Source organism: Pteronotus mesoamericanus, unplaced genomic scaffold (genome assembly GCF_021234165.1).
Source record: "Pteronotus mesoamericanus isolate MK-2021 breed Mesoamerican mustached bat unplaced genomic scaffold, CSHL_Meso_final contig_221, whole genome shotgun sequence".
Lineage (NCBI taxonomy): Eukaryota > Metazoa > Chordata > Mammalia > Chiroptera > Mormoopidae > Pteronotus > Pteronotus mesoamericanus.
Window position 1 is genome coordinate 4,262,016 of NW_026555092.1, and position 69,929 is coordinate 4,331,944.

Below are 69,929 nucleotides of genomic sequence, written 5' to 3' on the forward strand. Positions count from 1 at the left end.
AAAAATGGTAAGATATTCATACAGTGTCTGGCATGCAGTATTAGTTATTGTTGTTATTGTTATTATTATTATTCTAAAAATAAATGCACAGAGAAGGCACCAAACCCGGCATGGGCATATCAGGGAAGGCTACCTAGAGGAGGTGACACAACAGCTAATGTCAAATGAGTGGGTCCAAGCATGCTCTTGAACTCCTCCATTTGGATATTTATGGAGGCCTAGAAGTTAAATATACTATGTCTGTAATAAAAGTGCTTAATTTAGAAAATTTGGAAAACACCCAGAAATATAAAGAACAAAACAACTATAACCCTATCTCTCCAGTGATTTCATTCTATATTACTTTTATTTCTATTTTTAAATGACCTTAATTGAGATACTGTATATGCAATGTGTACCTGGCTAGAAAAATGTTTATTCCTAAGAAAGCATTTACATGTTTATAGAAAATAAAGATCTGGATGGGGATCTTTCAATATTGAAAATATTAACAGTGGTTATCTTTGAAAGGATGGGATTATATTTTTTCTTGTGTTCTTGTTGGTAATCTATATTACCTACTTTTTCTCCCAAAATTGTGTATTATTTAGTGTAATTTTAAAATGTGATTTTAAAACTAATACATAAAACTTGGAAACCTCAGACTCAAGGCCTTGCAATCATTGCATCTTTGGGTCACTGATGGAGGAGAGTTGGGCAACTGGACCAGAGTCTGAGCTCTAGACCTTTTAGTAAAGAGGCTGCATGGGGCCTCAGGTGTGGTCAGGGGTTGTCGCCAAGCAGGACATGAAGCTTCACTAAAAACCTGTGGGGTAGCGTGTCAGGGAGGGGGCAGGGCTGATGTTACTGCACAGTTGGCAATAACAGAAACTATTATTATAAGACCTTGTCCATGGTGGTTCCATCAAATGCCACAGCCCCCGAGAAACCAAAAGACACTGAAGCCTGAGGTTGGGGGCAGGGGGCCCTTCCTGCAGCTTCAGTGCTACAGACGCCTTAGGAAAGCTTAGCCCCTCTTCACACCATTCACACAAGCTTCACCCCCTTTGCCTGGACTATCGCAGTAGCTTGCGAACAGGTCTCCGCACCCCATGCGGCCTGCGCCACACCCCTGGGGCACTCCCCTCCCCCGCCCACCCATCGAACACGCCATGGCACCTCCGCTGCGCTCCCCGGTGCCCCTGGGGCCAAATCCAAGCCCCTCAGCTTGGGCTCAGCACCCATGACCTGGACCTGCTCGCCTCCCCACCCCATCACCATCATTCCGCCTCCCCCACTGCCCCCTCCAGCTCCGCCACCCTCCTGTCCTCCGGGCCATGCGGTTCCTTCCGCTTACAGGGCCTTCCTGCTGCCTCTCTGGAATGTCTACTCATCTCTCCACGTCTCACCCACCCAAGTGTCCCATGGGTTAGCACTGTTTTCGAGTCTGTCTGCCCTATGAGTTCCTCAAGGGCACGGCTGTTTCTTATGCGCCTTTTCTTCTTGCTGTCTGGCACCTGGGGGTGGGGTGCGGCTTGGGTCTACGTTCGGTGAATGAGCGAATGAACTCTGGCCAAGGCCTCGCAGACACCAGGCCCACAGAGCAGAGTAGGGTGGTGTGGCCCAAACAGCTGCCACCCATTAGGACACCCACGAGCCACACTGTTTCCAGCAGTCGGGTTGGGCACGAAGGAAGGGTGGCCCCAGAAAGCTGGCTCGAGGGCTGCTCCCCGCCTCTCCGCCAGAGGGCTTCCTCCGAGCCGGCCCCGGGCAGGCTCTCTCTGTGGGTGAATATAAATATATAAAACAAACAGCGCGCGTTTAGCTGCAAAACTAAAAATAGGAAGCCTGGAATCCGGCTCCTGGGCTCCTCTTGCCGCTGGACCACACAGTGTGGGTGCTCATGTTGGGGGATATGGCCCCCCACTCCCTTCCAGCCCCCCAGCCCTCATGGGGGGGCACTCTGGGTTTCCACTAGGAACAGTTCATTCTTTCACTCTGGCTCCCTCCACCCGCGTCCGCTTGACAGCTCATTTCATTAATGACCCCAAAATGAGCCGACCCGCTGAGGCGCATTCCGTGCTCATGCGGCCGAGCAGGCGTGTCTGGTGGGGCGGAGAGCTGGTCCCTGGGCCATGCTGGGGGGACCTGAGTGGCTATGTTCACGGCGTGCAGTCTGGGGCAAGGGGGGAGCAAAGCAGGCCAGGGCCTGTGTCCAGCTCGGTCCTGCCCCATGACACCAGCGCTGGCCCAGCACGGAAATAACCCTCTCAGCTGGCTCCTCGGACCCTCGGAAAGGTTTCTCCTTGGGCACTCGCCATTATCTCAGGCCTGCCAAAACTCTGCCAGGACTCGCATTTTTCAGAATAAAAGCCAAAGCTACCCGCGTGGCGAGAAGCCTGGTGGATCAGGGTTGCTCCCTGAGGCCAGCGGGGCAAGTCAGCCACTTCACCCCTCAGGAGGTGCCAGGCACAACCCGGTGCGCAGGAGGCGCCTCTGGAGCCACAAGGCGGAAGCGCCCTCCCAGACCATTGCCGGCCAGTCATGGTCTATGGGAACTGTGGCGGGGGGGCCGGAGAAACTTCTGGCACAGCCCAAATCAGAGGGACTCCTAGAGCCTCTGAAATGAGGTTCTGGGGTCCAAGGGCTCCTGGACTCTGCAATGAGGTGGCCTCCTCACCCTGGACCAGCTGCTTCACGTCCTACCTCCTGCTGGTGGCTCAGGGGAGGTGGGAAGGTAGGGTCAGGGCTAGGGCTCTGGGAGGCTGGGGTTGCTAGACTACAGATGTCAACCTTCCTTTTAGGTGGGGCAAACCGCTGTCCCAAAGCAGGGCCTTTAGGGACCATGAGACCCGTGATTCTGCTACATACCTGGAACACAATAGGTGTTCGTGTAAGATTTGAATTAAAAAAGGCTCAGAGAGGGACCGGGCCCTTGCACAGTTAAAGGAGGGGAGAAAACCCTTCTCCCACATCAGGACATTTCCCCCGCCCTTCCAGGGGCAGCCATCCTGAGGTTAGGAAGTTCTTCCTAATACCTAACCTGAATTCTGGCTGCAATTGAGGCAGGAAGGGAATGTCCACTCTCTCCTCCTGCTGCCACCTGCAGGCCACTGCGGTTACTGCAGTGCTTCCCCCAGCAGCCTTAAAACTGTGTGACCCCACGCAAGCCCTACTTCTCTGGGCCTCAGTTTCCCCCTGAGGAAGCTGGCTGTGCTGGTCTGTGCCTGGGAGGGAGGGTGGGGGTGACAGTGATGGAGCTTTGAGTCAGGGGCTCCGGAGCACACAGTTTCTCTCCCATCAGCTGTGGCACCAAAGTGTGGCTGGTGGGGAGGGGCTTGGACTGTGGTCGCCTCATAACCTCCGTCACCAGTACTCAGTGGCCCCAGATAAGCGCACATATGGAAGCAGTGTCGGCCTGTAGACGCTGCTTCAGGACCAGCCCTCTCCCCCAGGCAGGTGCGCCTCAGAGCACATCCCAGAGAGAAATGCTGCAGCTGTGGCTGGGATCCTGCTCCCAGAAGAACCTGCTGCCCCCTCAGGCAGAGCGGGTGCCGGGGGCGGGACGCGGCGGGGTTGGGCTGGGGAAATGGAACTTCCTGTTGGGTGTTGGGTTTCAGGCAGACCAACCAAACTGAACAGGGCTAAATCTTGGGATTAGCTTTTGAAGTGGGTACTTTCACTCAAAAATAAAGCCTGTTTTATGAAAATTCCCCTCCACAAGTCCCAACTAGACAGGCATGGTGGGCCAGGCCCCCTGGCTGGCAGGGTGGGAGGGGGCCTGCCATGACGGGTCCCCCGCGCCATCACACCCACAGCCTCCATCACCAGGCTGCGGTCCTCGCTCAGCCACCACCAACTCCCGGGAGATGTGAACCCGACGACACCCTCTCTTTGCTCCTCAGTTGCTTCATCTGCAAAATGGGGGAGCGCCCATAGCTGCTGTGTTGCCGTTCTGATAGCCACTAACGTGCCGACATGTCAGCAAGCCCAGGTCCCAGGGGGGCGCTCTCTCCCTGGGGCTGAGGATGCTCCGCCGGCCTCTGCCCTGGGCACAAGCTGCAAGAGTCGCCCTGCGGCTTCTGCTCAGTTGTGAAAAATCACAGGCCACTCGTGAGGGGAGAAGGGGTGGTGGTACCCTGAAGTGGTGGTATCTGACATTCCTCTGGTGTCCCCACCACGGCAGGAGGAAGCCTCATCGGCTGTCCTTGCCTGAGGTGGGTTCTGTGGCCACTCCTGACGGAGCTGATGGGCCGGGGGGGGGGGGGGGGCGGTGAGGAGGGGCGTCTCCACAGCAGTGGGCTTAGTCCTCTTCCTGCCCAGAGGCCCTGCCCCATTCCTCCCCCACCTCCCATGCACACAGCCCTAGGGGCCTAGTATTGGAATCCTTCAACACATCTCAGTTATATTATTATAACAAATCAGTCAAAATTCCATTTTACAGTTAAATATTACAAAGGAATACAGTTTACTGTGAGTAAGTTGTGCATTAAAAACAAACACACCAAGCAAATTATAGTGCAAAGCAGTTTCCACCCTTCCCCACCCTCTTCCCAGCTCCGGGACAGGACGGTTTCTGGCAGATGTGAGTGTAGCAGGTATTAACACCTCAGCATGACAATATGTCACGATGAGTCTGTACCCACCACCAACAGACTTACAGTAAGATGGTATCAAACCCTTTGTTATCTTGTGCTTTCTACTTCAGTGTTTGCCTAGCATAACTTTAAAGTAGCCTTGTAAATACGGACCCACTTCTACATGCCCAGGCGATCTGTACTGACTGTGGGTCTTAAGACTCAGCATGGCTGCTGTCACTTTTTGTCAGGGGGTGGGGGTAGGGTCAATTTATTTCCTGTCCCTGCCTCTACCAGGGCTTGGATATCAGGAAGGGGTAGTAATCTGGGGTGGGGTTACAAAGTGCTGGACTCTGGGAACCCGAGGGTGCCTCCCACACAAGCCTAGGCCAGTCTGCGACCACAGAGAGCAGGAAAGAAGATCCAAGACAACGGATTTGTGGCTGCTTCCTGAGAAGGGGTGGGGAGTCCCCCTGGGTGCACGGAGTCAGCAGGATACCCCCCAGCAGCTCTTTTGAAGAGATGGAGACTGCTTTTTCCAGTGAGGGCAGGACAAGAGAAACTGCAGCAGGAAGGGTTTGAATAAGATCGCCAGGAGGACTTCCTAATCTGCCAGTCAGTGTGTAACCCATGTGCTTATCTGGCTGTTGTTACAGGTTGGGGGTGGGGCGGCAGGCCAAGCGCTCGCTATGACACAGACAACCGCTAAGGAGCATTTTGTAGGGGAGATTTCCACATCCAGAGGATGTGGCTGAAATAACTGCTAAAAACCACATGCTGTCTACCCCTTACGCATTTTCTTGCCCCTTTCCACATAAGCTTTCCCAGAATTAAAGAACTCAGACACGGGAGTCCACGCAGCCTGAACCCTCGGGCGAGGCTCGTTTTCCCACTTGCAAACCTAAGGGGCAGCCCCTCACCTCTGAGCACGGGGGCGAGGTGCTGAGCTGAGGCTGCTGAGTTCTTCGCACCGTTCTACCATCACCTGGCCGCTGCTCTCCGCCTCTCGCCTCCCACCCACCTGCGCCAGAGCACCCAGGACATCCTCTTAGACAAGGGTCTAAGAGCCATACATGGGAGATTCCAGCATCTCACCAGCGTTTCCCTTGGTCCCCACCAGGGCCAGCCTTTGGGGGATGTTGGGGTGCTGCCAAAGGAAGGCGACCCGTGGCGGAGGTATCAAGGTCCTAACAATGCCACTCGGGAGAGGGCATATTGTTTATCACTACGGGGCTTCACCTGTAAGAGTTTGAAAATGTTTGACTAAAGCTTCTTTTCCTAAAATGTGCTTTAAAAACTAGTTTTTGTTCAGGACGGCTTTTAGACCATAGATTGGTTCAAGGGAGGAGCTGTATGTCAAAGGTCAGAAGGCGTGCCTGCAGGGTACGGGGTGTACACAGCTTGGCTGGACCTGGGTGGGACAGGTATGTTGACATCTGACTCCCATGCTTTCTGCTAGTTCCTCTCTGGCCCCTGTGCTTTCCCCTAAAATTGCAATATTGAGACCAGCCTGGGGTGCAGGGGGACCCCTGGCCCCCTACCAAGAGAACGGTGGGTAAGTGCCTTGGGCTGGTAAAGTGCTTGGAGGGCCCGTCTGCTGGTGCCTTCCCTGGTCAGGGAGCTGCTGCCACAGGCTGGTCTGCTCTGGGGCTTGGAAACCCCAGGTAGCTGGGTAGGGACAGGGGCTTCTTAGCTGTTAGGAATTGTGGGGGGGACTGGCTTGGGGTTGCCCTTATCCCATGTCTGCCAGTGATGTTTTGGGAACTCTGGATGGGTCCCTTCCCCATCTATACAATGAGGGGAACCCCTCTTAGGGCGGGGGGTACTTTCCAGTTCTGCCTCAATTTGTGTAAATGCGGAGGAAAGGCTGGGCCCATGGGTGTCTGAGGAAAGTGGGGGTGGGGAGGTCTTTCCAGGGCCCTGTGACAACACTGGGCCTTGCTAGGGACAGCCAGGTCATCAGGAGAGGCGGCAAGACGAGGATGCGTTACCCAGAGGAAAGTGGGGTGAGATGATTAAGATGTGGGATGGGGTCGCCCCACCCCTCTGTACAAAGGCGTGGCCGGGCCAGGTGCTCTCGGAGGCACCCACCAGCTCTGGGCCCGCAACCGCCCCGAGCCTTGGAGCTGGGCCAGCCACTTGCCAGGAAGGTTCTTGGGGTCCCTGCTTCCACGGGGAGCAGTCCGCTGTGACCCGGGAGGTCAGTAGGGCCGCCACACTGCCTCGTCCATGCGGCCCGGGGTGCTCAAGGCGGTGGGTGAGTTGCTGTGGCTGCCATCGGCCTCCACGCCGTCGCTCTGGCCGCCCAGGCTGGGGTTCATGAGGTTGCCGGTGGCCACGGAGGCGGCACTGCTGGTACAGGAGGCCAGCATGCGTGTGGGCGAGCGGTCGCCCCCGCCGCTGCTGCCGGCCACCATGGAGAACTGGTAGGAGCCAGAGGATGCACCGTAGTAGAGGTGGTAAGGGGACGGGTTGGCCTGGAAGGGCCCGCTCTGGTTCTGCGGGGCCCCAGGGTAGGGCGGCGGGAGGTAGGTGTGGTGGAAGCGGCTGGTGGCCGGCATGCTGGCCACGCTGAGGCTGCTGATGCTCGTGCCCGAGGGCGTCGCGCTGTAGGGGAAGGCAGCCGACATGGCCCCCGGGTAATGCATCCTGGGGTCCGGGAAGCGGCTATCCGTGAGGGTCTGCAGCGTTGGGAAGGAGCGGTCGAACTGCCGGGGGTCGGAGAACGGGTTCAGGTCTGAGGTGCCTGGGAGATGGCAAGAAGGACGGTCAGTCACAGCTGGACACCACCCCCGCAGCCTTTTATAAGGACGACCTTGGTTAACAGGGTCAAAGACATGGTGACAGGAGGAGACTGACTGGGCTTTGGGGAGTGAGCACACAATAGAGTATACCGACGTATCATACAGGCGTACACTGGAAATTTGTGTATCTCATTAACCAGTGTTGCCCCAATACATTTAATTTCAAAAAAAAAAAAAGAGAACGACCTCAGGGCTCTGTTCACAGGCCCATGGGGAGGCTCCCTGGTTCTACATCTGTCTCTGCTCTTACAGCCTCGGCTGCGTGAGGGCAGGAGCCGTCCTGACTGTGAATAGGGCCCCGCCTGGAGAGCAGGTGGGAGCAGGTGCCCGGGCCGAAGGTGGCTGCGGGCGCCTCCCCGCGCCGATGGAGAAGGGGGCTCTTCTTTACCTCACGGACTCCTCTTCGTAACCTAGCAGCATGGAGGCCTGCCGAGGGGCTGAAGGTGGGCCCTGCCAGGGCTGTTGGAGGGCTGGGGGGCTGACGGGGACAGCATAGGCCTGGCCCGGAGCTTCTGCCTCCCTCCCTCCCAGGGAAGAGCTGGCAAAACCGTGGGTGCGAAGGGGGTCTGCAATGGCCCTGTGAGAAGGGGGTCTGGAGCCTGCTTCTGCAGACAGGGAAACCGAGGCAGAGAGAAAGATTAATTTTCCGGATGTTGCAGAAAGGACTCAAGCTCCTTGGGAGGCCTCTGCTTGCTGCTCTTTGCTGGGGTGCTGGGCACGCCCACGTCTCTCCTGCCCGAGGCAGGGACGGGCTCAATCAGGCTACGTGAGCTTATGCCTGTGGTGGGGGCGAGGTCCAGAGCAGCTCTGCGTGCCCCTGCCCCTATCCCTCGCCCTGGGCCTGTGTCTCCAGGGCTGCCTTGCCGACAGTAATGAGAGGCCGGCCACCTTCATTTGTCTCAACAGCAAAGTGAGATGGCAGCCAGAGGGGCTTGGGGGGCCTGGACGCTGCCTTTGTCAGGGAGAGACCCAGTGTCCAGCCCGGGTTCTGCCCAGCTCCCCCCGTTTGGCTCCCCACTGGACTCCAAGACAGCCCCTGCTCCTACTTTTGCATTCACTGACCCCCCCAAACCTCAGCATTCAAAGGGGCTTTGGGATTGAGTCTAACTCCCTCAGTAGGAAAACTGAGACCCAGAGAGGGCGAGGCACTTGCCTAAGGGTCACACAGCACACTGGACCTGGCACCAAACCCTAGGGTTCTAATTCTGGGCCACAATGTGGGCCTGACAGGTATCTGAGGCAGCGCAGCACGGAGGTTAACTGTGTGGGCTCTGCATTTGGATACTTAGCTTGGTTCTGACACTGCCTAGCTGTGTGTCCGTGGGCAGGTTACTTAACCTCTCTGTGCATAAGTCTTTTCTCACGAAACATGGAGACAGTGACTGATCCCAGGAATTACACTAGTTAATACTAGTGCTCAGACTGGGCAGGGAGCAGAGGCCTGATGCAGGCCTGTGTGGCTGCAGGGGCTGTGACACCTCCTGCTCTGGGCCGCCAGGAGAACTGGCCCACCCAGGGCCCTGCCAGTGATCCCCGGACCCCGAGCCCGCCTTGTTGCCCTGGCCATGGGGGTGGCAGCAGTGAGGACGTGCGGGAGCCCCAGCAGTGGCCCCGAGGGCAAGTCTGCCTGGCCCCGGCCCCACCACAGGGGGTTCGGGGAGACCGGCTGTGGCCCCTGGGCGGCCCCAGGATGGCACTGTCCCCAGTGAAGGAGGCCTACCTGAGGACAGAGAGCTGCAGCTGCCCTCAGGCCTCTTTTCCCTGGATCTGCCTGACATGCTGCGTGACCTCAGGGGAGACCTGCAACTTTTCTGGGCCTTGGGGTCTCGTGCCTCAGCTGGGGAGCGTTTCCTCAGCAGTGGGCTCTGGTCCTGCTTGTGGATCAGAAGGGAAGGATTCTCCGGGGCTTAAGGTGGGGGGATGTGGGGGCAAGGGTCCTCCTGGAATGTCTGGTCCCCTCCCTACCAGGCTCCTTGGCTGGTCGTTGCTGCCTTGATGCCTCGAGGGCCAGAGGTGGCTGGCTGCCCCCGAGAGCCCCAGGGGAAAAGGTCTTGTTGGCCGTGCCTAGCACCCCAAACGCAGCCGCGCTTGAGGCCGACTCCTCTGCTCTGAGCCCAGGAAGTGCGTGCTGCCCACCCGACAGGAACCCCATTCTCAAAGCTGAGGAAACCCAAACGGAGCCCAGGGTGAGACAGCAGGGCCACAGCCCAGCACACGCGGGCCAGGCGCGGAGGGCCGGGCCTGGCGTGTGCGGCCGCTGGAGTTCGCACGGGCTATGGGCTCTGCACTGGGCCTGCCCAGGCTGCCACTGTCCCCTCCTGCCTCCCTCCCGGAATGGCGGGGAAGCGTCTGCCCTCGGCACCCCTGAGGCTCCTGCCCCCAGCCCCTCCCAACCCAGTAGCCCCAGGAAACCGGAGCTGGCCGGCTGTCGAGCGGCCAATCCCAACACTGGAAGGAAATGTTTATTTTCTTCTCCAAATTGCCCCAGCTGCTGCGTGGTAGCTGAATGAGGCCTTTGAGCTGTTAGAAGCCCCCATTGTGGGCAGCCGCAGCTGGGGGGGGCTGGGGGCCAGGGTTTGGAGGGGATGGGGCCTTGGCACTGCTTGCCACTGACCAAAGCCAGGGGGTCAAAGCTATTAACAGGCACTAAGAGAAGCGGCGGTGGGTGTCCTGACGGGATCCCCAGGATGGAGTCTGAAGGCAGAGGCTGGTCCCACCAGGAGCAGAGACCGTGAAAGGGCCCCAAGCACAGCCTAGCCAATGCCCCTTTGTGGCAGATACCGCCTTCTTCCCACTTTACAGATGAGAAAACTAAGGTCCAGGGACATAAAGTGGCTAGCCTAGGGACAAAGAGCAAGTGCCTGGCAGAGGCAGGATTCCAAGCCCGGTTCATATGACTGCAAAGTTCATCCTCCTTCCCTGGTCCTGGTTGTCAAGAGTCCTTCCCCTCACTCCAAAGGGGACAGGTGTGTGGAAGGGGAGGTCTGGCTGGGTTGAAAGGCCACCTAGGTGGCCTGAGCCAGTGCTGTGGGTGGTCAGGGTGGGGCTGGGGGGCCTGGCCTAGGATGAAGCAGAAGGGGAAGGACTGGGTCAGCTATGCCCCACCCAGGCCTTCCCCACCTCTCCTCCCAGCCCCAGAATAGAGGCCGGGTTTTGCCTGCTGCCAGGCTAGACCCTGCCCTTTGGGGCTGCACAGAGAGAGGGTGGGGAGCCTGCCTCAGGCTTCCCCAGGCACTGAATCCCCAGCCGTATCCACACAACTCTGGGAGGGCAGAGGCCGGCTCTCCTTCCATGGGAACTGCCACCTGCTGGATTCTGGGTCTCCCTGGCTGGGCCCCAATACCCCACTGGGCCCCTACGGCAGAGCAAGGCCGGGAGTGTTAGGTTATTGTGCCTTGACAAATGCTGGCCTGTGGGAAACAGGAGCACAGACAGTTTTGGGGCAGGGGTGGCCACGGGCACCTCCCACTGCCTCTTACAGTCAGATCGCAGCCTCAGCCTCCTACCCCCAGCTCAAGGGCTGCGCATAGGCTCGGAGCCGCTGGACCCGGGGCCCCTCCCCACCTCACCGAGGCCCAGCTTCTCGGGCCAGAATGAGAGGAAACTTCTCTTTACACTAAGGGCCTATATCAAGTCTGCCACCATCACTGATTTGCCAAATGGTTTCTAACCAGGCCCTGGAGGGCCGAAAAAGAATGACAGTCACAGAGTGTGACGTCGGCCGGCCCTCCTGCCTCTGCTCAGGACTGCCGATGAGTGCGCTCTGCCCCAGCCTGGCCCAAGGGCCTGCTGTGCACACAGCCTCCAGTGCCCAACCCACTGGCTGACAGAGCCTGGAGAACAGTAAATATTCACCATCCAACCATTTACTGAGCGCTGGCTAAGAGCCAGGCATCCGTCTACTCTGGAAGGCCTGCCTGAGACCTAGCTTTGACTGCACCTGCTGTATCCATCCAGGCAATAGGGGGAGAGAGCCCTTCCTGGGCCTCAGCCCCGAAGCCTTCCTCCTCCCTTCTGCTTGTGGGAGTCTCTGGGCCGTGGGACCTTTCCCAGGAGATGCTGCATATCTCCCCAGGGCTGCAACATCACTTTACAGTTCACCAAGTTTGTCTGAGTGCAGCAACAGCATTTGAATGTCACCCCAGCCCTGGGCAGAGGCATCGCCACCACCCCACTTTCACATGAGAAAGCTGAGGCTTGGAGGGTGGCATGTCATCAGCAGGGACACGTTTGCCACAGGCTCCTCGGACAAGTCATGCCCCAATTGTAACGGATGCACTATAAGACGAGTGCATATTTCCCCAGGGGACAGTGAGCTCCTGCAGGACAGGGATCGCGTCTGTTCCCGCAGGTCCCGGGGCTGGGCGCCCGCATGGCACATAATGGGTGTCAATAAACGCTCGCTGTATGAGTAACTGAAGGGCCTCGTCTAGGCCCAGGCACAGGGCATCCCTCAGCAAACCTCTGTAGGAGCAAATGAGCATGGCTGCCCCCGTCGTAACACAAGAGCGACGCAGTGAACAACTTCCGGGTGAACTTCTGTCCAGAGCACAAGGACCACGTCCAGGTCCTCTTCCACCTCCCCCCGCTGCAGTCCCTGCTGTGCCGTACCTTGGATGGGGGTCTGCGCCTGGCTGTTGAAGTGGCTTGTGGTACTGAGCGAGCCGCGGGGGCTGGGCATGCTTGGCGTCACCCGCATGCGCACCCGTTCCAGGTCCCCGAAGCGGTCGGAGAATGCCTTGGTCTGGTCCTCCAGCTTCTGCCGGTGCCCTGCAGAGCATGGGGAGCCCATCAGCAGCGGGTTCCGGGTGTCTCAGTGGGGCGGAAATGCCTCGCTCCGTGGGGAAGTTCTCCCTGAGGTCTAACATTAGGCCTCTGCAGGGAGAACCCTTCGGTCACTGCCTGCCTCTTTCCTCAGGTTCTCCCCAGACTTTCTGAACAGACCAAGGTCACATGTACTGCCCTGGGGCTGCCATCATGGTCCCACCCCAACCTCCTTGAGCAGGAATACTCATTCTCATTCTTGAACCTCTACAGCACACTGTTTGGCAGAAGGGGAAACTGAGGCAACAGACACGGGCAAGTGCCTCAAGCAGGCTCTGGCAGGGAATAAGGGAGAATCCGGGAGTGCCACAGCCCTCTGTCTGCCAGCGTCCTAGACCCCACCCCTCACCACTGAGAGGCAGCCGGGGAATGGGACTGTCCCCGGTCCCCTCCAGCCCTCAGTCACCCTGGTACCCACATGCTTTCTCCTCTCTGGGCTTCAGAGAGAAGGGAAAATTCACCAGGGTGCTGAGGAAAGGTACGGGGCACCTCCCTGAGGGGCTGGCCTCCCGTCTCTGGCTGGAAGCTGGGGGCGGGGGCCGGTGCACCTGGCTTGGGACACTGCACCTGGAGAAAATGCCAGCATTTCCCATCAGCCCTCTGCCATGGCCCACGGAGGAAGGACTCCAGCCTCGTCTCCTAGGCCCTAGGGGTGCTGGCCGCATGAAGGTGGCCATGCTCCTGCCTTCGTGCCGCTTCTTGAAAGATGTCAGGCTTATAGGGACACCGCGCACATACACCCTACTTGTCAATGAACCATTTTACATTTCACAAGCTACACATGAACATCTACAAAAATAAAAGCATTACAGATAAGGCTATGGCTCCTTTGAGCCACCCAAAGCCCCTCCCCAGAAGTCCCCACAAGAGGTCTTTCCTTCCAGCCTCTTTTTGGTTTCACATGCGTGGAAAATACAGAGCAAGTTTCTCATGGAATTTTCTGTAACGGTCTTAGCCTGGCCGTATCATTCTGTCACTTGTTCTTCCAGTAGCATACCCTGGAGTGCTGCCTCAGTTTTCTCATCTGTAAAATGGGGAGGGTAAGCCAGCCCCGGGCAAACAACAGTTCCTACAAGGAGCCTGAGGAGGGCCGCACCGCGCTGCCTGTGGGCGCCCCTCGCTCCTACTGGGCACAGCCACCGGACACTGAGTCTACTCAGCTGTTCTTCCCAGATGGACACTTAGCTTGTTTCCAAATGTCCTGCTTTATTCCCTCACAGGCAATACCCCCAGGGACATCCTTGTTCACACCTCTCTGTTTCTGGGGATTTCTCCAGGGCAGACGCTGCTCAGCCCTCCTGGAGGCTAGCCCATTCTGCCCCCACCCAACCAGAGGAAGAAGGCCTGGCTGGCACTGGGCCTTTTCTTCTTTCTTCAGGCAAGAGAAATTGTGGCTCAGAGAGGTGAAGAGGCTTGCCCGAGGTCGCAGAGGAAGGGGGAAGGATTTCCTGGATCTGGGGTCTCTTGGAAAAGAAGTATGGGGAGGGGCAAGGGAGAGGGCAAGGCTGGCTTGACTCCTTAGGTCTGAAGTGAGGTGTGGGATTTGCTAGATTGACTGGGAGAGAAGAAGAGAGAGGTAGGTAGAAGGTAAAACAGAACTCCTCACCGGCCTTCCTGGGGCCTGGAAAGTGGCTTTCATGGGGCCTGGAAAGCGGCTTTCACGGGACCTGGAAAAGTGCTGACTGCCAGTGGGAGTGAGGGGCAGGAATGGGCCTGATGTCCGGATTTCACAGTAGCAAGGCAATGGGTTCTGGGACCCCCAGACTCCCAGGCTCTCCACAGCCCTGCCACAAGCTCAAATGGGCATCTGAGGGTCCTCAGAAATGGAGCAGGTCGTCCTGGGAGCCACAGTGGGCTCAGCAAGTCACTGAGAACCAGGGAATCCACTTCCTCCTCTGGAAGGTTCCAGGCCTAGAGCCCAGGGGACACTTGGTGGCAGTGGGGAGGCCATGAGGCCTCCAGCCAGGCCCGTGCTGCTGCCTCCCAGGACCCTTGGCAACAAAGAGAAAAATGTGAGCACGGCTGGAGCTGTGGTCGAAAAATTCAGATGCCTGTGGGGACTGGGCAAGTCAAGTAAGTGAGGCACATGGGATGGGTGGAGACTGGGGCAGACTAGAGAGGCTGCTCCTTGAAGAGGGGCAGTTAGCATCTAACCAGCTGACTGGTGCTCTGATGGCGGCGGGGGGTAGGGGGCGGTGGGCGATGTTGCCGGAGCTTCCGACTGACCAGGAGAGACCACAAACCTGCTGTTACAGGAAATCGCCCATATTTTGTATGTTGTCAATTAATTCAAATACTGAACAACAACAAAAACAAACTGATCACTTTGTAGGACGTGGCCTGCCCAGGGACTGCCAATTTGTAACTTTTGGGTTCAAAACTTCATTATCTGGTTAGTGTGGAACGTCAGCCACCAAGAGCTGGTTAATGGGTGCCCCTCAGGGGGCGGGTGCTAGGGGAGACCCGAAAGGCCCGGCCTCAGCCTGGGGAGGATTACCGCCCTTGCTGCTGACGCAGCCGAAAGCGGCAGAGCCAGGAGACAAACCGGGGGACGATGAATTCAGAGCAATCTCAACAGGCAGGAAGCTGGCCGGATGGACCTGGAGACCGCAGACTGACCTGACAGCAGCTTAGGTGCAGAGCACTGGGGTGCCTCAGTCAACCACAAACTTGAAGTGAGCCAATGGGGCTACACAAAAGCTGGTGCAAAACCTCAGGCCTCGTCACTAGCGTCACAGGCAAATAAAGCCCCGCTTCTGAGTCACACTGTGTACAAAGTGTTTACAGTTACTCTCGTGGCTCAGCAGGAGGAGGGCGGAGGTCACGGCAGGCTGGGGTTCGAGGACGGGCCCTGCTGCTCGCAGTCCGGTGGCCTCCCTAAACCCCTACCCCAGTGTCTGCCCCAGGCCGCAGCGTCCCCGTCGTGACGCCCGCACACGGTGCGGTGCCGGCTGGGCAGGTCCTGTGAACGCTCTCCCCCGGCACGGGTCATTGCCACGCTGACTGGACCTTCTACCCCAGCTCATTCCAAGGGACGCAGGGTGACCATCCTCCCCTCAGAGGCCAGGACGCTGAGGGCAGGGTGGTAAATCGTGCCTGGGACACAAAGCCGGGACACAAAGCCAGGACAGCAGAGCCAGCACTGTCATCCAGAACCCAAGAACTCCAAGAACAGATGGGACCACTGAGGCTTCAGAATGAGACCGACACTAAGTGCCTGGTTTGGGATGCAGACCAGGTGACCTGGCCCACAGCTACGTGGAGCTGGGTGCTGCGCACGGCTGGGGCTCCTGCCAGGGAAGGGCCCAGGGAAGCTGAGGCGGCGCCACCGCAGGGCTGCTGGAGAGTCTCAGTGCCCTGGGGCCTGCGTCTTCCCACTGGGAGCTGAATGGAACTTCCTGTGCCCGAGGAAAGAAGATGGGCCTGCAGAAGAGAACTCTTTCGCTTGGCCACCCACAGTGGTTCAATGACAAGGGCGGGGATCGCTTGCTGTGCCTCAGTTTCCCCTCTGCGCAGGCTGCTCACTGAGGCCCCTCTAGCTCTGGAAGTCCCTGTCTTAAGACTGCAAGGATGTGCAGCTGGCCAGAGTGGGGCCCCAAATGAAGGAGGCAGGTGGCTTGCCCCGGGGCCCACCCACCACCACCTCCTCCTGCTGTTTCTTGAGTATTCTTGGGCTCCCACACTTCAGAGTCACAGCTCAGGCACAGCCCGGCCAGCAATGTTCTCCTGTCCTTTGGGGATCAGCCTGGGAGCCTCCCCGCCAAGGAAGCCGCTTCCCCCGGCACGGAGCCCCACAGCACTGCCGCGGGCCAAGCGCAGTGGCAGCAGCAGTGGAATGAAACTCCCTCCACCCCAGGTCTGAGCGGGTGACGCGCACTGCTGTGTTTCACCCTGCGTCCTCCCACATGGAAGGTCTTCCGCTGTCCTCGTTTCATGGGTGTGTAAGCTGAGGCTTGGAGAGGGTCAATGACATGTTTGAGGTGGCACAGAAAGCACCGGGCCCCCTTCTATTTCTGGAGTCTGCCCTGCAGGAAAGGAGCCTGGGTTTTGAAAACCAGGGACTCCAGGCAATGGGTGTTGGGATCCAGCCCAGGCCCAGGGACCGGAGCAGCTCTCTGCAGGTCTGGGGGAATGGGCTGGGGAGAAGATGCAAGGGTCTGAGCGGACTTTTTCAGGAGCCCCACCCTGCTCTAGAGCTGAGAGGCCAACTCAGACCAATCACGCCCTGCTCTAACCCACCAGGTCCCTCTCCTCCTCTGGGGTGGTTTCCACACCTATAAAATGGCGATCATACCGCCAAGCCCTGAGAGTGAGGAGAGTTGAGGACAGACCCTGAGTGTTTAAAAATACAGCACTTTGCAGGAAGGATGGGGAGAACCTTGGCCCGCAGGACCTGGCTTACCGTCAGCCTCCAACAGCTGGGCTCAGATCACTGATGGCCTCTCCAGTGCGCATGCACATTGTCTACCAGGGCCACAAGCCTCTGAGAGGCTGCTATGGTCACCCCCATTTTACAGGTTGGAAAGTGGAGGCACGTGGTCAAGGTCAAACCTAGAGTGGCTGGCACATTGCATGGAGCTTGGCGGCTAAGGTTTTGGTTTCCTAAGATCTCCATGAGAGAAGAACTGGGTTGCCTGGCAATGAGGTCTGACTGGCAGGAAGCCAGCTCAGTGTCCTGCCTCAGCTGGGTGGAGGAGGACGGGAGGCCAACAGGGGCAGAGAGCAGGGCGCAGAGGAACTAGGCAGGGCCACAGGAACAGGGTCGTCTGTGGAACAATGTGGGCTCCAATTATGGGGCCCTTCACCCATATGAAGCCACTCAGCTGCCTCCTCGGCTGCCTGGCCCGGCTCTGGTGCGGCCACAACCCAGACACAGCAGCCACTGTCTGCCCAGCCATGGGGTGGGGCACCCGGGCCCTAGGCCCGCTCTGCGGCCTGTCAGGAGATTTACACCCGACTCTTAACAACCGCGTGGAATCGCAGGCTGGTGCTGGGCCCGGGGTGGTCTGCCGTGAATCGGCCCCCTGTGAGCAGATGAAAGCCGGTCGGGGGCTGGCGGGGGGCCAGCGGGCAGGGAGGCAGGCAGCTCCTTCCCAGGGCTGCAACTGGGGCTTCCAGCGGCCTGGGGTTGATTAGGGGAACCAGGGAGGTCTGAGGTTAACCCCTTCCCTCCTGCGGGGTGCACTCCCCTGGGGACCGCGGGGGTTCAGGAGCAGTCCGCTGTCCTCAACGGGGGCACCCCTCTGCCCGCACCTGGAGCTGAGGACAAAACTGTGGCAGCTTCAGAATCCTTAAAGGCCCAGCTGCAGGCTTGGGGTCACTTTCTCTGCCCATGCTGCCTGGAGCCTTCAGCAGCCACAATGACTGTTTGCTCCCTTCCCTCAGGCCCCTGCTCAAATGTCACCTCTTCGGGAGGTCTGCCCTGTCCCCCACCCCCGCTACGTCCCATCTCCTACACTCTGGCCGCTTACCCCCAGCTTTGCTTTTTTCCCATAGGACTTCACATGACCTGAAATTAATTAGCTTATCGTTTGTTTACTTCGTTTATTCCACAATATTTACTGAGCACCTACTAAGTGCTCCTGTTTGTATCCTGGGGTCTATACCAGTGCCTGGCAGAGCAGAGGAAAGGACCTCCACCCTGTGGAATGTATACAATAGTGGGGAAGATGAGAAAGAAATAAAATAAATGAGGGAACTGGAGAGCATCTTAGAAGGTGGTAAGGGCTTGAGGTAAAATTAAAGCCGGAACGTTGAAGGGGAAGCAGGGGGATTGCTGTGTGTCTGTGATTTGAAGCAGGGCGATCAGGAAAGGGCTCACTGCAGGTTTGAGGAAAGACTCCAGGCTGGGAAGGAGGGAGCCATGAATCTGGGGGTGTCTGGGGAGGAGCGTTCCAGCAGAGCAGGGTGGGGTGAGTGAGGAGGAAGGTGCTTGAGAGAAAGAGAGAGGAGCAAAAGGCACAGGTCAGGTGGAGCCTTGTTGCCATGGTGACAATAGAACTGTTTACCATCTCTCCACTCCTGTGTATGAGACCTGAGAGGGCTAGAGCCCATCTGTTGGGTTCACTGAGGCGTCTCCAGCTTCTAGAACAGTGTCTAACACATGGTAGGTGCCTAGGAAAACACTTGTTGAAATTATTCCATGTACGGTTTTGGGCGCGGCCCACGGGCCAGATGGCAGGGCTGCCCCCTCTCTGCCTCAGGCAGGATTAAGAACCTGGGTCTACCCTTTCAGGTACCACCACGCGTTAAGCCTGAAAGATGTGGGGTGAACGGTCCCCACACTGTGGTCCACGGCAGAATCGCCAGGCACCGTGCTGCCTCCTGCCCAGCTCCTGGGTCTCGCTCAACCACCTGCTTTGTAACTAGCCCCCAGTGACTGTGAGGGACACCGGCATTGAGAACCTCAGAAACCGAGGCCACACAGGCAGGAAGCCACCAAGCCAGCCTTCAAACCCAGCTGGCCACCTGGCTGCAGATCGGGCACACGCGCAGGGCACCGGAGGGGAACGAGCCAGCCACAGAACCCACAGCGGCCTCGGAGATCTTCAGGCTCCACTCCTGGGCTCCCTGCACCAGCCCCGACTCCTGTCCCACCCACACAAGGTTCCGCCCTCACATGGGGCTGGAGGTTACAAAGCAAGAGAAAGGGCCAGAAAGAAAATCCTACGACAACAACCCGCGAGGGTTCTTGGGCACTTCCTGCAGGCTAGGCAGCTGTAAGTTGGTTTAATGCTTGCAAGAACTCCCCAGGGAAGATGCTAATATCACCCCCGTTTTACAGATGAGCATATGAGATGAGAAGGCCCTCCCAAATGGCTCACTTTCCTGAGCCCCGGGTTCGAGCCCTGGGTGCACCAACGCTCACCTTTAGACAAGTGGCTTTGCCTCTTGCTCTGTCTCCTCCTGGGGCTACTGAGAATCAATTAACAGAGACTCTGAACAGGGCCTGGTCCTCCAAGAGGGCTCGGTGACCAGCAGCGGTTTGGCTGACCTCTTCTCTCTTATAGGTAGGGAAACTGAGGCCCTGAAAGGGGTGGCTGTGTCCAAGGTCACAGGCTGAAGGCCAGGCTGGGATTGGAGCCCAGGGTGCTGGGGAGACCAGCCCGGAGGGCAGGGGTGGGGCCAGGGGCAGGGGCAGACAGGTCCTGGGATGGGAGGCCTGGAGACCTGCCCACCTCCCACTGCTGCTCGTTTCTATAAATGAGCTTCTGCTAAGATTTTGTTTGAACAAGTCACTTTAAAACCACTGATACGGCCCATGCCAGGCCCGGAGAGGGACGCTGTCTGCCGCAGACCACGCAGCAGGCCTGGCCTCCGACTCGGGCTTATCTCCAGGCCCAGCTTTCCCTTCCTCTCGCTGTCTCTTCCGGTGCCACCCCTCCCCTCGAGCTCACGAGGTGGGGTGGCCTCAAGTCTGGGGGACCCCAAGAGAGAAGAGCAGCCAGGGGGTTTGAGTGGGGGCCAAGTCTCCTCCCTCACCCAGGAGCCTCCGTGGGGGGCCAGTGGGCAGCTCTGGGCTGGGCCAGTTGAACAGGGAGGGCTCTGGGGATTCCAGGCACTGCCCGGCCCCTGGGGACCTTCCTGCCAGGCTCCCAGCCGATCCTCTGCCCCACGTGCCTCTCTGCACTGGGTGCTCACTGCTTTGTGGAGTGACCCCTATGTGCTGCTGCATCACATGGAGCCCAATTGTGGCTCCTGTCCTTCCTGATTCTGCCCCTGGAGACTCAGAGTAAAACACCATCTCCTTCAACAGAAACTTGCACCTCTATTGCCAGGGCCTCGGGTTCTCAGCAGCCACCCTAATGGTGTGGTGGTGGGAGCCAGGGGGTGGCCAAGTTCCGGAGGTAATAGACCACTGCCATCCAGCGACTCACAAGGAGCCTCCCTCCGCTGCAGCCAGAGGCTGTCCACCTGTGGGCACTGACCTCTGGGCCTGCAGGGTGGGTGGTATTATCCCACTTCCTAGGGGAGGCAGCGGAGCCCCAGGAGGTCAGCAGCTTGCCCAAGGTCCCCCAGGCTGGCAGGCTGGCTGGCTGGCTCAGAATCTGCTCTCTGCACAGCGGCCTATGGCTCACAAGGGCTCCCCGGCCATCATCACCTTGAGGCTTTAGGGACCACTGACTCAGTTCACAGATGACAAAACTGAGGCCAAAAAGGAGACGCGACTTGTCCAGGACTGTGAAGCCCGAGGCCAGGGTCTGGACACATCCACATCCCATCCTAGCAGGAGTCTGGCCAGAATGGTAGCTGATGGCCTTCAGGCCCGATGACCGTGCACAGGAGCTCAGGGCAGGCGGCGGGAGGTGGCCTTGAGAGGCCCGGACCGAATGCTTCCAGGGCTACTGGGCCCAGCTAAGAGCTTCTCCCACGTAGCCAGAAACTGGAGTGGGCCCGGGAACTGGGCAGATGGGCAACCAGGCCTGGGTGGTCTCACTGACCACGCCCTGGCAGAGTCACTCTCCCGCTCTGAGCCTCCTGGGCACTGACAGAGACCAGGAGCGTGTCCTCCTGCCCCAGGCCTGCTCCCTCCGGAGTCAGGATCAAAGGCTGCCTCTGGGACACTGGATGCCTCCCCGAAGCTGAGACAGTGAGAGGCCCCAGCCAGGATCTCAATGTCCCCAGGCCTGGATTCTCTCCTCCCTGGAACTGGGTGACTCTTTGGCTCTGGCTGTCACGAGGATCCCACATGAGACAGACGATAAATGTGAGAGGGTTTTCTAAACTGCAAGGGGCCACAATTACAAAGAAAGAGACGGACAGGGCGGCTCTCAAAACACCAGGCGGACACGCGCGAGCGAGGGACAGTCCAGACAAGAGCTCCACTCAGAGCTCAGGAGGCAGCCAGTCCGGAGACGGCCACCTGGTTCCTTGTTTCATGCATTCGTTCACTCACTCCCTCACTCATCCAGGGAACAGAAGCCTCTGGCCCACGCTGTGGCAACTGCCCCTTCAGTCTCCCCAGTCTGAACCTGCAAACTCCAGGTTCTTCCGCAGGCAGGAGCAATCAAACACAAGCTCTCTCTGATGCTAAAATGCATGAACCAGGGTTCCCTGCACGTAGTAGGTGCTCAACAAGTATCTGCACAATCAAAGTTGCATTCCTGATCTTGAGAGTGCTGGGGTCAGGGGGCCTGGGCTCTGTGAGATTTAAGTCACATACTAAGATTCAAAGAAAGAGCTTCCAGGGAGGGGGTCTGGCTTTCCTCAGCCACTGGGAGAGGAAGGTGGGCGGCAATAGGGCACACCTGGCCCAACCTCCACCCCAAAACACACACTCTCTCTCAAGCCTTTTCCAGCCTCTTCCTTTCCTTAGTGATGCAAGTCCATACTTCCTAGCAGGCCCCCAAAGGCGGTCTCTCACTGGAAAGGGCTCAGCTGATCCTGCTGTCTCCCTGTCCCAGCCTCCGCGCTGGCCTCCCCGAGCCCAGGCCAAGCAGAGAGGGCCTGGGGCTTTGCTGGCAGGCACATGCTATGTCGGGGTACAGAGCGGAGGACCACAACCTCCCACAGGAGTGCTCTGAGGACCCAGTGCCATCTGTCTGACCTCGGTTACTGCCCTTCCCCCTGCAGACCCTCTTTCCCCCACCCCGGGGACTCAATGGCTCTGGCACTTACGTCTGGGCTCCCGGGGTCCGTCCACAGTCACCTTGATGGCTCGGTGGTAGGTGGCCACTTGGGTGGGGTTGGTGAACACGGTGATGGTCAGTGTGAAACTCTTCCCTGGGGGCAGTGGGGGAAAAGCAGGAGGTTGGTACCTGGAGTCATTCACAACACGCTGGTCTCCCACCTTGTCTGCCTCCCCAAGAAGCCCCTAACCTTCTAGAAGGGGTAGGTCTTTGTCCTTTGAACCTGGGCAGAAGATGGGGTTCTGGATATAAAGTTCAAGCTGCTGGGGTTGGCATTCAAGGCTCTGGGAAGCCTGGCACCAACTTTGTTGCCCACACCCCCCGTCCCTGCTCTGGCTGCCCCGGCTTCATTCCTCTCTGCTTCTTGTCCTGTTTGTGCTGTTCCTTCGATCCAGGGATCCTTGCAATTTTGGGATGGGGAGCAAGGATGGGGTGTGTGTGTGTGTGTGTGTGTGTGTGTGTGTGTGTGTGTGTGTGTGTGTGTGTGTGTGTGTGTGTTTGTTGTGTGTGTGTGTGTTTTCCTGAAAGTAATTAGTGATCTTTATAGAAAATTTTGAGAACATAAAAGATATGAAAAAGAAGAAACCACCCATGTTTCCATGAGCCAGAGATGAGTACTGTTACTATTTGGGTGTTTTCGCCTCTGATCCTTTTTGTGGGTGTATGTGTATTTAAAGAATTGCAGTGATTCTAAATTATATATTTTTGTACCCTGCTTTTTTCCCCACTTAACATCATATCATAAGCACTTTGCCATGTCATTAAAAATTCTTCATAAACTTCATTTTTAATGGCTGCAAAATATTTCAATTCACAGGAGCCTCATCTTTTATTTATCCACCCCCTTACTCTGGGGTAGTTAGGCTGCTGCTAATTTCTTATTGCTGTGCGCGGCTCAGGCTGCAGAAGGGCTGATTTGGGAGCTGCAGACGTTTCATTTGTAGACACAACTGTTATTTCCAGAACTCTGTTCTATTTTTAAATAGACATTTGGCTCCAAAGTCTCCATTCAAAATTCCTGAGAGGGGAAAAAACTTTTAAAATAATAATAATTTATTTTTTACCATTTGAAATAAAATGAAATGACCTTCTGTTTATAAAAATCTTTGTCCACACCTCTGCATATTTCCTTTGCATAGATTCCAAGAACTGGCAAGTGATTTCATCACATCAGAGGGTGGGGACATATTTAGGGACACTGATCTTTCTAGCGAGATGACTCTTCAGAGAGTCACAGTGACTGGCGCAAGGCTGCGTGTGGGTCACCCTGGTGCCGTCAACATCGCAGCCATGTCTATCGAGGTGGAAGGTCTTTTAAACTCTCCTGACTGAACTTGCCTGTCTTCTATTCCTAGTGAGAATGACACTTTTTACATGGTTATTATCAGTCCTAACCCAACACAGATTATGGCTTCGTGTTCTTTTATACTTCCCTACTGAGGTTTTAGTGCCTTTAAAACATCGCTCTGTGTTCGGCTTGTTAACACTTTCCACGTCCTGCTCGTGGCAGTCAGCCTCCTAGTTTGCCCGTTTTCACATTTCGCTTTCTGACTCTGTTTTGCATTTTCAGTTCTACCTCTGCCTTGCAATTTCTCCTCTTGTTTTTTTGTTTAGGCAGATTTCCCCATGTAACCAAGCAGATAAAGGTCTACCTCTGATACACTGTGTTCTCTTTCTACACCTAATTCTTTGATTCTTCTGGGTTTAAGGTAGGGATTTTTCCGCCAAGGGCAACCCCGGTTTTCCCAGCGCGTTCCCTGGAGTGAGGGCACCCTGCCCCCACCTGCTCTCTGCTGTCATTAAAGCCTCTGCACTAACGAGATTGGGAAGGTGAGGGCAGTTTCACTGATCCCCAAGTCAAACTTGGTCCCCTGTCTGAGCTACCTCTCTGTGGACCCCAGGTATAGGCTTGGGGGCTCCCTGAGGGCAGGGGCCATTGGCTCAGGGCACCTGTGTCCCCCAGGGCTGGCTCACGGTGGGCACTAGAGTGGGGGGCTGCCCGCGTGCTCCCAACAAGTCTCCAGTGCAGGCAGGCGGGTTTTGCTCTCCCTGCCCCACAGGCAGGAGACGAGCACTCAGGGCGGGACGGACGGCACAGTCCTCTTTGCGTGGTTCTTTCTGGGCACTCGTTGGTCCCGTCATCGAGTGAAACTCCAGCCCCGGAAGCAGGAGACCCGGGAACCCAAGTAAAGCAGCCGTGCGGCTGGGCCACACGGCGGAACCCACAGGCTCTGAGACACCAGGGCCGGAGAATGGGGCTCAGATTCAAGTGTGACTGGAGCTGGAAAGAAGGGGGCCTCTCGGGAAGGATTTTCCTGAGCCAGCCGGCTGGGCGGCAAGGGTGCAAATGCCAAAATTCGTACCTGCCCCTGGAGTTCTGGGTCAGAGGACAAACAGGACCCCTCCCTCTCAGACCACGGGGACACTTTCCATGGTTTCCCACACGCCTCCAGGGGCCCCCCCTCCTGCTTTCCCTCACTCTGAGGTCCCTTCTCTCCCAGAACCCCCTGCCCTCTACCAGTCTGGCCCTGCCTGGGAGCCCCTGGGCCTCTGTGCCTCGCGTCCTCGGTGCCGCAGGGCGCTGAGCAATGGGGAGTGCAGGGGACGGCAGAGGAGCCAGAGGGCAGCCAGGCCGGGTGGCTGCAACCACCTCCCAGTGCTCCTGTTTGTCACCTCAGCTCCCTCAGGTCTCTACTGAAAAGTCACCTTCTCAGTGAGTGCCTCCCCCCACCCCATTACTTTATCTAAAGTAGGGCTTTTTAACTTGGTATCTGTGGCCTCCTCTTAGAACTGAGCGGTGCCTGTGAACTGGGATAGGAAAAACAAAATGAAACAAAATGGCAATTGTATGGTCCCTAACCTCTAAATGAAATTTAGCATCTCTTTTGAGTATGAACATAGGCAACAAGCCACAAAGCATTACAGAAGTCCCTGTGACCTTGTCACAACGGACGTCATACGTATTCACATATCACATTACAGGCACTGCAGATTTCTCTAAATATCTCCTATGCTCGTCACAGCCTCAAAATCACGGTCGTCATCAGACCCATTGCGTGGTCTTATTATTTAATATGTTAACAAAGCGGCACATTTATCATCATTTTAAAAGACATCTTGCTAACTGTGTTTTAATATAATTGGTTTTCATTGTAATCCTTTGTATTTTATTTTGTTCCTTAAAAAGCATTATTCTGAGACTGTCAAAGGGGTCCCTGGGGTGAAAAAAGATTAAGCAGCTCAATCGGAAGCATCATAGACCCTCCCATTCCCATTCTCCCTGCTTGAATTTCCCCCAAATGCTTATTATGTCTAATGATTCATCTACTTATTTTATTTTGTCTCCTTCCACTACACTGCAGGCTCCCTGGGGGCCAGTATTCTTGTGGTGTTCCCTGCTGTATCCCCAGCCTCTTGGAGAGTATCTGGCATACAGTAGGTGCTCAATACATGTTTGTTCAATGAATTAAGGGCAGAGATTATTGCTCCCATTTTATAGATGAGAAAACTGAGACACAGGGGCATGGAGTGGACCAGGTCACCCAGGATCCAGGCAGGGCCCAGAAAGGTGAGAATGTGCGGGGCCAGCCCTTCCACACAGATACTAAGGACCCGCTGTCAGACCTGGGGGGCACACCACAGGCCACTCCTGAGGCCACCAGCCCCCCTCTCCAGCTTCCTCCCAGCTTCCTCCCAGTTTCCAGGCCTGGCACTACGGCTCCCAGTGCTCCCACAGAGGAGGAAGTGGGGAGGGAGGGAGGGAGGGAGAGGCTGGGACTGGGAGCAGGAGTGGGAGGGCAGAGCAGGTGGCAGGTGCCACAGGAGACAGGGGCCCTCCGAACCAGGGGTGAGGGAAAGCTGTCTTCCTGAGTGCCCCTTGCCCCTCTCGGTGGCCTGGCCGCAAACCCATCCAACATCTCTCTCCCTGTCTCGGAGGAAGAAGCTGCAAAGACAAAGAAGGTGGGCAACTTTGTACAGAACCCCCGGGACAATGCACAATCAGCCAGGAGTCTAGGAATTGCAAATCAAGGTACTCCAAGGGCTGGCCCTGCTTGGAGGGGGCGAGTCCTAATCTGGAAATAGCTGCCCCTTGGGGCTCTGAGTGGCCCCAGACATTCCCGCAGGACCTGGGGCCCTGGACCACTCGGCATGCACAACTGGGTCTGGCAGTGTGACCTTGGGCAGGTCCCTGTCCCTCTCAGTCAGGGTTTCCATGTGCGATGCCCCAACCATGGGGTTCATGGATAGCGAGAGGGGACACATCTCAGGGAACCTCTGGGCCAAGAAGCCATCTCTTTCCTCCCCACCAGTAGTTCCTCCTAAGCCTGCAAGCCACACATGTCACCCCAAATCTCTCTCCACCTACTACGGTTTCTTTTTAACCCGTTATTGACAGTTCGGGAACTCCTGCTCTTTACAATTTCACCTAGGCCCGTGGCCGCCTCCTAGAGGGAATTTTGGGGATTTGTGGAGTGTGGTCCTAAAGAGGTGGGATGCGGGCGTGGGGTGAGGGTGGGGGGGATGCAAATGTCCAGCGCTGCACAGGGCAGTGAAGTATTCATTCTTTCTGTGAGTGAAAAATTTGCTCATGAAGACTCTTTGAACTATGACCCTAACTGAATTTTGCATAAAACAAGGCATTTTTTTTTTTGCACACTTTTAATGTCTATGAATTTTCCAGAAGGAAAGAGAGTTTAAAAAAATTTTTTTTTTCAAAACTTTGCCAAGAATTGTTCCCAACTTCAGAAAATCATGTCATTGACGGCAGTGCGGCATTCCGACTGAGTGGCAGACACCTCACCTGCCCAGCTTGCCGTGGCTGTCATGGGGCTTCGGCCGGAGGTGTGAGCATCTGTCCACCGAACTGTGGCCTCACCCAACACTTACATATTCAAATATATATTTCATTATAAATTATTCCCCTCATTGTCCATTAGAGCTATAGAATTATACAGATTTTGAAATGGCGCATAAATAGGTAGGCTGCGTTACCTATGCATTTCATTGTGAGACTGTAAAAGGTGTATTTCAAATTATTTAAGAAGGGGGCACTGCGTCTGGCAGGGCAGGGACCTCAGCCTTAATCCCTGCGGGAGACACCAGTGCCTTGGTTTCCTTCCCTTCCTGTTCTTGTTTCACACCTTCAGGCTAATCGTGAGCTCTGTGGTGGTGGTATGTGCATGTCCTTCATGGAAAGGCATCTTCCTGGAATTCAGAGAGAATTGAGGAATAAAAAGCAAGGAAGCAAGCAGAAGTTTTCCTCTGGCTTCTGAGTCCAGGCAGAAGTCAGAGAGCCAGGGAAAAGCTCTGGCTCCCAAATCCCAGCCTGTCCCTTCTCCTGGCGCAGCCCGAACTGTCTGTGTCAATCCCTGATTTGTTCCCTCTGCGGGAATTTCCCAATGGGCAGGACGGGCACAGCAGATGTGCGGCCGCTCGCCACAGGACCCCTTCGCCCTTCTTCCTTACTGCCACCCGCCTCCACTTCTCCCACTCAACAGTTCACACCTTCTGGGTTTCCCCCACCCCCGCCCAAACCGCACCAGAATCAGAGAATCTGACAGTCACCACTGAAAAGGGCTTCAAAGATATCCTCTAGTCCCAGGCATTTGAAGTAACAAAATCTCTAACATGTATCCAGCTCTCAATATATGCCAACGGAAACACTTGTACCAAGTTCCTTAATCCTCACAAAATCCCACAAGGTAGGTATCATTCTTATCCCCATTTTACAGATGAGGAAACTGAGGCACAGAGAGAGTAAGCCATTTGCTCAATGTCATCCAGCAAGGCACACTGGTGAAACTGGGACTGAAATCCAAGTCAGCTGGTTTCAGAGCCTCCAAGGTCAAGTTCCAGAGGCATCAGAACCCCCATTCGGGCCTCTTCCTGCCTCCCAGGACCACTGAGGCTGGTGGGAGAAACTCGGCCTTCTGCTCTCCTTCCCAGTGCCACAACAATCCAGCCTCAGCTAGCTGTGCCCGCGCCAAGGCTGTGCTGTCCAACAGCGCTTCGGAAACCCGCCTCCCTCCCGGCAGGCCCTGCGGGGTGGGTGCAGGTCTGTGGGCATATATGCCACAAGGAAATCATTTTCAGCAGCAGGATGGCCAGGCAAGGTCTCAGGTAACTCAAAGAATCATCACCTCCTCTATGTCGCACCTCCTAGAAGAGGGGGATACGGTGCCACATTCCTGGTGCTGTCCTGGGCCCCAGGAACTGATCTTTCCTTCTGCCTCCCTCCCAAGGGGCTGAGGCCAGGGAGGGCCTCCCGCTCTGCCACCACTCCTGGGCCGGCAGACGGGGCCACCACCCCGCAGTGGAGCAGCACCCGAGCGAGCCACTGCCAAGCAGTGGCAGTTAGGGACTCTCCATTCAGGGCTGGGGCTGGGATTAAGTTGCAAAAGGCTTGAGATATTGGGGATGACAAAAGGAGCTTGGAGACTAATTAGGAGCAGCAATGAAAGCTTAATTCATAAAAGCAAACATTTTCCATCCATCAACCTGCAACCAGTTACGGGCAACGTTTGAAAGAAATCTGTGCATGGGGAAGGGAGCCAACAGGAACAGGAAATGTTTGAAAGAATGTAAACTATTTCAGTTTCATAAAAAGTAACAAGTAAACAGTTATTACATGCAAATAATGCCCTGGTTTTAATTAATGCTGAAAAGTCAAAATATGTTTGACATTTGTATGTATACATTGAACGGCTGAAAAGGAAAAAATGGTGCCCAGATGCCCACTTCTGAGCAGGGCTGGCGGCTCAGAGGGAACTAAAACCTTGAAAAGGTCTCGTTTATTGGTGTTGAAAAGTACAATTCTGCCTCAGCCTCTGTTGAGACTGGGAGCAGGGGGAACCTAGCTTACTCTCTTAACAAAGCTGGATGGGCAGGCCAGGTGCTTGGGAAGGGTACTCCCCAGTTTTCAGCAGGATGATCTTAAAGAGCCAGCAAGCTCTCAACTATCTGTTTCTCCAGGGCAGGGTTTCTAGGACTTCTCAACCCGAAGTGGTGAGGTGATGGTTTCAGGTCCTAGCAGCCCCTCCTACTCAACAGCCACTGGAGGCAGCCGCAGCCGAGCCTGGTCCTACCATCCTTCATACTGCCCGAGGCAGATCAGACAGGTCAGCACATCGGCCTTGATTCTGGGGTGGGAGAGGGTGGCCTTCGAGCTACACTTTCCAGTATTCAGCACCCTGTATGCATTCGTTTCTTTTCTAAACCACGTTAAGGCTCAAAGGGCTGGGGAAACTGTGGCTTTGGGAGACCACAGCTGTGGAGAAGCAGCCTCAAAGTGTGGGGGAGATTCTGCCCTGGTGGGGAGAGTGCCTGGGGTTCTTGGGCCCCGCAGACCAAGTATTTGTTTTCTAAACCACCTGCCGAAAAACTTACAAGGCCCTTTTTTGAGCTCGTTAATCTCCCCCCAGCATCTTTTGTGAAATCAGGGCACTTAATCAGGAGCGGGGAAGCATGGTGGAGTTCAGGAGTTAGTAAACCCTAGGGACCAGGAGAAAATTGTGGCTTTTTGTTTTTTTCTGGCAAGAGACCCTAACACTCTTCACATCTTCAAAGGGGTCTGTAACACTCTAACGGGTTACAAATCGCTGTTTTAGACGAACTGGACCCGTTTCTGGGGCTCCCATTTGGACCCCAAGGCCTCGTTCTCAGCTTCTGTTCCCCCCAACCTTTGCTATGGTCAATGTCGGGCCGGCGCGGTCTCCCTTCCGCTTACCTCGCCCACTGCGGCCCACGAAGCGAAGGTCGTTGAACCTGGCCACTTGGTTCTTCATGACGGCGGAGGCGTTGCGCAGTTCAGCGGAGTAGTTCTCATCGTTGCCTGCCATCACAGTCACCACCGTTCCATCCGGCACCTCCCCCAGAGCCACCACCTGAGGGCATGGGGCAGGGGGACAGTTCAGAAAGGCGGGGGGAGGCAAGGGAAGGGGGGAAGGGCTGGGGCAGGCAGCTCCCCTAGGTCCCAGGCGCACTGCGGATTTCTCAAAGGCAGGGTGGAGAAGAGGCTTAAAAACAATAGAGACCTTCCCCCAAATATAACAAAAACCAAAAGATCTCTACCTTCCGTACCAAAGTCTTAGAGAAATTGGTTAAGCTGTGACTTGCGAAATTATTCTTTGAATTCAATGAAATCTAAGCGAGAGCTGGGAACGAGCTCAGTCATGATGTAGGGTGCAGTTTCCTTCTTCCCTTCGCTTGAGCAAAAAAGGAGTCAACATTGCCTCCAGCAAAGTAAAAATAACAACAACAGTAAAAGTGGCACTCAAATAATGCAAGAGCCGTTCGGGGTATGAAATTGGGCCATGAAATGTGGCCCAGGCCCATTTTACCAGCTTCTGCATAGCCTGAATTCGTTAGGCAGGGAAAATGCAAAATGCAAAACAAACTGGTGTTTTGAGAGGGTTTGTACAGAACACCCTTTTAAAGTGGGAGAGGGGCTTTTGATAGCAGGAGGATGCACCTGCTGGGGATCGCAGGATGGGGGTGGAGATGCCCCCCTAGTATAGTCTCTCCCAACCCTCGCCCCAAGGAGCATGGAGAGGCAGATGCCTTTTGAAAAGGAATGAGACTGCAAACGCAGTCACAGCCATTTAAACGTGGCCACCGCGTGTAGGGACTAGGGATCCAGATGGTAAAAATTTCAAGGAGAAAATGTTTGGGGTCTGATTAAAAAGGCCAGATTTCCTGTCAACATCCTGTCTTCTTTTAATTTCAAAGATTCCTTTTAAGCTCCAAGTGACAGTAAAACCTCCGATCTGAGGATTAAAGTCACACGGGCCTCCCCTGCACACCCCAGCCCCCCAGGAGATTTTCCCCACTGGTATTTTAAGATGTCACCCGGGAGACCTCAAAGAGCCACTCATCCTTTTTTCCAATTTGGAGTCGCCTTAATGGGAGCAAGGATGGACTCAGCTGCCAGAAGCCGCTGTTTCCAGCCACCTCGGGCACCGCCACCCCCAGCCGCTGGCCCTTCCTGCCTTACTCTTTCTCACGGCAGCTGCGAGAGGTTTAGGGGAAAACCAAGGCGTTTTCGTTTCATCTCGCTGCCCCCTTAAAAAAAATGAAAATGAAACAGTCGCCTACTCCTTGGCAAAGAGAAAAAGATCGTCTGAATGACTGGGGGCCGCCGGGGTGCGAGCGCCCCCCCATCTCTGCCTGACATTTGGGATCCCAGCCGCAACCGTTTAGGGACAGTGTCTCTGATCGGGGCCCACAGCCGCCTGGTTAATATTCTGAAGCCAGAGTTTGAGGGTGTGAGCAGGAAGTGCTTCTGAAGCAGTGCAGGAGGAGGGGTGCCGGCAATGGAGGGCAGGCCCTAGCCACCCTCCGCACCCCACCTCCGGCGTCCTCGCTCTGGTGCCGGGGCGCCTATTCTCCGCCGCCCGCGGCTGTGTCCGAGGGATCCGGGTTGAAGGGGAGCCCAATCCGCCCCTTTCCCTATCAACGCTTCTCCGCAGGGCTCCCCGAAGGCGGAGAGGGGGCAAGCTTCCTAAAAGTCACCCGTGCGGGGTGTATTCAAGAGGGAACGCCGACAAAGTCTCCGCGCGGAACGCCCGGCGACACCGAAAGGGCCCTTGGCCCAGTTGCCCGGGTTTCGCTGCGGGGTCGCGGGCACGTCCCCTCCCCTCCGGTTCCCGGGGCCGACTCCTGCAGCTGAGATGCCCGGAGTCCCTGGGCCGGCGCCTGCCCTCCCCGGGTCCCGTACTTACCTTAAAGGCGACAGGCAGCGTCTTGTTGCAGCGCCAGTGCGAGGGCAGCACAGAGCAGAGGAAGTTGGGGCTGTCGGTGCGCACCAGCTCGCCCGCGTGGTCCGCCAGCACGTCCACCATCGAGCGCACCTCGGGCCGGGTGCGCCCTCCGGGCCCCACGGCCGCCTGCGCGCTCAGTGTGCCGCTGTTCTCGCCCATCTTGCCGCCGCCGCCGCCGCCGCCGCCGCCGCAGGGGAAGGCCGTGGAGGGAGGTGTGAAGCGGCGGCTGGTGCTCGGGTCTACAGGAATACGCATAACAGCGGCCGTCAGGGCGCCGGGCGGGCGGCGGCGGCGCGGCTCCCTCGGGGGCAGCCGGCGCGGGCGCTTCCTCGGCCGCCGCTGCCGCGAGAAGCGGGAAAGCAGAAGCGGCCGAGCCGGGGCCTCAGAGCGCAGGGGGCGGCGCCCGGGGACGCCCCGCCGGGGCCCGCCCGCAGCGAGGCCTCGCAGCCCCGACGGCCGCGCGCAGCCTGCCGGCTAGTCCCGCATTCTGGGCGCGCGGCCCAAGTGCGGCCACCCCTCGCGGCGGTCCCAGCTGCTTCGGGCGGCCCGGCTGCTTCGGCCGTGGCGCGGCCCGCGCGGGCTGTGCCGGCGCCGTCTTCCGCCCCCGCAGCCCGCTCGCGGCAGCCCCACCGACTTCGCGGCCGCAGCCCCAAAACAAATCCTCGAGAATCAAGTGGCGGCGCAGCGGCCGCCCGCGCGCGGGGTTAGTACCCCGGGGCCCGTGGGGCGGGGCCGGCCCGAGCGACGCCTTGCGCAGCCAATCGGAGCCCCCATCGCGGGCACCTCGGCAGTGCTCGCGGCGGGAGGGCGGGGGGGACCGGGGGCCGCCGGAGGCCGCCCCACCCGGAGGGGCGGAAGGCTTCGCCTCGCGCAGGACACTGGGGGTTGGATCCCCCCGCGCGATAGCCCAGGGCTCCTCAAGGGTTTCTGGGGAACTGGGGCCGAGGCTACAAATGTGTTTGAAACGTCCGGGTCCTCCAGAAGGCTCGTTTGCCGCCGCCTCCGGGGCCGCGCCTCCCTTTCTTTCCTCCTTCCCCACTGCCTGCGGTCGAGCCTCCCCAACGCCAGCTGCTTTCGGCCTGTGCTGCCTGCACCCTCACTGGGGACCCGCCGGGGGTCCCAAGGCGGGTGACGGCGCGCGGGGAGTTGCCCCAAAGAGGCTTTTCACTGCCCCGCCCGGAAATTATTTTGACCCCAAGAGCCTCCACCGCACAAGAGATTACGGGCGCGCCAGCAGCCTCCGCAGCTCCCAGCCCTGTGCAGCTCTGGTCCCGGCCTCGGAGGCCCCGGGTGCCAACCTGGGGACAGAGGGAAGATTGTCCCCCATGCGCACGCATCCGGCTTGGGGGCAACGAACCCCGTTTCTCCCCACTCTCCCCTCAAAACAACTGTCAGAATCGCTCAGGCCTCGCTGCGTTGTTCGTTGTGGAGGCCTGTGGCTGCTGGAAAACATGATGCAGCCTGAAAAACGAGAGTGCTTGTCCCTGATCCCCGCCCCCACCCCCAGCCCTGGTGCTTGTAACCACGGTCCTGTATCGTGGAAGAGGACGCCAGTTCGTGGCGAGAAGAAAACCGTGCGGGAAACGGGAACGGCCGCAAAGCCAAGGGCCCCGGCTTCCAAAGGAGGGAATTTCCTTCCTCCACGTGGATGCACACCGGCTCCCGCAGGTCCAAGCCCACGCCTTCCCGGGCGGTGCGCTCCGGCCGCGCCGCAGGAATGCAGACAGCTCTGCGGAGGCAGGGTCTGCTCGCTGGCCCTGAGTCCTCGCTCCCACTCCCCGCGGCGCGGCCCAACCTCTCTCGGGGCTTCACGTCAAACAATCCCCTCCTCTCCCGCCTCCTAGGCCAGGCAAGCGGGCCTAGGGAGCGGCTACAGAGGAGAGAGGAATAGAAAAAGATCAAGCCCCAGTCCCTCTGGATTATTGCCCCAGATGCGCTCCCTGGAGCCCGAGGAACGAACTCTTGCCGAGTGACCCCGCCGTTTTGGAGACTGGGTTGGATATTCGTTGTTCCCGGCACTTGACAGGTGCAAAACGACGAATGCCAAGCCTCGAGAGCAAAGAAGCAAAGGATCCGATGGTGACTGAAAGATCCCGCCCTGGATCTGACCTCGGCCCAGTGTGCGCCCTTTCGCCGTTGACAAACGAAATCAAGCCCGGCGTTCACTGCAGAACAGATGGGACCTGGCCCAGCCTCGACCGCCTGGAGAACTGGTCCCTACCCCTCTTGGAGCCTCCCATCAACTCCTCAGCCCATTTTGAAAGCAAGGACGGCGAGGGCCCCTTACTGGACTTTGTGGAGAGCCTACGCCAAGGCCCGCGCTCTCCGGAGCGCTGGCACTTGAAGCGGAACCAGAAGAAAGAGAGGGACCCGGACCTTGGTGTGTCCTACCTGTGGGAGCTTCCCAACGAAAGGCCCGCCACGTCGTAGCCAGGTAGGGCCCGGGGCCTGGGAGGGCGGGCCACGCTTGCTACCGTGGAGCGGCTGTGGGGCCAGGACCCGCATCATGTGGGGTTTGCAAATTCGATTCGGTTACTGGTTTCGGTTTGCACCCGTACCCTTACTTGCCCCTCCGCCTGATTTCTCCCTTTCATACGACAGCAGGTTTACAAACGGGTTTCCTGAGAATGGGGCTCCTGTGGGTCTCGGCACCTGGCACAGGACCGCCCTTTCCACCAGCCCTTGGAAGGCCGCTAGCTGAAGGTGGGCACCGGAACCAGAGGACCTTGGCTGTTGGCGCCTGGGTCTCCAGCCCGAGGTCACCAGCGGCCGACGGAGCCGGAGCAGTTCCGGGAGCCACCGCTAGTTGGCGCCTGCACTCTGCCAGCGGCGGAGTTGCTCCTGCAAACACTGCGCACACATGTGCGCCAGCTGCAGTCCCTTCGTCCAGGAGCCGGGGGTCATCTCTTAAGAACTGCCCTTTCTAGACAGACGTCCTGTCCGACTCCTCAACATCTGTGCGGCCACGTCTCGAACAAACCAAAGGCTTTGTGTCATACCGAAGGCTGACCTCCTCCTCCCTCCGTGGACAAAACGCTTCGACACTGGCCCGTTTTGCATTCGCATTTCAGACGTCTGAGAGTCCCTGCACCCTCGACCTGCAGAACATTCTTCCCGACAGAAATCCAGTCCTTTTCTGTCCGCTCTGGGGTCCGGTTGAGGAGGACGCGCAGAACAGACTAGCTCACGCCCCATTTCGACCTACTCCTTCCCCAGCCTGAACGGACAGACCTAGGGCTGTCCCTCTCCCACTTGGAAGACAGTTGGAGAGTTCCCACTCCCCTATCGGGAACACAGGGATACCCTCTCCCTTCCCCATCTCAAACGGACAGCCACCTCCTCTCATTCACCAGACTGATAGACAAACACCCTGCTTTCTCTCAAATGGCTCCCACATAAGAGCGCCCCAATTTGTCTGCAGCTGGGTCAGGACACTGGGAAGTCTGGGCCTGCCCTGGCCAAGAGCTGGGTAAACAGGGACCCAGCCTGGGCCTGCAGAGCCCTGGTCCTTTTGCCACTCCTTCCGCCAGTGCCCTTCACCCCAGGGAGAGGATCCAGTGGGTGAAAATGACCCTGTGTCAGGAAGCCCTCCTCCTGCCCCGCGAGGGTGGGGTGTCTAGGAGTGCACTCTACATGCCTTCCTGGTAATGACGTGCCAGCCAGAGAGCTTCCAAGGACAGATCTGACTCTTGGAGAGTCCTGGTGCTTTGGGAGGGTGAGGAACCCCCCATATGTGCCAGAAAATGGGTATATATATATGCTCTGGAAAACCTTCTAAGAGATCCCCCGGTTGTGAAGGGAGCTTGGGTATGCAATTCCACTACCTGAGTTTTTCTTCTTCCACCATCTACTCTGATCTAGGGAGAGTTGCTTAAAACCTCTTTGAGCCTCATCTGTGATATCTGTAAAGTGGGGGTCATAAGAGTGGCCTCTTCACGGAATCATGTGTAAAGTGCTTAGCACTGACCTGGCACATAGGGGATGCTCTGCCCCTGTGAGCTGTCACTGTTGTTATACTGTAAAAATAAGGCCTGATCACTCCTTGTCAGGGGCTCTTGGCAAGTCCCCTCCCCTGTGTGGGCCTCACGCTCCCCGTTGTGAATTGTCCAGTTCTCACGTCCATGGTCATCCTGCCTCCTTGGTTCGCCTAGGGGCTGCCTGGGGAGGTAACGACTGTCTGTCTCCTGACCCCAGACAGAGGCAGCTTGCAGGAGGGCTTTCAGAATCCATCACGGGGCTGTCTGTGGACCTGCACCTTCCTTAGGCTCTCAAGCCCTCACTCTGGAAACCCACTGCCCCCCATCTCTCCCCCACCGCCTCCCACAGGCACTCCCCTAAGTAGGAACAGGCCTCAGCTGACACTGTCAGCCACCACTCCCCTCCTGCCCTTCCTAGGGGGCATCTGTTCCCTTGGTCCCGAGTCTCACAGGAGCCCCAGTCCAGGGGCTAGTACAAAGGACTGTCTTCTAGGAGCTAATAGTTTCCCCACTTTAGCCTCCACACCCCAACTCCAGAGGATGCACATCACCATCCACCCTCCAGCCTGGTGCTCGGAACTCCAGGTGGGACATTCCTGTCCCTCACTGAGCCTGAGTTTCCTCTCCTATGAAGAGAGGTCATTCTAATCGCTCCATTTTACAAATCCAAAGGATTAAGAACCTCCTCTCGGAGGGGAGGGGCATCGAGTTTCACGGATCTGAAATACCATCAATTGTTCCACATGAAAGAAAGAAAAAGGACAATACTGCTAATTAAACCAGCACTTGCCTGCATCCTGGTTTTAGATGTACATATTTATACATATATAATTATACATTGTATTACATATATTACATATTATATATATATATATATAAAGTTAGAAAGGGTCATGAAAAAACTATTGTATTTGAACAGCTATTGCTTCAGTGTTGGGGGCCCTCACCCCAGGGATCCAGCTCTGAGCCATCCCTCCTGGGCAGCCTCTTGAAGCCTCCAGGATGTGCGGGCAGACAAGTGCGCGTCTCAAATTACCAAGTTCTGTTTTGCAAGGAGCCAGACTCCGCAGGGAGCAGGGGAGCTGGGGAGAGCCCTGTGGTTAGGGTACAGCTCTTGGCTCTGCCACTGACTGGCTCTGTAAGTTTTGCACATCTCTGAGCTGTGGTCCCCTGGCCAATATAATGGGAAGAACAGTGACAGCCACATTTGCTGAGGTGTTACCGGGTCCAGGCACTGCGTTTGGGCTTTAAAGCGCATCATCCCATCCTCACAGCAATTGTGTGTAGTACGTGTTACACCCATTTAAATAAAGAGGAACCTTGCCCAGGGTTTTCTCAGCTTGGGAGAACCAGAGCCAGGTTAAAAGCCCCATCTGACTCAAAATTTGGGGGGGCTGCGGCACCACCTGATTATCCGCATCCTCCCCCTTGGCTGAATACAGTAGCGGAAGGAGCCAGGCATAGATACTGAAAGTGCTCAATAAATATTTTCTGTTTTCACAGTGGTGGAACTAGAGGCAATAAAACCAGTTAAACAGCCACGGACTTGGAAATCAGCAGACCCCTCAAACCCAGGTCAGGAGACAGGCAGGGTGCCCCAGGGTCACCTGCTGAGGCCCCCCACCTGGGGCTCTCCTTCAGCCTCAGAACCACCAGTGAGAAGGTGGACTCAGCTGTAGCCCCTAATTTACAGGTGGGAACGCTGGGACACAGGAAGGGGGAGAGATGTCACCTGAGTGACGAAGGAAGAAGCGAGACTGAGACTGAGCATGGGCAAAGCCAGGGGGCAGCATGGGGCTGCCCAAAAAGGGGGTTCTGACCTCTGCCTGCTTGGGCCCCAGGTGGAGCCTGGGCCAGGACCCACGCTGTGGTCCTGAGGGTGCACCTCATGGCCAAATGCACCCATGAGCACCCAGCGCTGGAGGGGGAAATGCCAGAGTCCCCGTCTGAACAACGGGAGTGCACTTCCATGGTCCCTCTAGGCACCAGGCAGGCTCCCTGAGGGATCCCAGCTGGGTTGCACTGTGACCCCAGGTTGGACCACCCCCTCCACCACTCGCCACCTCCTCAGGTGGCACCAGCTCCTAACATCTGTGGCAGAGGACCCCCACCTCCCCCCCCCACCCCACTGTAGGTCCATCATGAGAGGGCGCCCAGCTTGGGGAATGAGAGAGAAAGGAGGGAAGGAGGGGAGAGAGGCAGTCTTAGCAGGAGCCTGACGCAGGCAGGCCCCTCAGTAGCCAGAGATGTGAGCTCTGGTTTGGGCTCCCACCACCGGGCCTGGCATTCCTATTACCCGCCCTGCTACTCACTTTGGTAATCTACAAAATACAGAAATAATTTTCGTAGAGCCCTATGGCCTATAATTGATAACTGTCCTAATTTATTGGACTCCTGTCACGTGCTGGGAGTTTTCCCCAAATATCGCTAATTCCTGTGATATGGATTATATTCTTTGCATTGAGACTCAGAGAATGAAGAGCTTCTTGGCTCTGGGTCTCAGAACCTGAGGGCCCTTTGTTCAACGTGACCTGACCAAGCTCTGTTTCTGCCCTGCCGGCTGGTCATAGCACCTGAGACTCTCCAGCCACAACAGCGGGAAGGAGCAGAGCTACCTGCTGGCAGAGCCATCAGATCAGAGGATTCTCCTGTGGGTGAGGCAGGGAGTGGCAAGAGGGACCTGGGCAGCTTGGAGCCCAAGCGGGTCTGGGACAGGTGTACCCTTTCCCAGCCCCAGGATGGGCTTCAGCTCTGGCAGTCAGGGAGAGAGGGAAAGGGCACCTCTGTGTGGCTGTCATCTCTCACACCCCCTATAGTGCGGGAAAGACAGGAGGATTTCCGGGTTCAAAATACCCCCAAATCTTAATCACATAGCAAGAATAGGAGCCAGTTGGAAACCAATATTTGAAATAGGATTGGAACCTCGGGAGGAGAATCCCGACCTCTATCAAACTTTGCTGACAGCAGGTAAGCTCTGACAGCATGCCAGGCCTCATCCCGCACTTTACACTCATTCATGCCTCACAGTAGTCTTATGGGAGAGGTACAGTCATCACCCCCATTTTACAAGCAAAAATACTGAAGACAGAGAGGTTAAGTAATTTGTCCAAGGACACACAGCTGGGGAAGTGCAGAGCCGGGATTCCAAACAGGCAGCCTGGCCCCAGAGCCCACGTTCCTCACCACCACGCTCTGCTCTCATGGACGAGAATCAGATGCTTGAAGTTACAGTCATGGAATAGAATTAGAATCCTGGCAGGAGAATTGTGGGCAGGATTCAGAATTTTATAATGTCAGACTCCGCAGAGCTCTGAGATATCATATCTAAATCTGCCATTTATCAAATGGCAGAACGGAGGCCCAGGGAGGGGACGGGTCACACTCCAGGTCACAGCCTAGGCCAGGGACAGAGTCTAGAAGCCCCTCCGGACACCTCCCATGGACTCTGGTCCCAGATGCCTTCCTCTTCATGGCAGGCCCCCCTCACCCCACCACCCACTCAGTGGCTCCCCGGCCCTGCCAGTCCCATTAGGGATTTTCCACCTCCCCAAAAAGGTCCTAATGACTGTCAGTCCTTGTGAAGCCTTAATTAATCTCAGAGGCCGATGGCTCAGAGGAGACCAGGGGCTTTGGCCTTACGCAGATGAAGATTACGGCTCCATTTCATGTGGTGGTGAAGGAACGCCTCAGACATTCCTCCCAGCAATAAAAGCCACATGGCTTTCCAGCGTCGCCCTTGGAAAAGAAAAAAAGCGCAGCCCTTTGCGGAAAGAAATCAACTATGTGCTGTATGCATGGCAGGAGATAAAAACGGGGCATAACGAGGTGGAGAACAGTTGGTCTTTTATGCTGCCTCTGATGGCCACTGAGAGTGGCAGGACCCAGCAGTCACGATCCCAGCTGCAGCCCTGGGGAGAGGGGGGTGGCCCCCAGCGCAGCCATGGAAGTCCCTGTGCAGGAGCCTCAGCCCCTTCACGTGAACTGGCTTTGAGCCGCCCCAGATGCCCCACAGGCAGGACCAGCTCCCTAGCCTGGGACCCGTGCGAGTCACACAGGCCCTGCTCTCAGCGGGCCCTGCACGTGCATTAATGCTCTGCCTGACATTTCTTCATTCTTTTTGAACCAGGGGCCTGCAATTTCATTTTGCACTGAGGCCCCAAATTATGTAATCGGTCATGCCCAAAGGTTACCCCATCAGCCAATTGCCACATGTCTCCCGGGCCCTACCACGTGCCCAGGCCTGGGGAGTTGTATATTTAAGCACCCATTTTGCTTACATTATCTGAGATGAACTTCAAAACAATCTTGTGCATTGAGCAGCTGTGGAAACTGAGGCTCAGAGAGTCTTCCAGGTGGCAAAAAAGTCAGGGACCTCTGACTGTAAAGTGAGCATCTGAACTGCTCCACTTTCTGCCATATCTCATCTTCACCATCCCCCTGGGGCACGGTAATGCATGCGGTCAGGCTTTTTTATTCCCAGAAGGGATAACTGAGGCCACAGAGGCGAAGGTGCTCATAATCATACACAGTCAATGGCAAATCGAGCGCTCAGTACCAGGCTGTGCAGCCATGAGCCTCCTGGATCTGTAGGGCTGGGGGTGGGGGTGGGGTGTCCCAGTTTTATAGTTGTTTGTTCCACTTATAAATTTATTAGCACTCTCTATGCGGCTCACTGTCTCCGTCTGGCCTGGGATGTAGCACGAGCCCTGGCCCCCACAGCTCTCTTTTCTAAACATCTGCAAGTCCTTCTTTGTGACTTCTCCCATCCACTCATTCATGCTCCAGTTTTCCTCTGCCACCCTCACTGGTTGGGGACACAGTTGGCCTTACACCTTGATCAACTCAAACGAGTTCCAATCGCCCAGGAATGCTAGAGAGTTGGGGCTGAGTCGAGCCTAAAGACAGTCATGACCTGTAGCCCGGCTGGGCCTGCGGCTCACGGCCGGCTGTTGGCTCCCGGGGAGCCTTGCCTTTATTTCTTGCTGGGTGACCCTGGGAAAATCCCTTTCCTCTCTGGGCCTTGGACACCTCATCAGGAGGATAAGTTCACTGGACCACAGTAGGTCTCCAGGAGGACTGTCCCTCTTCAGTGTTCTAGAATTCCATGTTAATCTATGAGAGCCTGGGGAAACTGAGGCCCAGGAAAGGTCATGGACTTGCTCAAGGTCACACAGGATGCTCGCTGGCAGTTGGACCCGACTCTAAGGGACTGCCTTTGGGCTCAGGTCCGCTCTGCAAAAGCCTTTGGGGGACCTGCCTTGGTCTTGTCTTCCTCCCCCACGCCCCAGCCCACCCTGGCCTGTCAGGTACCCTAAGTGCCCATGTCTGGAATCCACAGCTAAGGGTCCTTGGTAGGAACTAAAGACTCACATTAGAAAAAATGTGCCCGGCAACGGCAACATCTTTACTTTTCCCATTCCTGCTTAGGCCTCTCCAAGCCTCAGTTTCCTGTGTCATTGTTTCCGTAATAAAGGCCCCTTTTCCACGGCTAGAAAGTGGGGAGGAAGAATCAGACTCTAAGATCTGAGGGCAGATGAGGGAGAGAGTGCTAGGAAGCCAGGATGGAAAAGACTCCGCTGGGCCCCGGGCACACAGGACGTACACGCACACACATGCCCCTTTTCTCGTGGACACACACACAGCACAAAACCCTCATGGGCATGCGCTCACACACACTCACTGGCGACTCACCCACAAGCCCTCATGGAGGCCAGTGCTGTTATGATGTAGCCACACGTGTAAACAGTTAAGTTTACAAAGTGTACAAAGACACTCATACAGAGACACGCACAGATGTATAGATGCAGATAGGCCTTCATATGAGGTTGTATAGATACACAACAGGCAGAGGCACGCATCAAGGTTGTGTAGACACCGGCAGTCCTATGGATGGATCCACACCCAAACTTTGAGGCAGGTGTAGAATCAGGGCTCAGAGCTTGGATCTGTCACCTGGGTTAGCCCTGGCAAGAGTGGAACCCCGGCCATGGAAGTTTCTGCTTCTCCCTAATTCAGGGGCATTGACTTTCTAGGTAGTTTGCCAGGTCTGTTCCCGGGCACTTCCCCAGCATCTGATTTTGAACATTTCAGTCTGCCCCGCTGGTCCAGAGAAGAGGGGCTGTAACAGGAGGGCTGCCGTTGGGGTTCCCCAAGCAGCCAGGGCCAGAGGGCAGAGCGCCAGCCAGGGGGCCCCAAGCTCTGGGGTCAGGGTCAGGCTGAGAGGCCCTGGGCAGGACACGTGTGTCCCTGTGCCTCAGCCGCCACACCTGTAAAATGGAGGTAATCACTGCTGCTTGAAGGGGCTGCTGGGGTGCAGTGGGAGCCTCAAAGCAGCAGCTGTCATAGTTCGACCACCCCTGGAGGATGAGTCAGCCCGAACCCTCTTTTGGGGCCTAGGTGGCACCTCCAGGGACCTCAGCTTGGGGAATAGTATTGAAACCGTGCCACATGGTGATTTGTTAAAGCACCTGGGGACTTTGTCCTGGAGAAGAGCAGGCCTGGGGGCTGGGAGCTCCACTTTCAGATCTGCGAAGAGCTCCTGGGTGGCAGGGGACCCTGCAGATGCTGGGGATGGAACGAGGGCCAGTGGGTATTCGGCAACACACAAAGAAAAGAAGCACTGAGAGCCAGCCAGAGAGAGGACACACCTCCCTCCGGAGGTAGAGAGCTTCCCAACATGGGAGATACTCAAAGTGAGGCCAGGATATTGTAGAGAGAGTTCAAAGTGTTGGAAGGGGCAGGAGGGGGGACCAGATGCTGGTGTCCAGCCCAGGGTTGGCTTATAGCTAACATTTTTTAATCAAATGAGACAGTAGAACCAAAGCTCCATGTATTACCTGACAGTCTGCAATTCAATGCACGCCAGCTCTGAGTTCCCACCCTGGTGTCTTTACCTTCTGCTGTGTGACCTTAAGCCTCCCGAAGTCTCAGTTTTTTCATCTGTAAAGTGGGGAGAATTGACCATCTTTCATCCTTTTCTCCCCCATGTAAACTTCTTCAGTAGCTTAATAGTCCACATCTCCTATTGCAGCCTTTCGGTTCACCCCCAAACTTCTGCTCTTATACGTGGAAAATGAAACCAAAAAGCATGCAGACGTGCAAGAGAATGGTTAATGCAAAGACCAGAAGAGTGGTCCCCCCGCTTCCCCCAGTCACTGTCTCTGGCTGCAGCAGGGAAGGGAGGGTGAAGGAGGGACATGAGTGGGGCAGGGACATTGGGGGAGCCCCAAGCTCCTGTCAGTGGGGTTCTTTAAAGCTATGGGGTAAGTATATGAATTTATGTTTTATTATTTTTCTCGAAACAATGTTTATATTTTTACACTCCCTGGTACTATATTTTACAGTAAAATATTTAAAAAGAAAAGCCAAAAGATAAAATGCAGAAAAAGCCCCCTTCCCCCAAACCTCTGAAAAAAGAATGGATAAGAATAATTGCATTTGCATACAGTCACAGGACTCCCCGGGGCGCAGCACAGTTGTGGAGCGTTTATTCTTGGCCAAATCTCTGTTTTAACCAGGCTGTCCTGTCCGCAGGGTCACTCGCAGCCAAGTCATCTGCTGGCCCTGCTGGCCGTCCCCGTTATGGCAGCCCCCGTGTGCGGCGGTCCTGGGCACCCAGCCCCGGCTGAGCCTGCTCCCTGCTCAGCCTCTTCAGTCTCACCCAGCCTTTCGGGTACATGCCAGTGGGCTACTCTACAGGTGAGGAACTGAGGTTCACTGAGTAAGTCTCCTGAACCCAGAGAGGAAGGCGCACAGTTGGGATTTGAACCAAGATCTATTAATGCTGAAATTCTGCCCGGCTGTCTGTAGCAGGGCCAGGCCCCAGGATTACAATAATCAATACTACCTACACTTTACACACGTTGTTTTGTTTAATTCTTGCAACCACCATTAAATGATCACCCCCATTATAACACTAGGAAAACTGAGGCACAGAGAGGTTAGTATCTTGCCCCAGTTCACACAGCAGGTGAATGTCAGAGCTGAGCCTTGAATCCAGGCAGCCTGTGCTGCCTGGCCCGGCCCATGGGGAGCACAGGCACCATGGAGACAAGACACAGTTGTGGCCCAGGGGCCACCAATGACCCCCAGGGGCCAAAGGCCAGCAAGAGTGGATGGCTGGGGTTGGGGGGTGCAGCCAGGGAGACCTGCTCCCAGCGTGGCGCCGGCCCTGTGCAATGAGCCGTGCCCCCTCTTTGTTGACTAGGCTGGTGGCCCTTGGGGAGGTGCTGAGGATGTGGGCAGAGCCGAATAGACGCTAGAGTGGGCTTATAAATCCCCGCCTGGCATGTCTAGGCCACAGGCTCAGACACCGGGCACTCTGTCACTTGCTGTGGGCATGACTTTGTCACTGGCAAGAATGTGTGCATCTCTGGCTGCCCCTGAGTTGGCTTCTGGAAGGGGATCATAGAACATGCTCAGACCCAAGGTGGGAGCTGGGGCCTCTTACGGCCCCATTTCTGATCCTCAGCCAAATCAGGGGTGGGCCTGGGAGTCTCAAGGTCCTGCGCTCACAGGGGCCTGGCCGCCGCTCAGGAGCCCAGGGCATAGATGTCCCCAGTTCTGTCCTTGGGGAGCCTTGCACTCGATGGCAGAAGAGCTGGGATGGAGAGGAAAAGGAGAAATAAGACACAGATGGAGGAAGATGCACCAGATTCGTTCAGGTGACAAACATTCATTGAGCACCTACTATGTGCCAGGGGTGGCTTTAGGTGCTGGTGTTATAGCAATGGACAAGAGAGCCATGGAGTTCCACGGAGCTTTGATTCCAGCAGAGAAGGCAGAAGGTAGACAAGGAGGCAAATCAATAAACATGCCAAAATTTGATAGCATCTTCCGATGGTGAAGAAACAAGGCTGGGCAAAGGGGAAGAGAGAGACTGGGTAGGTGGGTACGGTGAGGGGCTGGCCACTAACAGTTGACACAGGGTGGTCAGTGAAGGTCTGTTGGAGGAGGTGGCCTTGGGGCTGAGACCTGAAGGTTGAGAAGGATCTGGGTAGGGGAAGGGAGAAGGATCTGGCAGGGGGGCCCAGTGTGCAGTGGTGGGAACTGGCTTCTCCCCAGGCTTTCTCCCCCTTCTTCTGCACCCACAGTCCACAGTTTCTAAAACTTTGTTCCCCCTTGTATCTCTTTTGCTCCTCCTACAACAGCCCCAGGTGGGATGAATTTAAGTAGCCCGCTGGCAGCTGAGGAAACTGAGGCTAGAGAAGGGAGGGACTCGGATATCATTACTTGGTGCCCGGATGCCAGAACCAGTCCTGACCCCCACCTCTGGCCGGGTGCTGCTTGGGCCGCCCCATCATCCGTTCTTACACCACCCAGGTCCAGGCAGGTTGCAGCCAGTGGGGAGTCAGGCCGTGGGCACCACCGCTCAGGGGTCACAGGGCTGGAAACGTGGGCTGCTGGGCAGGGCCCGGGAGGGGCTGGGCGGGGGTCCGGAGCGGAAGGCGCCCAGCACTGATTGGAACAAGGTGGCGGCACTGGGAGCCCAGCCGGGCTTCATTGATCTTGCCCGGTGTTCCAGCCACCGGGCGGGGCCAGCGCCGGGCAGGCTGCCGGTTTTCCCAGGTGTGGGGACACCCTGGGGGAATGGCTTTTCATGTGGTTATGGGGTAGGCCTGCCACCCAGCACGTGGGGGAGGCCAGGGCGTTGGGGGCATGCCGGCAGTGGGGGGACTGGAGGCTTGGAATCTCACAGCCAGCAAATGTCAGGCTCCCGGACACAGGGTCAGGGACTCCGGGCCTGGGCTCCGAGAGCATTAGGACCTTTCTCATCAGAGCTCACGTTTATCTGAGCGCTCACCGGGTGCCAGGCACAGCTCTGAGCGCCTTCTGGGGCTTCACTGCTTTCATCCTCACCCACCCTAGGAGCTGGGTTCTATAACCATCCCCACTTACAGATGGGGAAACGGAGGCTCAGCAGGGTTAAGCAACCTGCCTAAGGTCACACAGATACAAGCTTTTGCCTAGAATATCAGACGCCTAGATCAGAGAGTCTTAGAGGGTGGGGAGCCCTGTGGTCAGTGCTTGGGAGGACCTTAAAGATCCTTGAATCCAACTCCCTCGTATTGGAGAAACAGGTCTGGGAAGGGGACATGGTTTCCTGAGGTCACAGGATGGCCAATAGCCAAGGGGAGCCCAATATCAGGACCCACCACTCCTCCAGGTCATCTCAGGAGCTTGGCTGGTCCCTGAGGGCGCTGGCCCCCTTGACCCTCAGGGAAGACCTAGTCTGCTACGTGTTACCAATCTTTCTGGCTGGTAATCAGCAGTTCTCTGCCAGCACCCCAGAAGTTCTTTCAAACGTCTAATTTGAACCCCTCATGTTACAGGGAAGCCCTCTTCCTTCTCATCCTGCGACGTGAGGAGTTGGCTTTTGATGCGGACCCTCTTGGAGTGGGTGTCAGCATAACAGAACAGGATGGTCCTGGGGGCGGGGTCCGGGCTGCTGGGAGCCAGGGGTGGGGAAGGGCATCACTGATTCTTCCTTCCAATCAGCCCTATGGGGATCTGCGTGGCCGGCCCCCCTTCCATCTCTCCATCCTCATCTCCTCCCATCCTCCCCTTCCCTCGTCCCGCTGGTGCCACACCGACCACCTCTCTGGTCCTCGCACACCAGTCACACCCTGATTGCAGGGCCTTGGCATGTCCTGTCCTTCGCGTCTGTCTGCATGGCTCAGCGCCCCACCTCACTCAGGTCCCTGCACCCACTGTGAGACGCCTTCTGTGAGCTTCTGTGGTCAGGCAGAGTAATGGCCCCCAAGGATATCCACATTCTGACCCCTGAAACCTGTCAGTGTGCCACTTACATGGCAAAAGGGACTTTGCCGATGAAGGTTAAGGACTTTGAGATGGGCAGATGATTCTGGATTATCCAGTGGACCCGATATATCACGGGGGTCCTTACGCATGGAAGAGGAGGCAAACAGGACAGTCAGGAGGAGACGTGATAGGGAAAACCGATGGGAGAAGCAGAGAGATGACCAGGACTTCGTCCAGTGTTGCTGGCTGTGAAGACAGAGGAAGAGGCCACCAACCAAGGAAAGTGGGTGGCCTTTAGAAGCCGGACAAGGTGAGGAAACGGATTCTCCCAGAACCTCCAGAACCACAGTCCTGTCAACACCTCGTCCGTAGCCCAGAGAGACTCCTTTAGGATTTCTGACCCCTAAAACTGTAAGATAATACATTGCATTGTATTAAGCGTGGTGATTTGTTATAGCAGCAATAGGAAACAGGTATAGCCCTCTTCCCTGATTTGTATTTCTCCAGCACATTTATCACTGCCTGATAAATTATACCTTCACTTAGGAATCATCGCCTCTTTCCCCTACAAAAGGAGGATAGGGCTTTTGTTTTTTCATTTGGTATCGCATTCCCAGTTAGAGTTGCCAGATTTATTAAATAAAAATACAGAACATCCAGTTAAATTGAATTTCAGATAACCAGCGAGCACTTTTTTATTATAACATTGTCCCAAATGTTGGAATTATTCGTGGTTTGTCTGAAATTCAAGCAATTTGAGTGTCCTGTATTTTGTCTGGCAACTCTATCCCTGGTGCCTAAAAAATGCTTGGGTTCATTCTAGGCTCTCAATAAATACCTGTGGAATGAGTGAAATAAATAAATGAGTGAATGAACATAGTTTCTAGCTTAAAAATCATTTTGGCTTCCAGAGTGCCTGCAGGGATAAGTGTAAATAATTGCAAATAATGAAAGCAAACAGCCTCATAGCCCTTTTTATACATCAGGCGCTGTTCTGAGTGCATTACAATTTTTCATTCACTCAGTTCTTGCAGGAACCCAATAAGATCATTCGCCCATTTTCCAGATGAGGAAACTGAGGCCCATAAGGTTTAGTGATTTTCTCAGAGTCATACAACCATTAAGGGACAGAGCCAGGCAATTCAAGGCCCTTAAAGAACCTGGTTCACAGAGCATTCTAGTTTTATCTCCTAACATATTCCCCCCAACACAGCAAGTACTTTCGTTCTCACAGCCCACGGTGCCTTTGCAAGGGATGCCCTCCGCCATTCTCTGACTGCAGAACTCTTACTTGTACACTAAAGCCCTGTCCTAATTTCCCTTTGTTGTAAGACCATCTCTGACACTCCCCGGAGGACTTGGCCCCCCGTGGCCCCTTGTTGGACTGCACTTTAAGGACTTGCTGTTGTGTCCTTTACTCCCCCAGACTGTGACCTCCCTGTGGACAGAGATGGGTCACTTTCAGCTCTTTGGCCATAGAACTTAGCACTGAGTCTGGCTCGGGGTGGGAGGGGTGGTTTCCAGAAGCATTTGAGGATAAATAAATGAATGAATGAGCGAGTGAATAACTGAACATCTTTCCCACTCTGGGCTTCAGTTTTTAGAGTCTGTGAAAGGGGAAGAACGATCTCTAACTCCCCATCTCCCATCTCTTGAAACAAAACAATTTTTGATTATAAGAATAATGCACATTCAACCCTGGCTGATGTGGCTCAGTGGATTGAGCATTGGCCTGTGAACCAAAGAGTCATTGGTTTGATTCCCAGTCGGGGCACATGCCTGGGTTGCAGGCCAGGTCCCCAGTTGCAGGCGTGCGAGAGGCAACGACACATTGATATTTCTCTCCCTCTCTTTCTCCCTCCCTTTCTCTAAAAATAAACAAATAAAATCTCTAAAAAAAAAAAAAGAATAATACGCATTCATTAAAGAAAAATTAGAGAATAATAAAATTATGAAGAAGAAAATTAAAACCACCCATAATGCTGCCACCCAGAACAATTGTTGACATTTTGGTTTTTAGCCTTCTGGTATTCTTACTGTATGTATAGATTTAATTTCTTCTCTCCCTTCCCTCCTTCCTCCCTTCCTTCCTTCTTTTACAATGTTGGGAACATATAGCACAGGCTTTGAACCTGCTTTTGAAACTCACCAACATATACTGCACATTTCCCCAGGCCATGAGTCCTCTTCCTGAGGGCAGGGGGCGTGCCTGTGCTGATGGGGCTTGGTGGCAGGGGGAAGGTGGAGACCCCCCACCCACCCACAGCCGGCTGGGCCATGTGGCGTCCCCTCGTGGTTGTCTCTTTAGAGCGTTTCTGAATTGCAGTTAAGAAGACACTGCCAGGAATACCCTGGTGTGGACGTCTTAGCCACATCCCCAATTCCTTCTTCCCTTAGGACGAGCTCCAGTGTGGACCTCGCTGGGCTCCTCAGCCCCACTCCCACCAGCAGCCTTGGCCTCTGGGTTTGGCAGGAAGCCCGTGAAATTATTTGTCCTCCTTTGAAGAAAAGCCCTGTTTATATTCAAGACCCCACTGGTTCCATCTCAGCTGAAAATACCCATTGATTCAGCCATTTGTTCACATTATGGTCTGAGGCTCATGGTTTTCATGTCAGACGCTCGGTTCCAACCAAAACAGCCTCAGAGATGACCACGGACTGAGGGCACTCGTGACCTCAGTCCTGTGTGGACATCACACTCATTAATAATTCGCTGACTGAGCTCTCCTTGGACTAGGCCCTGAGCACCACAGTGTGTCCTCATGGTCGCTCCCCTGCCCTGCAAGTCGGCACTGGGGTCAACCACTGATTCTGCCAGTGTGGACCACTGAGCTGTGGGCCCTGTAATCTGGGGGTGCAGAGGCCTGGCCCCACTACACCTGCTGCTGCCGCCGCCTGAGATGGACACGGCCCCAGCACCATCAGGAAGCAAAGGCTGAGCTTTGGCCTAAAAGCTGGGCGGCCAGATCCTGCCCTCTGTCCTGACTCCACGTGTGTCCTGGGAGGTCGCTGTGCCACACCTTCTCCGTCTGTAATACGAGAGGTCAGGGGCTCAGGTGGCAGCCTCTTGGGTTTGCGGCAGCGGTGATACTGAGTGCTGAGTCAAAGGGAGAGAGACCTCCATCAGACGGTCCACTTGGCCACAGGCAGCCACGCCCGGTCTGCGGGGGGTTGGGGTAGGCCTGTCTGGGTCCCAGGCTGGGCTGGGAGGGCCTGTCAACCCCAGATGGAGCCCGGCCCCCTCCGCCCCTACAGATGGGAGGCTATTTTTTAACCAACCTCACAGGAAGAAGAGGCCAGAAATGAGTTCAAGGGGTTAACCCAGGTCCCTGGGGACCCTTCCTATTTGCATCCTCTCTACCCTACCAGCCAGGGAGCTGTGTGGCCTTCACTGGAGCTCCCCGGAGCCTTCCAGAGCTACCTGCACATCCGACTATTGGAGCTGGAAGGTCCCTGATTGGCTCAAGTGTGATGGGGGAGGAAACTGAAGCCCAGAGAGGTCTGACCGGGCCTGGCTTCCTCACTGCCGTCACTAGGACTGCCTCCACCTTCCCTCCCAGCCTCAGTTTCCCCACCTACCAGGTGATGTGTCCCCTCCAGGCATCAATGAGGAAATCTCATCGGAGCCAGGGCCTCCTCTCTGTCCCCTCAGTCCTGGGTTTCTTCCAGAAACAGCAGCCCAGTGGACAGGGGCCAGTAGAAAGTGTCTGGGGACCCCCAGGAAGAGGAGTGGCTTCCTGAGCAGAGAAGCGGGGACCAGCCTGGGTAGGAAAAAGCAGCTTCCCCCTGCGGCCTCCCTCAGACCACACCACCAGGTGTCCCTTGGTCCCCACAGGCAGAGGTTCCTGAAAAGTTGTCTGCCACAGTGGGTGTGGCCTCTGATGTGTGTTATCCTGTGTGAGTATATGTGTGTGTACATGTGGGTTGGGGGTGGGTGGAGTGTGGGGGTTGGTGGGCACAAGGTGGAGGCGGGACCAGGCTTCTGCTGACAGAAGCCCCACCACAGCCACCGTTTCTACCCAGGACCTCTCTGCTGCTGGTGCCGGCCTGACTGGAAGGCGGGATGCGCGGGGGGCAGGGGCGCCCGTGTCGGGAGGGCGCAGGGCACAGGTGCTGCGAGGGCCTCTAGGAAGCTGTGGCCCCTGTGAGTGGTTCAGGGGAACTGACTCTGACATGCCTCCTATTTTTAAAAAATATTTTTTTAAAATTTATTTATAGAGAGAAAGCAGGGAGAAAGAAAGGGAGGGAAACATCGATGCGTGAGAGAAACATCCATCAATTGCCTCTCCCACGCCCCCAGCTGGGGACCTGGCCCACAACCCAGGCACGTGCCCTGACTGGGAATCAAACCAGCAGCCCTTCGGTCCAAGGCCAGTGCTCCGTCCACTGAGCCACACCAGCCAGGGCAGCCTCTTTTTATTTATTGTCTATTTAAAACAATACAGTTAATAAATGACATTAATTGAATCTCTCTCACACACACACACACACAATACATGTGATACAAGTAATTTGAGCACAATGAAAAAACTTCAAAAATACAGAAAAACACTTAAGAGATGTTGAAGCCTAAAATCCTGGAGCCAGAATGAGCGTCTTTGAGGAGGTAGAGGGTCTTTGGGGTCTTAATAGAATTTTATTAAGCATTTCATATGGGCTGCCAGCAGAACTAAGCACTTTAAATATCGTCCTACTTAATTCTCTTTACTGTTATTTTCCCCATTGTACAGATGAGGAAACTGAGCAAAAGGAAGGTGGAAAACCTCCTTCAGGCAGTAAGTGGCAGAGCCAAGATTCCAATCCAGATCTGGCTAATCTGAAGGTGCGGCTCCTCTCAGGGCCCAGGTCTCCACCCCTGGGCAAGCTGTGTTCACACAGTCACTCCTCCCACATCAGGGACCAACCGCCTCCTATGAGCAGATCCAGCTCAGCCCTGGGTACGCGACCGTGGACAAGACAGACAAGGCCCCAGTTTCAGTCCCCGAATGGCCACAAACCAAGGCCAACCTTGACCACAGCTTGATCCCAAGTCCAGGTTGTAACTAACTGAGCTATGACCGCACCTCCCCGGCTCAGCAGGAACCTCTACGAACGTTTCATCGGCGTGCTGTATCTAAAAGCCACGGTCAGGTGATCCACCTTACCAGGTCCATTGCACACAGAGGCAGGGAGCCCATTGACAGCACCTGAGGCCCTTTACTCTGGGCCATGACTCCCTGGGGCAGGGGCTTGGCTGGGGCTAGGGGTGGCCCGGGGCCTGGCCTGACCCGGGTGGGGGTGGGAGCTCAGCTCCCCTCTCACACTTGGCCGAACGAGCCTCTGCCCGGGGCTGCCCTGGGTGTGTGAGCTGGTGTGCAGCTCCAAGCAGCCCCGGGCAGCACTGCTGAGCTCAGGGCAGCCACTGGGGGGCTTCCATGTCCCCAAGTCCTCAAACTGGGTCTCCTCTCTCTGACAAGGCCCCGGACACCCTAGGACACCCAGGGAACTGTGACTGCTCCCACTCACTTGAAAAAGAGCAACACGGTGGGTCTGGTCTGGACTCCCTGCCCACCTGCACCTTATTTGGGGGACCCTGGGTGTTCTCCCCAGTGCTCAGTCAAGGCCAGCTACCTAACTTGAGGCACCCAGAGCAAAATGAAAATGCAGGGCCTCTGTTCAAAAAGAAGGAAAAAAGCATTTTGCTTTCTTCCACGTTTTCTAGAACTGTCGTGGTGTGTTGTATTTGCTATTTAATGTCACGCTTCTTTGGACCTGGGGACACTTGTGGGATGAGTGCAGACCCTTGCAGACACCTGGGTTCCCGCCCCAGGCTTGGTATATGCGTCGCAAGCCCCTGTCTTCCCAAAACCATACTCACGCCCAGGCCCTGCCCACAGTGCGGGGAGGTGCCCTGTTGCAACAGACTTCACTTACACAACACCAATCAAATGATAAAACTATTAAGAATTTAAAGATAGCAACCACAGAGCATTAAACCCAAGTGAGTGGGGGGGGGGGGCGCCCTTCTGAGAGTGAAGCCCTGTGGCGCCCCCTGGGTTGCAGCCTGAGAGCGGGGACCCAGCTCAGACAGGAGGGTCCGCCGCCCGGCTCCCAGCCTGCAGGGGAGCAGGAAGAGTGTGCGGTACATAGGCAAGCGCATGTACTCAGGAGCTGGCGGACCTTGTGGCAGCGGTGAGCAGAGCCAGCTCCACCACTTACAAGCTCCGTGAACTTTGGCGAGTGGCGTCACTTCTCTGGGCTTCCCTTTCCTTTTCTGCAAAATGGGGACAAGATACGGATCACGGGGCTGTGAGAATTAGCGGTGATGTATATAAAGTTCCCAACGTGATGCCGGCACACAGGCCGTTTCAGAGGTGACTCAGGGTGGGCAGGCCTGGGGGTCCACGAACAGGGGCAGAGGGATGCCTGTGGGCACGACTCTCATCGCACGTGGAGGAGCTGGGAAGGGAATTCCAAGGGACGTCAGCAGGACGCCCAGGACGGCAGACCTGGGGCACAACGCTGGAACGAGCAAACGTGCACTGGGTGGGAGGGGCCCCTGGGAGACCTGCGGGGCCCAGGGAGAGGAGCCCAGGGGGAAAGGTCCCCGCCACAGTGCTGTTAGGAGAAGGATAACAGGGGCCCAGTGAGGAAGAAGCCCTTTGCCGTGGACCCGGCCCACCCATGGGGTTTTTGCCAGGCTCCTTGGGGTGTTCTCCGAGCTCAGCTCTGACCGTGTTCCCTCTCTGGGTCTCAGTTTCCCCAGCCACGCTCTGGTGAAGGAGAGGACCACCACACATCAAGTGCCTGCTGAGTGGACATGAACTGTGTTCTGCAAATCTCCCCTCTCTTGCTCCTCGGATGATCCCCGGTCCACTCTTCTGATGAGAAACCTGATTCTGATCGGCCAGGCTCATGGAAGTGCCACCTTCTCCCAAGGAAGGGGCCAGTGGGAGCCAAGGGGTGTTCCTTGATCCAGGAAAACCTCGATTAACTCTAACTCAATTAGTTTCTGTGCTATGGTGAGGTGCACAGGCTCCAGATACAGGCCACCCGGGTTTCAACCCCAGCTGGGTGACCTCGGACGGGTGGTGTAACTTCTCTGGACTTCAGTTTCTCATCTATAAAAGGGGCTTAATAACTGCAATTGGTCTTATAGGGTTGTGAAGATGAAATGATCAAAGATACGTAAAGCATTTCGTGCCTGGCATTAGTAAGAGCTACTTAAGTGTTTACTGTTACTATAATTACTATTTAAGAGTTCAGTTGTCATTATTTATGTTTTTTAGACCAACTATTTTCAAACAGTGCACTGCAAGAATTTTTAAAACCTGCAGTACCTGACTACTTAGGTGCACTGACTTCCTTTCCCTTAGATTGTCAAATTAAAAAAATGACAATAGCCAACACAGCGACAGCTGTCCTGTGTGAATGGATCAAATTATACCTATCGTTTTTTGTCAGGTAGGCAAAAAATATAAATATTTTTTTGGTGTGCCACAGAATTGTAGTCATTCGTTTACACGTGCCATGAAATAAAAATGGTTTGAAAATCACTGTTCTAAATAATTATGCATTAACTAATTCCAATTTTGTACTTTTTGTACTTAAGACCTATAACAATTTCCTTTCAAGTCTCATACAATTTCTTAGGTCCTTGACAGGGTATTTCTCTGCCCACACAGCCGTGGGGAATTTCACAGCTCTCCCTAGAGCAGCTTTTCCCAAAGTGGCCACCCCTCCAACCCCAGGGAGTGAGTCAGTGAGCACACCACCCCAGGGGGAGAAGCCCATATGCGTTAGCATATCAAAGGTTCTGGAAGGTTCTGCTGCAGAACACTCTGTTGAACAGCGTTAGATACAGCCGTTCCTGTTTGGTCACAGAGCTCCCTGTATTTCTGCTCAACACCTGACGGCATCTGCCGAACACACGTTGGGAGAGATGCCCCCTCATTTCCTTGTTTCTAGGAAATGGCAGACCAGCGTGAGAGCTGTGACTAGCTCCCCTCACAGAGACAAGTGGTTTCCCGCTGCAGAAGTCATCTCTAGTAACATGTGCTTCCATCGCTCAGCGGGCCCCCTGTGTTCTCACCTTCACTGTCTGCTCCAATCTCCTCAGCAGCCTGGGGAGGTCAATATCCCCATCTTCCAGATGAGGAAATTGAGGTTCACAGAGGTTAAGTGGCCGCACAGCCAGTAAGTGGCAAATCCGGGAGACAAACCCACAGCTGCTGATTCTAAACTCCACATTCTTTCTTCTATACATTAATAGGAAAAATAAAAATAGATCCCATTCTGCCAGAATCAATCTTCCCCAGTGATATGCTTTTAAAAATCTAAGGCTTCCCTCCCCTCATTACATTGACTGTGTTAAAAACTTAAAATCCTCAGTAGCTTTTTTTTCGATTACTAAAAGCATCCATTCCTGTTGTATATAAGACTTTTTGAATATTTTGAGTGGGGAAATGAGAAACTCCATAATCTCATTCCCAAGAGATAACCTGGGGTAACAGCGGGACAACTATTCTTCCAGATCTGCGTGGTTCAACAAGGTAGCCATTAGCCTAGGTGGCTATTTCAATTAAAATAACTACAACGAAACAGTTGAAAATTCAGTCTCTCCGTTGCAGGCGTTGTGGCCTTGGGCTGGCACACTGCAAGTACTGAGTATTCACACGCAGCCCGTGGCTACAGTAGTGGACAGTATGGACGTAACACATTTACATCATCACAGAAAGTTCTATGGGACAGGGTGCTCTAGACTCTTCCTAGGTCTGTTCCAACACAGGTGCACATTGATTATTAATATTCTCGACTAGGTCCCGGGATATGTCATAAGTCTGCAGGGTTCACCCACAGGGGCAAAAGAACCTCCACAGGCACAAAAAACAAAAAACAAAAACCAAGAAACAAAAAAACACAGGCCCTCGGAAAAACAGTCTGGAAGGAAATACTCCGACTGACAGCGTTTTTTTCTGGGTGCTGAGATCACAGACATTAATTTTTCATTTCCCAGGTCCTTGACGTGAGCTACAACCTAAACGCAGGTGTGGTGGGGATGTTGTGGATTCATGCTTTCTCCAATGTTCTTGCTTTTCTAAGATCTTCAAGGTCAGATCTCACCCAAGGCTTAAGTTATTCTTCTTCTTATTTTTAAAATTGTGGGCTCATGAAGAACGGGAGTCTGCACGAGTCCAAGAAATAAAGAGCAAAGAGGGAAAAGCAGACAGAGATTTATTTCCAGCCTAGGGCTGTTGTAGGACCGCTTCCTGGGCGATCGCACAGGGTGCCTTGCTTAGAAGTGCCCCGTGCTTGATTTAATGTTTAATGTCCTGACATTCTTAATGATTCTTTTAACAAGGGCCCTAAGTTTGTCTTGTGCATTGCGCCCTGTAAATCGCGTCAGGGGCACTGGTCCTGGGAGCGTCCCCAGGATGGGTCTCGTTTTGACTGCTCTACACCTCCGCCCTTGTCCGCATCAGACCGCGGACATGCTCATCCATGGAGCACTGTACGTGCCTGAGGACAACGCGCTCTGGCTGCTCAGATTCGTATCTCGAGAATGATAAAAATAGGCCTTGCGAGTGGGTGCCGGTGGGCCCCTGTGGTCTCTGGTCACACACGTACACGTGCTCGAGGCGCACGTCTACACTGGCCTATTTCAGAGCGCGGCGCGGTGTATCACGGGACTCTGCTCCGCTCCGCTGCCCAGCTCTGATCCTGCTTGGATCCCCACTCCTTGAAGGTCATGCCCAACGTCCAGGCCTGGCCCACCTTTTCCCCAATCTCTTCCATACCTCCGCCATGCCATTCACTCTGCCTGGACCACCAATGTTCCCTCCTTCTCGGATGTACCTTTTTCTAGACCCATATCAGATTCTGCCCTTTTGGGGAAGCCTTCTGGAAGTATTTGAGAAGGGCCTGAAGGTGCTGTGATGGCATCCAGGAGGATATGAGTCACCTTGCCTGGAGGAATCAGGGAGGGCTCCATGGAGGTGGTGAGTCTGGACCTTAAGGTAGAAGAGATGCCTGCCAGGTAGAAGCAAGAGTTTTTTGGGGGGCTAGCTTGGATATCAGGCAGACCCTGGCATGAATCTGGTCTTTGCTTGACATTAGCTGAGTGAGTTACTTCCCTTTTCTAAGCCTCAGTTTCCCCACCCATAAGATGAGGATATTAACAATAACACCAGCTACATGAATTGTTGTAGAGATTTCATGAAATGAGATATGCTTGAAAAGGAACTACCACAGTGTCCAGTAAGTCATCAACAAATGTGGTTCCCTTTTCCCTGCCTCATCGCCTTTTCTCCTCTTAAATAATAGTTTCAGCAGTTTACCCCATCACTCTGTGTCTACTTGTTAATACATTTCTGCAATGGAGGCGGAGATGCCCAGCACACAGAGCCGTGATGAGGATTTCAGGGAGTAAGGGGATCGTCTGTAGAAGTTCCAGAAAGCTGGGACTCTGCATCGATAGGAAGGGCACAAGCCACAGGGGTGCTGGCCTCTCTCACTGGGGCACTTTCCTGAGATGAACTTTTCCCACATGTCTCCAGAACATCTCCATCATCTCCGGGAGAGTAGCTCTTTGTCCGTTTAGTTTGCTCCTGGCCCCCGCAGTGGGTAGAGCAGTGTGGGGCAAGCAGTCGATGCTCAGTAAATGCCTGGCCAGTATCACGTTCTATGCCTTGAGTACTGGGAATGTGAGAATCCAAGGAGACCAACCCTTCCCAGGGAGACTGTCTCCAGATTTCGACCACAATGCAAGCCACAAGCATTCCCTGAGCACCTGCTGTATGCATGGCTCTGCCCAGCCCAAGGCAGGCTCTGGCTCCACAGCCCGATAGGGCAGGGCCAGGGAGTCTGATGGCAGACACAGCTACTTGGGAGGAGGAAGAGAGAGGCAGGGGGGGCCAGCAGGGCCTTGGCTGCATAGCAGGAGGCCCCCTCTCGGCTGCAGCTGTTCCTGCGGAACAGCAGGCCCGGCTCACCTGATCCTGGGAGGGTGGGGCTGCCCCTTCCTCTTTCTTTCTTTGAAAAATGAAAGAGTTTTACCCTAAATCTGTAAGTCATACACATTCAGTGTTTAAAGGTTTGGAAAACACCCAATTATCCAAAGAATTAGACATAAGGCATTAGTGCACTGTGCAGCCTTAACTCTGACATTTTAGTGTTTTCCTTCCAAGCTTTTTTCTAAGGCACCCTTGTTCTTTCCCCCTTGGGAAGGGATATGGCTGCTTGTAGAGGAGGAGCAGGCTCTCCCCTGGGCCTCTCACCACCCCGAACACGGGGCTCCTGACTCCAACCGTTCTGGACTTGACACGTCTTCCTAAGCTCCCAGGGCGCACAGAACTCTGGGAGGGGAGTCAGCAGGTCTAGCCTACTGCCCCACTTCCTCCATGGGGTAGGAAGGTCTAAGCTCCTGCTCCTGCTCCTGCTCCCTCCGTGGGGAGGGGAGAAGGTCTAGCTTCCTGCTCTGTTTGCTCCATGCAGATGGGGGCGGTCCAGCCTCCTGCCCCTGCTTTCTCCATGGGGGTGGAAGCAGAACTTAGGCTCACTGACAGGGAGCGGATGGAAAATCCTCAGGGAGGGGGTGCTCCATGGTGCGTGGAGTGTCGGGCCTCAGTCATTGGGCGCCCAGGCAAGTTGAGTGGGGGGGGGCAGCCACATGACCCCCTTTTCACCCCTTTCGTCTCACCCTCTTGTACATTTGAGCGCCCCAACTTTTCCTTCCTTTCATATTGGCCACCTTTTCCCGTTAAGAAAGGTGAGAAGATCAGGTGAACTCAGAGACAGAAAAGTTCACATGACTAGAAAGGCCCTGCGTTTTTAAAAAGCCCCGATGCGCAATGCTTCAGCCCAAAGGGGCTGAGCGCTCACAGTGGTATTTTAGTCACTGTATCGCAGTGAAGGATGTTTTGAGGGGGGCTGACTTTGGTCACCTCTGCAAATCATAAGTTATGGCGTCTGCTCTTTCCGCCCACACATACGTCTGAACCTTTTGCCAAAAACACTTTTCCCAGACGCAAAAGAAAACCCCAAAGAGGAACCTAAACCTTCACGCTGCTGCACCGATTGGACGATTGGACATGAGAGCTCAGGCTCTCACAGCAAGCATTTCAAAGAAAAAGCCAGACGGTGAAGGGGGAAGTGAAGGGAGAAGCTAGAAACCTCTGGGGCTGGTTAGTTGTTGGTTCATTCATTCGTCCATTCATTCTCCCTTTCCTCCATCCACTCAGTAAGAAATGGCTGCTGCTCCCTGGGGCTGCCCTCCTCACAAGCGGGAGGTGAGCGGCGCATGAGGGCAGGGGTGGGCTCCCTGAGGCCTGGCGGGGAGAAAGGGCAGGACCTGGGCAGGCTCTCCAGAGGGGCTGGGCCTTGGGAGGAGAGGGGCAGTTTTCTCTCCTTCCCCATTCTGCTCCGAGTCAGAGAGCCACTTTTGCCCCAGGGAGGGAGAACATAAAATAACAATTATTAAATAGTCAATACGGCATTTATGGAGGGCTTGCCTCTGTGCCAGGCCCTGTAATAAGCACATAATGTACATTGTCACATTAAATCCACCCAACATGTCTTAAGGTACCGTTTGTTCCCTCCATTTACCAGATGAGAAAACTGAGCTTCAAGAAGGGAAGCGCTCCGTGTAGGGCCACACAGTGGGAAGGTGATGGGGCTTGGGCCTCATAACGGCATTTCACGTTGCTTCCTTCCCAAAGAGTGCACCCTTCTTCACCCCCATTTCTGAAAGCCACTGAAAAGGGGCCTGACAGTTTGGAGAGGGAGCAGGGGCTGAGACAAGGGAACATCTGCAAACTGGAGGTGCACCGAGCTGCCCCGGGAGGCTGACCGCGCTGCCTGAGCGCTCACTACCCATGAGGTGCCCTGTTCAGGACTTCAGCGAAGGTCATGTTCACTCTGCGCACCCACCCTTTGAGGCCAATGCTCCTCGTCTCATCTTAGAGAGGGAGAACAGACTCAAAGAGGTGAATTAACATGTGGGGCCCCCAGGTACGAAGAGCTTAAATCTGGTCTGACTCCTCAACCAGGTGCACAGCGGAGGGCTGGTGTCCAGGTAGCTGAGAAAAGCCAGGTTTCCTGCTACTGAATTCAACCTTACATAAGACCATGCCCCAGTTTGGAACTCAGAACCTCTCTTGAATTTGCTCACTGTTCCTAATTCTTGTGACTTCTCAAGGTACGACTGAGCCTCACTCCCAGCCCCAGCCCCACAGTTTCCGCCCCGGCCATGGGCAGGCGCTTCCTCCAGCGGCTGCTGTTTCAAGGCTGGTGGTGGATGCCTGGGTTCCAAGTCCACCCGGAGTGAAAGCCTGCCCTCCTTCCTTTTTATTTCCACCAAGGACGCTAGGCACTCAGCACTCCGGTGGGAATGACCGGCTGGGTCCCAGGTGGCCCTGGGACTGGAAGCCCAGGGGAGGCCAGGGCTCCCTGGCCGTCACAGGTGGTCCTGGGGGGACTCTTGGCAGAGGGGGGTCGAATTCAGTCTTGAAGTTTGGGTAAGACTCTCCAGCCACTCTGGGTGGCACACGTGAGGAAGGGTCTGCCGCTGGGGCCTCCCCAGGAGACGGGAGTAAGAGCTGGTGTGTCAGCTGCCCTACTGAGCCCTGGGCCCAGGCCTTGCTTACCCCATTGACAGAGACGTCTGGACTGGCCAGCGTCGGGGGACAGTACCATCTCCCTGCCTCCCAGAGCCCTCTGGAGGGTCAGGTTCTCAGGCCCAGTTAGTTGCTCAGGGTCATCCATCTCCCAGCCCCCCCCCCACCCCGTAAACTCCCCACCCCCTCAGGTAACTGAGCAAGCCTCAGCTTTGATGCGGCCACCTCAAGGCCGTGCTGTCAATGGGCCCTCTATGTGACCAGTGGGGCCGCTGGCTGTAGTGGGCGCGGTGAGGCCTGGACACACAGCCCCACTGTGTGGGGCTGGCTCATGCCCGCCCAGACCCTGTGGCTGGTGGGGGGCTCGCAGGAATGCCCTTCCAGCCTGGGGGGCACTTTGGACAGGCAGGGTGGTCTGGGGAGACGGGTGTGTGCGGGGTGGCCTCAGGAGCTGCCATCAAAGGGCCCGGCAGAGGTGGCGCCAGGCAAGTGCCATAGCGGTTGCGGGATGGCTGGCGGTCAGTCCATTCATCTCCCAGAGTTGGTAGGGGAGGGAGATGCAGGGAAGCGGCCTCCATGGGCACACCACTCAGGGCGACCGACCGTCCTGGGGTACCTGGGACTCAAGACTTTCAGTGCAAGACCCAGGAGAGTCCCCTGCTGTTGGCCACTGCCCAGAGTTTAGGAAAGGACGCAGTGACTGACCTCCCTGGTCTGGGTAGCTTCCTTCCTGTCCAGTGACCTCTGAGTCAGTCCGTCCCGGAAGTCATTTTGTCCCCACTGCCTCCACGCAGGCCTACCTCAGGCCATTTTCCATTTCTCCTGGGCACCTTCGGGGGAGGGGCTGCTGGCCAGCTACCCCTGCGGCTGCTGCTAGGAGAACCTTGGCCAGACCGCTGAGCCTCCCTAGTCACCTCCCAGCACCCCCGTCCTGCATGGCCCCCTCCAGCATCAAAGGGGGCACCCACAATCTCTTATTCTGGGCTGCCTGGGGCAGCTTTTCCCCCATTGTCACCTCTTCACCCAACAAGAGTCAGCAGAGTGTCACATCTCCCAGGGAATCATTCTCTCTGCCCTGAGGTGGGTCTGTGCCCCTCTTTGATCTCCAGCCCCCGGTTCTGTCCCCATAACATGTTCTACAACCGCAGTGCTCTTTTCGGTGTACCCATCTCTTTCCACACCAGCCCATGTGCTCTTTAAGGGCAAAGAGCCTGACCCAGTCAGTCACCCTGGTACCGAGCCCTCAGCACGTGGCCAGGCTCGTAGTCATGGAAACATTTATTGAGCACTTACTCTGTGCCAGGCAGCCTGCTCATTTAATTCTTTCCAGAGCCCATGAGGTTGGTGTAATCATCACCCCCGTTTACAGAGGCGCCTCAGAGAGGAGAAGGGACTTGCCCCAGGTTACACAGCTAGTGAAAGGCAGACTCAAGACTCGAACCTGGGGAGTGATTCCAGAGCCCAAGCATGAACCTCGACACTCTACTCCTTACTAAGCTTTTGTGGAATTAATGAATAAGAGAAAACCTTTGCCTCTCCAGAGTCTAAATCCTGCATATGGCAGTTGAGGGCCATTTGCTTGGATTCCCTGTCCTGGGGAGGGCACTTTTGCCTGTGGGGGTGAGTTCAGGGGTGCCATAAGGGGCTGCCCCAGGGGATGCAGAGAAGAGCCTCATGGGGCTTCAGGATGAAGGCGATGGGCCCTCAGGTACCCTAAAACCGTCGCCTACATTTGTCAACTGGGGAAACCAAGGTCCAAAGAGAGGCGGGGACTTGCCCATATTCACGCGGTATGGCCGAGACATAGCCATTAGGTCTCAGCTTCCCCATCTGCCAAAGAGAAGAATAGGCGCCCCTTGTCCTGCCCGGGAGAGTCCCAGGTGGGGAGACGGGAGGAGAAAGAAGTGCCAGCGGCTCCCCAGGAGGCCCCGTGGGCTTCTCAGGCCTGCCATCCAGCGTCTGGAATTCTGCCGCCAGCCTGTGGCTCTGGTGTTAAGCATTGCCTTCTCCTCATCTCCTCCTCATCCTCACCTGCAGGGTGGCATCACACGCCTCCCCACCCCTCTCAAAGCCACTCCTCCTCAGTGAACTGAGAGGCATTCTGGTCCTGGGCTCAGAATGAATGCTCCCTACTCTCCTAAGTCAGTGGAACCCAGAAGTGGGATGCGGGGGTGGGAGGCAGTTGTTGGATGATACTCACAAGAAGTCAAACTCTTCAAGCGATCTAGGGCTCTGTCTTACCTCTTCCAAGAGGCCCCTGAGGAGGACCCTTGTCACTAGATGGGTATAGTTGCAGGGGGATGCTTTAGCCTCACCATGCCTTTGCCAGTGCAGACACAAGAGCAGTCACCTCCCTTTGGTCTGTGGGGACACAGGTAGCAGGGGCTTGGTGCTGGTGAGTACCCTGGGTGGGTGGGGGAGTGGAAATAGTGAAGCCCACACTGGAAGCTGGGCCCCATCCAGGAGCATGAAATCCAACTCACTCGTCCCCTTTTACCCCTGAAAGAATGGCAGCCCAGAGATGTCAAGTGACTCAGACAGAGTCACACAGCATATGGGTGGCAGAGCCAAGCAGAGTACAGGGCCCCTGGTTAGTGGTATCCAAACCTGCCCAGAATCACTTTGGGGGGGTGTTCAAAACCACAGGTGCCAACTCAAGATATTCTGATTCCACAGTCACAGGTGGGAGTTGAGGATCCAGGTGTTTAAAAGCTCCCTGGGGGCGGTGATGTCCCCTACCCATTGGCTCCATCACCTCCTGCTGAGGGACTGGAGTTTCTGCTCATGTAGAATTCAGGGGGGGTCCATGAACTTGGGCAGGAAGCACCCAGACTTCTTTGCTTCCACTGACCTCTAACTGAAATTTAGCATCTCTTCCCTCTGTGATTTTGCCACAGTGGAAATCGCAGGTGCTCTCTGGTCTCATCAGGGCTGCCACAGATGATCCTGAAATACTGTTTATGCTCATCACCCCTCACCACTGCGTCCCGGCAATTGCTGGAGCTGCTGTGAAATCTTTTCACTCACTGTGGTGCTAAAGAGTTACGTGGTCACAATCTCACAACCTGGCTTTTTTTATAGTTTCCTAACTACATTTCCAAAGGTTTGGTTTCCCCTGTAATCCTACGGATTTTGTTTTATGTGTTTAAAAATGCGATTCTGAGAAGGAGTCCATAGACCTCCTGAGATTCTAGAAAGGCCCGTGGACCGGAATAGGTTAAGGACCCTGCGTGGGGCAGCGCAAAGCCGAGCTCTGCAGGACCCAGAGCTTGGATCTCTGCAGGGACAGAATGGGCAGCTGCAGCCCGGGAGCCTCTGGGGACAGAACCCGGCAGGCAGATCCCCTGAAGTGAGCGATAGGTGGAACGTGGGGAACAGATCTGGGCAGGAGAGAGAGCACCCGCAGGGTGGATAGAACTTCTCCATGGACTTCCAGGGAAAGCCTCAGCCCCCAGACCCCAAGCCTACAAGGCACATCAGTGTCCCTGTTCACCAGGGATCCGCCTGCTCTCTGCAATGACCTCCTGTCTCTGAACACACACTGGGCCACCGTCCACCAGCTCTCCTCTTCCTCTCCCTAAGTGTTGCCGTCTGCCACCTCCCGGGCTCCACAGTGGTGTCAGGAGCCCGTCCGTGGGCCAGCCCTTTAATCCCATCTCCCTCTGTTCCTTTGTTTTAAACTCTACATTTCTTCAGTTTGCTCACGGAGAGAGAAATACAGATTACAAAGACCCAGCAAATGTTTTTTATAAACTCTTATTTTCTTGCCACAGAACAGCCTTTAATTAGCTCCAAGGACTACAAAGGGAACAGCGTTATAATGGGGGCAGCTTAAAGGAAAGAGCCCACGGCTCTGGGCTCCTGCGCTGGGGCTGCAGCCGCCACCAGCAGGCCAGCAGCCAGGTTTGGTGGGAGTGTCCCCGCTGCAGGGACGGCAGGCCCCCCTCCTCCCCTACTCTGCCCCCGTCCGCGGCGGCATGGCCTGCTTCAGCGTTTCCCCAAACAGCCCGGCAGTCAGACAAGCCCTTTGGACAGTAAGCGCCCAAGTGTGCCTCAGTCCCTGACCACAGGCAGCCGCCCAAGGACTGTTAGCCAGTAGCGGGACAGGCAGATGGGTGGAAGGACAGATGGATAGACTGACTTCAATGTCTCAGCTGAATAAACAGTGCAACACCAGCCACCCCCCAAACCCTGGGGTTCTAGAACCTACTCAGCCCCTCTGTTTGGGAGAAGAGCTTGTCTCCATGTCCAGCCCAGAGGCACTGCCCTCAGACATAACCCATTCTGAGCCTCAGCTCATCGGCATGCCTCTGTTTGGGGCACAGAGAGGTTAAGTAACTTGAGTAAGGGTGCTCAGCAATACCCAAGTGAGGGCTCAAGCGCAGGGACTCTTGGCCCCCAGTCTTGGGTGCCTCAGGCTCATCAGGGCTCCTGCTGGAGAAGGGAGTAGCAAGGCAGTAGGGGGCTACCTGAACTCACAGCACATCAGCCCCACAGACCAAAAGAGTCAGACAAATTCTCCTCCTGCATCCCAGCCTCAATCAGATGTTCTAAGTTGGGGGTCCCGGACCTCTATCCTTGTTGAAGGACTCAATTCCACCCTGACCTCTGGGTCCCTTAAGGCCATGAACGGAGGCAAAAAGCTGCCCAGAAATGCTTTCTTATCCTCTGTAACCAAGTTTGCAAACCTTCCCGAAGCCCGCTCCCCCTACCCCAATCCACTTTCGGTGCCATCAAGAGCTCACAGGTTCTCAGTAAAAGCCGGTAGCCTCCTGTTCCTCCCGCTGCTCCCCCTCGCCCCAGGGGTATCTGGAGGACGTGGGCAAAGGTCTTCAGGGGGGTCTCTGAAAGAGGCAGCTTTGCTTTCTGCTTGACAGCCCTCAGAAGCTGGCCTGGCTCTGGGAGAACTAAGTGTCTCCTTGAGTCGGTATCTCCCTGAGCCCAGGGGGAGGGTCCAAGCTCCCCGGGAGGGCTAGGAGCTGGGGCTGCAGGACCCAGGAGCCCCGTTAGTGAGGCAGGAAGCCTCAGGTCACAGGGACACCCCCCCTGCAATCCTCTCTACCCCGAACCCTCCAAGATCTGCCTCCAAGATCTGCCTGTTGAGGTCTTGTGGTAATCATTGTCCCCACCATTAACTGTCCCCACCAGCTGAGGACAAAAGTCCACTTTGCTCCAGGAGACCACGGAGGCCACCAATCCCTCTTCCCACCTCAGGCCTTCAGGGGCCAGCGGATTTAAGTGACAGGCTGTCCACTTGAAGGCAGCCAGCGTAGTCAGTGGAGGGACGTGGTCCGGGGCCTGGCCACCGCTCCCCACCCGAAAGGACCAGCCCAGGGCCCTGGGCAATAGTCAGGTACTCACCACGGATGAAGGTCGACGTGTAGGTCGGGAAGGAATCGAAGATGCTGTTTGATGCCATGCCCTGCTCTGAGGAAGGCGAGAACTCGGCCCTTCAGGGGGATGGGTTGGATTGACTTGGTTGGCTGTTGTTATATTTTTTCCCAGCTACTTTTGAAAATAAAGGGGTGGCGGTGTGTTGCTTTTTGTTTGTTTTTTTTTGTTTGTTTGTTTTGTCTCTTCCCCCCTACTGCTACAAAAAAGAAAAAAGGAAAGAACGCGAGAGTGTGTGTGTGAGCGAGAGAGAAAAAAAATCCTCCCCAAGGAAAGTCAGTTTCTGTTTGTACCCAAGAATTTGGATTCTCGGTCCCACAGGAATGTCTAGCCACAAATTTTCAACAGAAGCGTATGCAGAGTGTATCATTAGATGGCGGGAAGGGGCCTTCGGCAGCCAGGGCGGAAGAGCTCGCAGGGCAGTGAGAGCCAAGCCCGGCCAGCACCAGCGCCACGGGGAATGAATGAATGAGGCTCACCCCCTGAGAGGGCCCAGGCTCCAGTGGGTGCGAGGGTGGCCCGGGGGTGGGGAGGACCAGGAGCCAACCAGCTCCCGCGCAGAGCCCTGAAGGCAGCTGAGGGCCTGGCCTTGTGGTTCTGTGGTTGAGGGACCAGGCCTTCACAGTGTCAACCCAACCTCAGCTCACAGGATGCAAGAAGCCAGCTCGCGGCCTTGGCCCATTGGCTGGGCTGGGGTCACCTGGGCTGTGATGTCACGGCCTCTTAGATGATCTTGTGGCTCTCTTTCTCTCTTTTTTTGGAAAAGAAAAAAAAAGAAAGAAAAGGAAAGGAAAGAAAGAAAGAAAGGGAAAGAGACAGGAAAAAAAGCGATGGCTTTTATTTGTCGGGCTGGCCTCAGCACACAGCCCAGAAACAGAACTGAAAGCAGTTGCAGTGGGGGCGGCCGGGGCAGTGGTTTGGATCCTGCGGGAGACTCCTTTTTAATTAAGGCCAGCATTGGCCTGGGCGGGCTAGGAGCCCCAAAGGGCCCTCACCGGGCACGGGGGGCCTGGGCCCACCGGTGGGCGGAGGGCTTCCCTCCATGCCCCCTGCTCCTGGGCTGGGCACCACCATTGTCCACCACCTCTGCTGCCAGAGAGAGAGGCGTCCGCATGTGTGGCTGGGTGGCACTTCAGGGGGGTTTTATGGGAGTTGGGATTAAGTACAAATAGGAAACACATGAAGCGGCATCTCCACTGCTCACGCCTCGCTGCAGCCTGGCCACCGAGAAAGGCTTCCTTGTGAAAGCCGACAGCACACGGTGCCCAGGGGCCCTCCGCAGAGCTCGGGTTTTGAGGCCTGAGCTTGTCATTTAAGGCCTTTTACTCATTTTGCTCAGTTGTGCATCCCCTTTGGGTTTCCTGATCCAGTCTAATGTGCCTGGGCTTTCCTGCCTCATGACCTTCACTCATGCTGTGCCCCCTCCGTGTGTCTTTTGTCAGCCCCTTCTTGAATCCTTCCTGTCCCAGGGAGTTTGAGGCTCAGAGGGACTCAGAAGTAGAAAAGACATGGAAGGTGATTCAACCCTACGTGTTTATGTTCCCAGAAGCTAGGTCAGGCATGGAGGCAAGAAGGTGGTGACTTTTACTCCTTCCCTTGCAGGCTCTGTTCTCCCATTTCACAGGCCAGACCATCGAGGCCCAAGACACTGAGGTCAGCTTGTTCAAGGCCACAGGACCCTGAGCAGCCTTAGGACACTAGTCTCTGACTCACCAGCTCCAACCTCAGCCCTGACCGCAGCACCTTCAGTGCTCTCTAACGCTAAGTCCGGAGACTTCAGGAAACCCTTGCAGCCTGGGCCCTGCCCCCTGGCTTCTCCAGGGAGCCCACACTTGGGGTCAGGCCCCAGCACCAGCCTCAGGCTCCTGGTGGTCTCCGTAGGCCAACACGGAGCAGAAGGGCATCCAGGAGAAGGAGGGGCCCGTCCAAAGTCCCACAGACACTCATTTCTGCCCACAACTACACTGAGTCACCTGGGAGCAGGACACCCTTGGACACTCGCTCTCTGTGCCACATGTGCTGCTCTGAGAAGGCTCAGCCATCTGTCCCCAAATGGCGAGTCATTGTTGGTGGGGTTCTACTTTGCCCAGGGAGGAAGCAGGTCTATGGTGAAAACCACAGGGCTCTGGAGTCACATTTCTAGATTCTAGTCCCAGCTCTGCTGACTTCCAGTTGCAAGACAATGGGGCAAGTCACTTCCTTTCTCTGGGCCTTGGTTTCCTTCCCTGTAAAATGGGGATAACACATTTCTCAGAGAGACAGGCAACTGGGTGAGGATACCGTAAACATTGGTTTCTTTGCCTGAGTCTCAGTGACGTTAATTTGGGCTCCGTTATGAGTAAGCGCAGGTAAGGAACCATCACAGTGTGTAGGCGGACAGACTGTCCCCAATGTAAACTCATCGGCCGGCTGGGCCTGGGCAGGACCGCAGGCTCAGCGGCTCAGGTGGAATCTGCCAAGGGGCCTCTGCCTCCTGGTTACATCTGGAGCATCTGGAGTCTGCCATGTTGTGGACTAGATCAAAGACGGACACACCCAGAAAGACCCCTTTAACAGAAGCAGAAGCCGAGGCCCCCAGAGGAGCAGAGACTCGCCCCAGCTCACAGTGAGTCAGTGGAACCCAGGCCCTGCTTCCCAGCCCAGGAGTTCTTTCCGCTTAACCACCACCTCCAGTTTCTAACATACGCACTTCACTGGTTTTTTCCACACGTAAGAATGGGCCCCCAATAACACCTATAACTTGGTTCCCCCGAGGGACTCTCCCTCCCTGGGAAACTGAGTCCAGGCCCAGGAACGGGAGGGGGCCCAGGAGGCTGGGGGCCCAGGGGTATATCTGCCCAGTGGTGGTTTAGTGCATTCCTGGGGTAAGGCAGCAAACTCGTCCTGGGTGCCAGGTTCCATCCTCCCTTCAAGAGGCTTATAATATCCACATGCCCCCTCAAAAGCATGTGCCAGAATTTGAATGAACCCTTGGAGCCTGTCTGGGGAAGCAGAAAGAACATTCTAGAAGCCTGACTTTGGTGCCTGTGAGCTAGGAGATCATGAGCCAGAGGTCTTGTTCTGAGCTTGCTTCTGACAGAGCCTGTGAGATGGGGCCAATTGCAGTGCCCACCTTCCGAAATTGCACAGAGGATTAAATGAGAAAATATTGAGTGTGCCTGGCAGGCTGGGGAGGGGGGCGGTGCCCAGTTCCCAGGGTCTCCATTTCCTTCAACTTCTGACTGTGCCCTTCCGTGGCAGGCAGTGGGCAGTTGGGTTCCCTCTCATTCTCCATCGGAAAAAATGATCTGATACCATAGAAAGATCTGAACCAATTAGATTATATTAAACCAAAAATTTGGTTGAAAAAGGGAATCATAAAAAAAAAAGTATTTATGTTCCTTAAACTTTGAACTTTAAATTTAAATTTGTAAATGTGCCTAAAATGGCCTTTCTCTTGTTCTTCTGGCTTAAACCAACCCAGATGGCTTCTCCTACAATTTCCAGGTTTGGCTTCTGTCAAGTGGAACATAAATGCAAAGATGCTTAGAAAGCAATCAGCATCCAGCGGCATCTGGATTTGCCATTTCCCCCAATCCTTTACAATGTCCCACTCACATTTAATTCAATTTATTTTTTTAGTAAATTGCCTTTACTTAGTCTTTCCAAGGTATTCAACCTAGTTTTCATAGAAAAAGACACCCTGGTTTTGCATCATATTATTGATAACATAACCATCACCATCGGTGAGGGGCTAATCAGGAAAAGAGAAGCCACGCTGAGTATTAGAAATGAGGGGTTATCAGCAACACAGGCGATCGAAGAGCTCTCCCCCCAGAAAGATAAGGAGGAGCCCCAAGGTTAGCCACAGCAGGAAGCCACCGTCACCCCTTGTCATGAGGAAACAAGGAGACGTGGTGTTGCCAGGAACCCCTAGTGGAAGAAGGATCATGGTAGAACAGTTTAGCATTTGCTGGAGCCACAGACGAGACTCAGCAGCCATGAAGATGCCCCTGAGACAAAGAGTAAAGGGGCTCCCCTTTTCTTCCCACCTTTCAATCCCTCCCAGAGCCTCCCATTGGTCAAGTGGAGCTGGAACCAGCTGACTTAGTGGAATCAGACCCCTGAATTATAGAGCCAAATAGGGGAAGGGGTAGACTCGATCTGAGGGCAAGCTGTCCCCGGACTGGCATAATAGCCAAAGAAGTTTTGTAACCATGAAAGCCAAACTGGCATAAACAGGTTTGGGGGCAAACCCAAGTGATTTTTGGCAAGTCGACAGCTCAGGGAGCTGGTGGGAGCAGAAGATGTGGATCCCAGTGAAGAATCTGCTCTCCAAGGGCTGGCGTGTTATACCAGAGGTGCCAGTGAGCCCCATGAACCAGTTCCATTAGGGGGTCAGTTAAGAAATCACCTACTGTCAGTGGTGATGCAGTCCATTTTCTTAACCTGTATCCAGAGCTGATCTTTTCGCCATGACCTTGAGGTACTGTGATTGGGGAATTAAGTCACCAGTTATGAGCATTGGCCGCAGGGCCCATCTCTGAGTGTTAGATCATACAAAGATGGCGCACCTGCAAACCCATTGGCCCCTCCCAACAGCCAGGGGAACAGGTGCGGTTCTCTCCACCTTTCAGATGAGGAAAAGACGTGTCCCA

The 69,929-nt window shown here is 55.5% G+C and overlaps 1 protein-coding gene across 1 annotated transcript; it reads right to left on the minus strand.

Moving 5' to 3' along the window:
• Window positions 1–6,757: 6,757 nt before the first annotated feature.
• RUNX3 (RUNX family transcription factor 3) lies at window positions 6,758–31,826 on the minus strand. The gene is made up of 5 exons (XM_054571478.1): window positions 31,533–31,826; window positions 29,540–29,696; window positions 21,803–21,907; window positions 11,972–12,130; window positions 6,758–7,302 (listed from the first exon to the last, which is right to left on the minus strand). The coding sequence occupies exons 1-5, from the start codon at window positions 31,824–31,826 to the stop codon at window positions 6,758–6,760; spliced, it is 1,260 nt and encodes a 419-aa protein (XP_054427453.1).
• Between the last annotated feature and the right edge of the window lie 38,103 nt (window positions 31,827–69,929).

Bases quoted from the DNA above. Each gene is read 5' to 3' on its own strand.
- RUNX3 (XM_054571478.1), bottom strand. From the start codon at position 31,826: ATGCGTATTCCTGTAGACCCGAGCACCAGCCGCCGCTTCACACCTCCC. The intron at 21,908-29,539 runs GTAAGCGGAAGG...CACTGCCCCCAG, and splicing joins CGTGGGCCGCAGTGGGCGAG to GGAAGAGTTTCACACTGACC. The intron at 12,131-21,802 runs GTAAGTGCCAGA...CATGCTCTGCAG, and splicing joins CGGACCCCGGGAGCCCAGAC to GGCACCGGCAGAAGCTGGAG.